The sequence below is a fragment of the Anas platyrhynchos genome, chromosome 8 (assembly GCF_047663525.1).
Source record: "Anas platyrhynchos isolate ZD024472 breed Pekin duck chromosome 8, IASCAAS_PekinDuck_T2T, whole genome shotgun sequence".
Classification (NCBI taxonomy): domain Eukaryota; kingdom Metazoa; phylum Chordata; class Aves; order Anseriformes; family Anatidae; genus Anas; species Anas platyrhynchos.
This window is the reverse complement of record NC_092594.1, coordinates 5900128-5972216: the sequence shown is the minus strand read 5'-3', so window position 1 is coordinate 5972216 and position 72089 is coordinate 5900128.

Here is a 72089-nt window from a genome sequence, read left to right as displayed (position 1 = left end):
CCCCAGGGGAGCCTTAACGCAGCCCCACATGCAACTGGACCCTCCGTATTCGCTCTTTCACAGCAACCCTAAATATAGCCCTGGCCCGCCTGGCAGTCGACTGAAAGCTCGGGCCACAGAAAAAGAGTTTCAAGCCCCTTTCGCCCATCCAAAAGTGCCCCCAAAGGAAGGCTTTGGGTACAACTGAACTCCCCAGGGGATCCTTAAGGCAGCCCCACATGCAACTGGACCCTCCGTGTTCGCTCTTTACAGCAACCCTAAATATAACCCTAGCCAGCATGGCAGAAGACTGAAAACTCGGGCCACAGAAAAAGAGTTTCAAGCCCCTTTCGCCCATCCAAAAGTGCCCCCAAAGGAAGGCTTTGGGTACAAGTGAACTCCCCAGGGGAGCCTTTATGCAGCCCCACATGCAACTGGACCCTCCGGGTTCACTCTTTCACAGCAACCCTAAATATAGCCCTGGCCCGCCTGGCAGTCGACTGAAAACTCGGGCCACAGAAAATGCGTTTCAAGCCTAATTCGCCCATCCAGAAGTGCCCCCAAAGGAAGGCTTTGGGTACAAGAGAACTCCCCAGGGGAGCCTTTATGCAGCCCCACATGCAGCTGGACCCTCCTTGTTCGCTGTTTACGAGCAACCCTAAATATACCCGTAGCCACCATGGCAGAAGACTGAAAACTCGGGCTCGAGAAAATGCGTTTCACGCCCCATTCACCCATACAGAAGTGCCCCCAAACGAAGGCTTTGGGTACAACTGAACTCCCCAGGGGAGCCTTTATGCAGCCCCACATGCAACTGGACCCTCCGGGTTCACTCTTTTACTGCAAGCCTAAATATAGCCCTCGGCGCAACGGGAGAGGACTGAAAAAGCGGGCCTAAGAAAACGCATTGCGATTCCTCTTGGACCATCGCAAAGTGCCCCCAGAGGAAGGCTTTCGGTAGAACTGAACTCCCCAAGGGAGCCTTTACGCAGCCCCACATGCAACTGGACCCTCCGGGTTCACTCTTTCACCGCAAGCCTAAATATATCCCTAGCACGCCTGGCAGTCTACTGAAAGCTCGGGCCACAGAAAAAGAGTTTCAAGCCCCTTTCGCCCGTCCAAAAGTGCCCCCAAAGGAAGGCTTTGGGTACATCTGAACTCCCCAGGGGAGCCTTTATGCAGCCCCACATGCAACTGGTCCCTCCGGGTTCACTCTTTCACAGCAACCCTAAATATAGCCCTGGCCCGCCTGGCAGTCGACTGAAAAGTCGGGCCCCAGAAAATGCGTTTCAAGCCTAATTCGCCCGTCCAGAAGTGCCCCCAAAGGAAGGCTTTGGGTACAAGAGAACTCCCCAGGGGAGCCTTTATGCAGCCCCACATGCAGCTGGACCCTCCTTGTTCGCTGTTTACGAGCAACCCTAAATATACCCGTAGCCACCATGGCAGAAGACTGAAAACTCGGGCTCGAGAAAATGCGTTTCACGCCCCATTCACCCATACAGAAGTGCCCCCAAACGAAGGCTTTGGGTACAACTGAACTCCCCAGGGGAGCCTTTATGCAGCCCCACATGCAACTGGATCCTCCTTGTTCGCTGTTTACGAGCAACCCTAAATATACCCCTAGCCACCATGGCAGAAGACTGAAAACTCGGGCTCCAGAAAATGCGTTTCAAGCCCCATTCACCCATCCAGAAGTGCCCCCAAACGAAGGCTTTGGGTACAACTGAACTCCCCAGGGGAGCCTTTATGCAGCCCCACATGCAACTGGACCCTCCGGGTTCACTCTTTTACTGCAACCCTAAATATATCCCTCGGCGCAATGGGAGAAGACTGAAAAAGCGGGCCTCAGAAAACGCATTGCGATTCCCCTTGGACCATGCAAAAGTGCCCCCAAAGGAAGGCTTTGGGTACAACTGGACTCCCCAGGGGAGCCTTAACGCAGCCCCACATGCAACTGGACCCTCCGTATTCGCTCTTTCACAGCAACCCTAAATATAGCCCTGGCCCGCCTGGCAGTCGACTGAAAACTCGGGCCACAGAAAATGCATTAAAAGCCTAATTCGCCCATCCAAAAGTGCCCGCAGAGGAAGGCTTTGGGTACAACTGAACTCCCCAGGGGAGCCTTCATGCAGCCCCACATGCAACTGGACCCTCCGTGTTCGCTCTTTACAGCAACCCTAAATATAACCCTAGCCAGCATGGCAGAAGACTGAAAACTCGGGCCACAGAAAATGCATTAAAAGCCTAATTCGCCCATCCAAAAGTGCCCGCAGAGGAAGGCTTTGGGTACAACTGAACTCCCCAGGGGAGCCTTTATGCAGCCCCACATGCAACTGGACCCTCCGGGTTCACTCTTTCACCACAACCCTAAATATAGCCCTGGCCCGCCTGGCAGTCGACTGAAAACTCGAGCCCCAGAAAATGTGTTTAAAGCCTAATTCGCCCATCCAAAAGTGCCCCCAAACGAAGACTTTGGGTACAATTGAACTCCCCAGGGAAGCCTTAACGCAGCCCCACATGCAACTGGACCCTACTTATTCGCTCTTTTACAGCAACACTAAATATAACACTGGCCCGCATGGCAGACGACTGAAAAATCGGGCCCCAGAAAACGTGCTACAAGCCCCATTCGACCATGCAAAAGTGCCCCTAAACGACGGCTTTGGGTACAAGTGAACTCCCCAGGGGAGCCTTTATGCAGGCCCATACGCAAGTGGACCCCCCGTGTTCGCTGTTTCCAAGCAACCCTAAATATAACACTAGCCAGCATGGCAGAAAACTGAAAACTCGGGCCACAGAAAAAGCGTTTCAAGCCCCATTCGCCCATCCAGAAGTGCCCCCAAAGGAAGGCTTTGGGTCCAACTGAACTCCCCAGGGGAGCCTTTATGCAGCCCCACATGCAACTGGACCCTCCGTACTCGCTCTTTCACAGCAACCCTAAATATAGCCCTGGCCCGCCTGGCAGTCGACGGAAAACTTGGGCCCTAGAAAATGCGTTAAAAGCCTAATTCGCCCATCCAAAAGTGCCCCCAGAGGAAGGCTTTGGGTACAACTGAACTCCCCAGGGGATCCTTAAGGCAGCCCCACATGCAACTGGACCCTCCGGGTTCACTCTTTCACCGCAAGCCTAAATATAGCACTCGGCGCAATGGGAGAAGACTGAAAAAGCGGGCCTCAGAAAACGCATTGCGATTCCCCTTGGACCATCCAAATGTGCTCCCAAAGGAAGTCTTTGGGTACAACTGGACTCCCAAGGGGAGCCTTAACGCAGCCCCACATGCAACTGGACCCTCCGTATTCGCTCTTTCACAGCAACCCTAAATATAACCCTGGCCCGCCTGGCAGTCGACTGAAAACTCGGGCCACAGAAAATGCATTAAATGCCTAATTCGCCCATCCAAATGTGCCCCCAGAGGAAGGCTTTGGGTACAACTGAACTCCCCAGGGGAGCCTTTACGCAGCCCCACATGCAACTGGACCCTCCTTGTTCACTGTTTACGAGCAACCCTAAATATACCCCTAGCCACCGTGGCAGAAGACTGAAAACTCGGGCTCCAGAAAATGCGTTTCAAGCCGCATTCACCCACCCAGAAGTGCCCCCAAAGGAAGGCTTTGGGTACAACTGAACTCCCCAGGGGAGCCTTTATGAAGCCCCACATGCAACTGGACCCTCAGGGTTCACTTTTCACAGCAAGCCTAAATATATCCCTCGGCGCAATGGGAGAAGACTGAAAAAGCGGGCCCCAGAAAACGCATTGCGATTCCCCTTGGACCATCCAAAAGTGCCCCCAAAGGAAGGCTTTGGGTACAACTGAACTCCCCAGGGGAGCCTTAACGCAGCCCCACATGCAACTGGACCCTCCGTATTCGCTCTTTCACTGCAACCCTAAATATAGCCCTGGCCCGCATGGCAGTCGAGTGAAAAGTTGGGCCCCAGAAAATGCATTAAAAGCCTAATTCGCCCATCCAAAAGTGCCCCCAAAGGAAGGCTATGGGTACATCTGAACTCCCCAGGGGAGCCTTTACGCAGCCCCACATGCAACTGGACCCTCTCTGTTCGCTCTTTCACAGCAACCCTAAATATAACCCTAGCCAGCATGGCAGAAGACTGAAAACTCGGGCCACATAAAAAGCGTTTCAAGCCCCTTTTTCCCATCCAGAAGTGCCCCCAAAGGAAGGCTTTGGGGACAAGTGAACTCCCCAGGGGAGCCTTTATGCAGCCCCACATGCAACTGGACCCTCCGTATTCGCTCTTTCACAACAACCCTAAATATAACCCTGGCCCGCATGGCAGACGACTGAAAAATAGGGCCCCAGAAAACGTGCTACAAGCCCCATTCGCCCATCCAAAAGTGCCCCAAAGGAAGGCTTTGGGTACAGCTGAACTCCCCAGGGGAGCCTTTATGCAGGCCCATATGCAACTAGACCCCCCGTGTTCGCTTTTTACAAGCAACCCTAAATATACCCCTAGCCACCATGGCAGAAGACTGAAAATTCGGGCTCCAGAAAATGCGTTTCAAGCCCCATTCACCAATCCAGAAGTGCCCCCAAAGGAAGGCTTTGGGTACAACTGAACTCCCCAGGGGAGCCTTTATGAAGCCCCACATGCAACTGGACCCTCCGGGTTCACTCTTTCACAGCAACCCTAAATATAGCCCTGGCCCGCCTGGCAGTCGACTGAAAAGTCGGGCCCCAGAAAATGCGTTTCAAGCCTAATTCGCCCGTCCAGTAGTGCCCCCAAAGGAAGGCTTTGGGTACAAGAGAACTCCCCAGGGGAGCCTTTATGCAGCCCCACATGCAGCTGGACCCTCCTTGTTCGCTGTTTACGAGCAACCCTAAATATACCCGTAGCCACCATGGCAGAAGACTGAAAACTCGGGCTCGAGAAAATGCGTTTCACGCCCCATTCACCCATACAGAAGTGCCCCCAAACGAAGGCTTTGGGTACAACTGAACTCCCCAGGGGAGCCTTTATGCAGCCCCACATGCAACTGGATCCTCCTTGTTCGCTGTTTACGAGCAACCCTAAATATACCCCTAGCCACCATGGCAGAAGACTGAAAACTCGGGCTCCAGAAAATGCGTTTCAAGCCCCATTCACCCATCCAGAAGTGCCCCCAAAGGAAGGCTTTGGGTACAACTGAACTCCCCAGGGGAGCCTTTATGCAGCCCCACATGCAACTGGACCCTCCGGGTTCACTCTTTTACTGCAACCCTAAATATATCCCTCGGCGCAATGGGAGAAGACTGAAAAAGCGGGCCTCAGAAAACGCATTGCGATTCCCCTTGGACCATGCAAAAGTGCCCCCAAAGGAAGGCTTTGGGTACAACTGGACTCCCCAGGGGAGCCTTAACGCAGCCCCACATGCAACTGGACCCTCCGTATTCGCTCTTTCACAGCAACCCTAAATATAGCCCTGGCCCGCCTGGCAGTCGACTGAAAACTCGGGCCACAGAAAATGCATTAAAAGCCTAATTCGCCCATCCAAAAGTGCCCGCAGAGGAAGGCTTTGGGTACAACTGAACTCCCCAGGGGAGCCTTCATGCAGCCCCACATGCAACTGGACCCTCCGTGTTCGCTCTTTACAGCAACCCTAAATATAACCCTAGCCAGCATGGCAGAAGACTGAAAACTCGGGCCACAGAAAAAGAGTTTCAAGCCCCTTTCGCCCATCCAAAAGTGCCCCCAAAGGAAGGCTTTGGGTACAACTGAACTCCCCAGGGGAGCCTTTATGCAGCCCCACATGCAACTGGACCCTCCGGGTTCACTCTTTCACAGCAACACTAAATATAGCTCTGGCCCGCCTGGCAGTCGACTGAAAACTCGGGACACAGAAAATGCGTTTCAAGCCTAATTCGCCCATCCAAAAGTGCCCCCAGAGGAAGGCTTTGGGTACAACTGAACTCCCCAGGGGAGCCTTTACGCAGCCCCACATGCAACTGGACCCTCCGTGTTCGCTCTTTACAGCAACCCTAAATATAACCCTAGCCAGCATGGCAGAAGACTGAAAACTCGGGCTCCAGAAAATGCGTTTCAAGCCCCATTCACCCATCCAGAAGTGCCCCCAAACGAAGGCTTTGGGTACAACTGAACTCCCCAGGGGAGCCTTTATGCAGCCCCACATGCAACTGGACCCTCCGGGTTCACTCTTTCACAGCAACCCTAAATATATCCCTCGGCGCAATGGGAGAAGACTGAAAAAGCGGGCCTCAGAAAACGCATTGCGATTCCCCTTGGACCATGCAAAAGTTCCCCCAAAGGAAGGCTTTGGGTACAACTGGACTCCCCAGGGGAGCCTTAACGCAGCCCCACATACAACTGGACCCTCCGTATTCGCTCTTTCACAGCAACCCTAAATATAGCCCTGGCCCGCCTGGCAGTCGACTGAAAACTCGGGCCACAGAAAATGCATTAAAAGCCTAATTCGCCCATCCAAAAGTGCCCGCAGAGGAAGGCTTTGGGTACAACTGAACTCCCCAGGGGAGCCTTTATGCAGCCCCACATGCAACTGGACCCTCCGGGTTCACTCTTTCACCACAACCCTAAATATAGCCCTGGCCCGCCTGGCAGTCGACTGAAAACTCGAGCCACAGAAAATGTGTTTAAAGCCTAATTCGCCCATCCAAAAGTGCCCCCAAACGAAGACTTTGGGTACAATTGAACTCCCCAGGGGAGCCTTAACGCAGCCCCACATGCAACTGGACCCTACTTATTCGCTCTTTTACAGCAACACTAAATATAACACTGGCCCGCATGGCAGACGACTGAAAAATCGGGCCCCAGAAAACGTGCTACAAGCCCCATTCGACCATGCAAAAGTGCCCCTAAACGACGGCTTTGGGTACAAGTGAACTCCCCAGGGGAGCCTTTATGCAGGCCCATACGCAAGTGGACCCCCCGTGTTCGCTGTTTCCAAGCAACCCTAAATATAACACTAGCCAGCATGGCAGAAAACTGAAAACTCGGGCCACAGAAAAAGCGTTTCAAGCCCCATTCGCCCATCCAGAAGTGCCCCCAAAGGAAGGCTTTGGGTCCAACTGAACTCCCCAGGGGAGCCTTTATGCAGCCCCACATGCAACTGGACCCTCCGTACTCGCTCTTTCACAGCAACCCTAAATATAGCCCTGGCCCGCCTGGCAGTCGACGGAAAACTTGGGCCCTAGAAAATGCGTTAAAAGCCTAATTCGCCCATCCAAAAGTGCCCCCAGAGGAAGGCTTTGGGTACAACTGAACTCCCCAGGGGATCCTTAAGGCAGCCCCACATGCAACTGGACCCTCCGGGTTCACTCTTTCACCGCAAGCCTAAATATAGCACTCGGCGCAATGGGAGAAGACTGAAAAAGCGGGCCTCAGAAAACGCATTGCGATTCCCCTTGGACCATCCAAATGTGCTCCCAAAGGAAGTCTTTGGGTACAACTGGACTCCCAAGGGGAGCCTTAACGCAGCCCCACATGCAACTGGACCCTCCGTATTCGCTCTTTCACAGCAACCCTAAATATAACCCTGGCCCGCCTGGCAGTCGACTGAAAACTCGGGCCACAGAAAATGCATTAAATGCCTAATTCGCCCATCCAAATGTGCCCCCAGAGGAAGGCTTTGGGTACAACTGAACTCCCCAGGGGAGCCTTTACGCAGCCCCACATGCAACTGGACCCTCCTTGTTCACTGTTTACGAGCAACCCTAAATATACCCCTAGCCACCGTGGCAGAAGACTGAAAACTCGGGCTCCAGAAAATGCGTTTCAAGCCGCATTCACCCACCCAGAAGTGCCCCCAAAGGAAGGCTTTGGGTACAACTGAACTCCCCAGGGGAGCCTTTATAAAGCCCCACATGCAACTGGACCCTCAGGGTTCACTTTTCACAGCAAGCCTAAATATATCCCTCGGCGCAATGGGAGAAGACTGAAAAAGCGGGCCCCAGAAAACGCATTGCGATTCCCCTTGGACCATCCAAAAGTGCCCCCAAAGGAAGGCTTTGGGTACAACTGAACTCCCCAGGGGAGCCTTAACGCAGCCCCACATGCAACTGGACCCTCCGTATTCGCTCTTTCACTGCAACCCTAAATATAGCCCTGGCCCGCCTGGCAGTCGAGTGAAAAGTTGGGCCCCAGAAAATGCATTAAAAGCCTAATTCGCCCATCCAAAAGTGCCCCCAAAGGAAGGCTATGGGTACATCTGAACTCCCCAGGGGAGCCTTTACGCAGCCCCACATGCAACTGGACCCTCCGTGTTCGCTCTTTCACAGCAACCCTAAATATAACCCTAGCCAGCATGGCAGAAGACTGAAAACTCGGGCCACATAAAAAGCGTTTCAAGCCCCTTTTTCCCATCCAGAAGTGCCCCCAAAGGAAGGCTTTGGGGACAAGTGAACTCCCCAGGGGAGCCTTTATGCAGCCCCACATGCAACTGGACCCTCCGTATTCGCTCTTTCACAACAACCCTAAATATAACCCTGGCCCGCATGGCAGACGACTGAAAAATAGGGCCCCAGAAAACGTGCTACAAGCCCTATTCGCCCATCCAAAAGTGCCCCAAAGGAAGGCTTTGGGTACAGCTGAACTCCCCAGGGGAGCCTTTATGCAGGCCCATATGCAACTAGACCCCCCGTGTTCGCTTTTTACAAGCAACCCTAAATATACCCCTAGCCACCATGGCAGAAGACTGAAAATTCGGGCTCCAGAAAATGCGTTTCAAGCCCCATTCACCAATCCAGAAGTGCCCCCAAAGGAAGGCTTTGGGTACAACTGAACTCCCCAGGGGAGCCTTTATGAAGCCCCACATGCAACTGGACCCTCCGGGTTCACTCTTTCACAGCAACCCTAAATATAACCCTGGCCCGCCTGGCAGTCGACTGAAAACTCGGGCACAAGAAATTGCGTTAAAAGCCCCTTTCGCCCATCCAGAAGTGCCCCCAGAGGAAGGCTTGGGTACAACTGAACTCCCCAGGGGAGCCTTAACGCAGCCCCACATGCAACTGGACCCTCCGTATTCGCTCTTTCACAGCAACCCTAAATATAGCCCTCGCCCGCATGGCAGTCGACTGAAAACTCGGGCCCCAGAAAATGCGTTAAAAGCCTAATTCGCCCATCCAAAAGTGCCCCCAGAGGAAGGCTTTGGGTACAACTGAACTCCCCAGGGGAGCCTTTACGCAGCCCCACATGCAACTGGACCCTCCTTGTTCACTGTTTACGAGCAACCCTAAATATACCCCTAGCCACCATGGCAGAAAACTGAAAACTCAGGCTCCAGAAAATGCGTTTCAAGTCCCATTCACCCATCCAGAAGTGCCCCCAAAGGAAGGCTTTGGGTACAAGTGAACTCCCCAGGGGAGCCTTTATGCAGCCCCACATGCAACTGGACCCTCCGGGTTCACTCTTTCACCGCAAGCCTAAATGGAGCCCTAGAACGCCTGGCAGTCGACTGAAAGCTCGGGCCACAGAAAATGTGTTACGCGCCCCATTCGCCCATCCAAAAGTGCCCCCAAAGGAAGGCTTTGGGTACAGCTGAACTCCCCAGGGGAGCCTTAACTCAGCCCCAAATGCAACTGGACCCTCCTTGTTCACTGTTTACGAGCAACCCTAAATATACCCCTAGCCACCATACTAGAAGACTGAAAACTCGGGCCACAGAAAAAGCGTTTCAAGCCCCATTCACACATCCAGAAGTGCCCCCAAAGGAAGGCTTTGGGTACAACTGAACTCCCCAGGGGAGCCTTAACGCAGACCCACATGCAACTGGTCCCTCCGTATTCGCTCTTTCACAGCAACCCTAAATATAACCCTGGCCCGCCTTGCGGTCGACTGAAAACTCGGGCCCCAGAAAATGCGTTAAAATCCTAATTCGCCCATACAAAAGTGCCCCCAGAGGAAGGCTTTGGGTACAACTGAACTCCCCAGGGGAGCCTTTACGCAGCCCCACATGCAACTGGACCCTCCGTGTTCGCTCTTTACAGCAACCCTAAATATAACACTAGCCAGCATGGCAGAAGACTGAAAACTCGGTCCACAGAAAAAGCGTTTCAAGCCCCTTTCGCCCATCCAGAAGTGCCCCCAAAGGAAGGCTTTGGGTACAACTGAACTACCCAGAGGAACTTTTATGCAGCCCCACATGCAACTGGACCCTACTTATTCGCTCTTTTACAGCAACACTAAATAATACACTGGCCCGCATGGCAGACGACTGAAAAATCGGGCCCCAGAAAACGTGCTACAAGCCCCATTCGACCATCCAAAGGTGCCCCTAAACGAAGGCTTTGGGTACAACTGAACTCCCCAGGGGAGCCTTTATGCAGGCCCATACGCAAGTGGACCCCCCGTGTTCGCTGTTTCCAAGCAACCCTAAATATAACACTAGCCAGCATGGCAGAAAACTGAAAACTCGGGCCACAGAAAAAGCGTTTCAAGCCCCATTCACCCATCCAGAAGTGCCCCCAAAGGAAGGCTTTGGGTCCAACTGAACTCCCCAGGGGAGCCTTTATGCAGCCCCACATGCAACTGGACCCTCCGTATTCGCTCTTTCACAGCAACCCTAAATATAGCCCTGGCCCGCCTGGCAGTCGACGGAAAACTTGGGCCCCAGAAAATGCGTTAAAAGCCTAATTCGCCCATCCAAAGGTGCCCCCAGAGGAAGGCTTTGGGTACAACTGAACTCCCCAGGGGATCCTTAAGGCAGCCCCACATGCAACTGGACCCTCCGGGTTCACTCTTTCACCGCAAGCCTAAATATAGCCCTCGGCGCAATGGGAGAAGACTGAAAAAGCGGGCCTCAGAAAACGCATTGCGATTCCCCTTGGACCTTCCAAATGTGCTCCCAAAGGAAGTCTTTGGATACAACTGGACTCCCCAGGGGAGCCTTAACGCAGCCCCACATGCAACTGGACCCTCCGTATTCGCTCTTTCACAGCAACCCTAAATATAACCCTGGCCCGCCTGGCAGTCGACTGAAAACTCGGGCCACAGAAAATGCAATAAATGCCTAATTCGCCCATCCAAATGTGCCCCCAGAGGAAGGCTTTGGGTACAACTGAACTCCCCAGGGGAGCCTTTACGCAGCCCCACATGTTACTGGACCCTCCTTGTTCACTATTTACGAGCAACCCTAAATATACCCCTAGCCACCATGGCAGAAGACTGAAAACTCGGGCTCCAGAAAATGCGTTTCAAGCCCCATTCACCCATCCAGAAGTGCCCCCAAAGGAAGGCTTTGGGTACAACTGAACTCCACAGGGGAGCCTTTATGCAGCCCCACATGCAACTGGACCCTCAGGGTTCACTCTTTCACAGCAAGCCTAAATATAGCCCTCGGCGCAATGGGAGAAGACTGAAAAAGCGGGCCCCAGGAAACGCATTAAAAGCCTAATTCGCCCATCGAAAAGTGCCCCCAGAGGAAGGCTTTGGGTAGAAGTGAACTCCCCAGGGGAGCCTTTATGCAGCCCCACATGCAACTGGACCCTCCGGGTTCACTCTTTCACCGCAAGCCTAAATAAATCCCTAGCACGCCTGGCAGTCGACTGAAAGCTCGGGCCACAGAAAATGTGTTACGAGCCCCATTCGACCATCCAAAAGTGCCCCCAAAGGAAGGCTATGGGTACATCTGAACTCCCCAGGGGAGCCTTTACGCAGCCCCACATGCAACTGGACCCTCCGTGTTCGCTCTTTCACAGCAACCCTAAATATAACCCTGGCCAGCACGGCAGAAGACTGAAAACTCGGGCCACATAAAAGCGTTTCAAGCCCCTTTCGCCCATCCAGAAGTGCCCCCAAAGGAAGGCTTTGGGTACAAGTGAACTCCCCAGGGGAGCCTTTATGCAGCCCCACATGCAACTGGACCCTCCGTATTCGCTCTTTCACAACAACCCTAAATATAACCCTGGCCCGCATGGCAGACGACTGAAAAATAGGGCCCCAGAAAACGTGCTTCAAGCCCCATTCGCCCATCCAAAAGTGCCCCAAAGGAAGGCTTTGGGTACAACTGAACTCCCCAGGGGAGCCTTTATGCAGGCTCATATGCAACTGGACCCCCCGTGTTCGCTTTTTACAAGCAACCCTAAATATACCCCTAGCCAGCATGGCAGAAGACTGAAAATTCGGGCTCCAGAAAATGCGTTTCAAGCCCCATTCACCAATCCAGAAGTGCCCCCAAAGGAAGGCTTTGGGTACAAGTGAACTCCCCAGGGGAGCCTTTATGCAGCCCCACATGCAACTGGACCCTACGGGTTCACTCTTTCACAGCAACCCTAAATATAACCCTGGCCCGCCTGGCAGTCGACTGAAAACTCGGGCACCAGAAATTGCGTTAAAAGCCCCTTTCGCCCATCCAGAAGTGCCCCCAGAGGAAGGCTTGGGTACAACTGAACTCCCCAGGGGAGCCTTAACGCAGCCCCACATGCAACTGGACCCTCCGTATTCGCTCTTTCACAGCAACCCTAAATATAGCCCTCGCCCGCATGGCAGTCGACTGAAAACTCGGGCCCCAGAAAATTCGTTAAAAGCCTAATTCGCCCATCCAAAAGTGCCCCCAGAGGAAAGCTTTGGGTACAACTGAACTCCCCAGGGGAGCCTTTACGCAGCCCCACATGCAACTGGACCCTCCTTGTTCACTGTTTACGAGCAACCCTAAATATACCCCTAGCCACCATGGCAGAAGACTGAAAACTCGGGCTCCAGAAAATGCGTTTCAAGCCCCATTCACCCATCCAGAAGTGCCCCCAAAGGAAGGCTATGGGTACAAGTGAACTCCCCAGGGGAGCCTTTATGCAGCCCCACATGCAACTGGACCCTCCGGGTTCACTCTTTCACCGCAAGCCTAAATGGAGCACCAGAACGCCTGGCAGTCGACTGAAAGCTCGGGCCACAGAAAATGTGTTACGCGCCCCATTCCCTATCCAAAAGTGCCCCCAAAGGAAGGCTTTGGGTACAGCTGAACTCCCCAGGGGAGCCTTAACTCAGCCCCAAATGCAACTGGACCCTCCTTGTTCACTGTTTACGAGCAACCCTAAATATACCCCTAGCCACCATAGCAGACGACTGAAAAATAGGGCCCCAGAAAACGTGCTACAAGCCCCATTCGCCCATCCAAAAGTGCCCCAAAGGAAGGCTTTGGGTACAGCTGAACTCCCCAGGGGAGCCTTTATGCAGGCCCATATGCAACTGGACCCCCCGTGTTCGCTTTTTACAAGCAACCCTAAATATACCCCTAGCCACCATGGCAGAAGACTGAAAATTCGGGCTCCAGAAAATGCGTTTCAAGCCCCATTCACCAATCCAGAAGTGCCCCCAAAGGAAGGCTTTGGGTACAACTGAACTCCCCAGGGGAGCCTTTATGCAGCCCCACATGCAACTGGACCCTCCGTATTCGCTCTTTCACAGCAACCCTAAATATAACCCTGGCCCGCATGGCAGACGACTGAAAAATCGGGCCCCAGAAAACGTGCTACAAGCCCCATTCGACCATCCAAAAGTGCCCCCAAAGGAAGGCTTTGGGTACAGCTGAACTCCCCAGGGGAGCCTTTATGCAGGCCCACATGCAACTGGACCCCCCGTGTTCGCTGTTTAATATCAACCCTAAATATACCCCTAGCCACCATGGCAGAAGACTGAAAATTCGGGCTCCAGAAAATGCGTTTCAAGCCCCATTCACCCATCCAGAAGTGCCCCCAAAGGAAGGCTTTGGGTACAACTGAACTCCCCAGGGGAGCCTTTACGCAGCCCCACATGCAACTGGACCCTCCGTGTTCGCTCTTTACAGCAACCGTAAATATAACACTAGCCAGCATGGCAGAAGACCTAAAACTCGGGCCACAGAAAAAGCGTTTCAAGCCCCTTTAGCCCATCCAGAAGTGCCCCCAAAGGAAGGCTTTGGGTAAAACTGAACTCCCCACGGGAGCTTTTATGCAGCCCCACATGCAACTGGACCCTACTTATTCGCTCTTTTACAGCAACCCTAAATATAACACTGGCCCACATGGCAGACGACTGAAAAATCGGGCCCCAGAAAACGTGCTACAAGCCCCATTCGCCCATCCAAAAGTGCCCCCAAAGGAAGGCTTTGGGTACAGCTGAACTCCCCAGGGGAGCCTTTATGCAGGCCCATATGCAACTGGACACCCCGTGTTCGCTTTTTACAAGCAACCCTAAATATACCCCTAGCCACCATGGCAGAAGACTGAAAATTCGGGCTCCAGAAAATGCGTTTCAAGCCCCATTTACCCATCCAGAAGTGCCCCCAAAGGAAGGCTTTGGGTACAAGTGAACTCCCCAGGGGAGCCTTTACGCAGCCCCACATGCAACTGGACCCTCCTTGTTCACTGTTTACGAGCAACCCTAAATATAACACTAGCCACGATGGCAGAAGACTGAAAACTCGGGCTCCAGAAAATGCATTTCAAGCCCCATTCACCCATCCAGAACTGCCCCCAAAGGAAGGCTATGGGTACAGCTGAACTCCCCAGGGGAGCCTTTATGCAGCCCCACATGCAACTGGACCCTCCGTGTTCGCTCTTTACAGCAACCCTAAATATAACCCTAGCCAGCATGGCAGAAGACTGAAAACTCGGGCCACATAAAAAGCGTTTCAAGCCCCTTTCGCCCATCCAGAAGTGCCCCCAAAGGAAGGCTTTGGGTACAAGTGAACTCCCCAGGGGAGCCTTTATGCAGCCCCACATGCAACTGCACCCTCCGTATTCGCTCTTTCACAGCAAACCTAAATATAACCCTGGCCCGCATGGCAGACGACTGAAAAATAGGGCCCCAGAAAACGTGCTACAAGCCCCATTCGCCCATCCAAAAGTGCCCCCAAATGAAGGCTTTGGATACAGCTGAACTCCCCAGGGGAGCCTTTATGCAGGCCCATATGCAACTGGACACCCCGTGTTCGCTTTTTACAAGCAACCCTAAATATACCCCTAGCCAACATGGCAGAAGACTGAAAATTCGGGCTCCAGAAAATGCGTTTCAAGCCCCATTTACCCATCCAGAAGTGCCCCCAAAGGAAGGCTTTGGGTACAAGTGAACTCCCCAGGGGAGCCTTTACGCAGCCCCACATGCAACTGGACCCTCCTTGTTCACTGTTTACGAGCAACCCTAAATATAACACTAGCCACGATGGCAGAAGACTGAAAACTCGGGCTCCAGAAAATGCATTTCAAGCCCCATTCACCCATCCAGAACTGCCCCCAAAGGAAGGCTTTGGGTACAACTGAACTCCCCAGGGGAGCCTTTATGCAGCCCAACATGCAACTGGACCCTCCGGGTTCACTCTTTCACCGCAACCCTAAATATAGCCCTAGCACGCCTGGCAGTCGACTGAAAGCTCGGGACACAGAAAATGTGTTACGAGCCCCATTCGCCCATCCAAAAGTGCCTCCGAAGGAAGGCTTTGGGTACATCTGAACTCCCCAGGGGAGCCTTTACGCAGCCCCACATGCAACTGGACCCTCCGTGTTCTCTCTTTACAGCAACCCTAAATATAACACAAGCCAGCATGGCAGAAGAGTGAAAACTTGGGCCACAGAAAACGTGCTACAAGCCCCATTCGACCATCCAGAAGTGCCCCCAAAGGAAGGCTTTGGGTACAACTGAACTCCCCAGGGGAGCCTTTATGCAGGCCCATACGCAACTGGACCCCCCGTGTTCGCTGTTTACAAGCAACCCTAAATATAACACTAGCCACCATGGAAGAAAACTGAAAACTCTGGCCACATAAAAAGCGTTTCAAGCCCCATTCACCCATCCAGAAGTGCCCCTAAAGGAAGGCTTTGGGTACAAGTGAACTCCCCAGGGGAGCCTTTATGCAGCCCCAAATGCAACTGGAACCTCCGGGTTCACTCTTTCACAGCAACCCTAAATATAGCCCTGGCCCGCCTGGCAGTCGACTGAAAACTCGGGCCCCAGAAAATGCGTTAAAAGCCTAATTCGCCCATCCAAATGTGCCCCCAGAGGAAGGCTTTGGGTACAACTGAACTACCCAGGGGAGCCTTAACGCAGCCCCACATGCAACTGGACCCTTCTTGTTCACTGTTTACGAGCAAAACTAAATATACCACTAGCCACCATGGCAGTCGACTGAAAACTCGGGCCCCAGAAAATGCGTTAAAAGCCTAATTCGCCCATCCAAAAGTGCCCCCAGAGGAAGGCTTTGGGTACAAGTGAACTCCCCAGGGGAGCCTTTACGGAGCCCCACATGCAACTGGACACTACGGGTTCACTCTTTCACAGCAACCCTTAATACAGCCCTGGCCCTCCTGGCAATCGACTGAAAACTCGGGCCCCAGAAAATGCGTTAAAAGCCTAATTCGCCCAACCAAAATTGCCCCCAAACGAAGGCTTTGGGTAAAACTGAACTCCCCAGGGGAGCCTTTACGCAGCCCCAGCAGCAACTGGTCCCTCCGTGTTCGCTCTTTACAGCAACCCTAAATATAACCCTAGCCAGCATTGCAGAAGACTGAAAACTCGGGCCACAGAAAAAGCGTTTCAAGCCCCTTTCGCCCATCCAGAAGTGCCCCCAAAGGAAGGCTTTGGGTACAAGTGAACTCCCCAGGGGAGCCTTTATGCAGCCCCACATGCAACTGGACCCTCCGTATTCGCTCTTTCACAGCAACCCTAAATATAGCCCTGGCCCGCATGGCAGACGACTGAAAAATCGGGCCCCAGAAAACGTGCTACAAGCCCCATTCGACCATCCAAAAGTGCCCCCAAAGGTGGGCTTTGGGTACAACTGAACTCCCCAGGGGAGCCTTTATGCAGGCCCATACGCAACTGGACCCCCCGTGTTCGCTGTTTACAAGCAACCCTAAATATAACACTAGCCAGCATGGCAGAAAACTGAAAACTCGTGCCACAGAATAACTGTTAAAATCCTAATTCGCCCATCCAAAAGTGCCCCCAGAGGAAGGCTTTGGGTACAACTGGACTCCCCAGGGGAGCCTTAACGCAGCCCCACATGCAACTGGACCCTCCGGGTTCACTCTTTCACAGCAACCCTAAATATAGCCCTGGCCCGCCTGGCAATCGACTAAATACTTGGGCCCCAGAAAATGCATTAAAAGCCTAATTCGCCCATCCAAATGTGGCCCCAGAGGAAGGCTTTGGGTACAACTGAACTCCCCAGGGGAGCCTTTATGCAGCCCCACATGCAACTGGACCCTCCTTGTTCACTGTTTACGAGCAAACCTAAATATAGCCCTAGCATGCCTGGCAGTCGACTGAAAACTCGGGCCCCAGAAAAAGCGTTAAAAGCCTAATTCGCCCATCAAAAAGTGCCCCCAAAGGAAGGCTTTGGGTACAAGTGAACTCCCCAGGGGAGCCTTTACGCAGCCCCACATGCAACTGGACCCTCCTTGTTCACTGTTTACGAGCAACACTAAATATATCCCTAGCCAGCATGGCAGAAGACTGAAAACTCGGGCTCCAGAAAATGCGTTTCAAGCCCCATTCACCCATCCAAAAGTGCCCCCAAAAGAAGGATTTGGGTTCAACTGAACTCCCCAGGGGAGCCTTTATGCAGCCCCACATGCAACTGGACCCTCCGGGTTCACTCTTTCACCGCAAGCCTAAATATAGCCCTCGGCGCAATGGGAGAAGACTGAAAAAGCGGGCTTCAGAATACGCATTACGATTCCCCTTAGACCATCCAAAAGTGCCCCCAGAGGAAGGCTTTGGGTACATCTGAACTCCCCAGGGGAGCCTTTACGCAGCCCCAGCAGCAACTGGACCCTCCTTGTTCACTGTTTACGAGCAATCCTAAATATAACCCTAGCCAGCATGGCAGAAGACTGAAAACTCGGGCCACAGAAAAAGCGTTTCAAGCCCCTTTCGCCCATCCAAAAGTGCCCCCAAAGGAAGGCTTTGGGGACAAGTGAACTCCCCAGGGGAGCCTTTATGCAGCCCCACATGCAACTGGACCCTCCGTATTCGCCCTTTCACAGCAACCCTAAATATAACCCTGGCCCGCATGGCAGACGACTGAAAAATCGGGCCCCAGAAAACGTGCTACAAGCCCCATTCGACCATCCAAAAGTGCCCCCAAAGGTGGGCTTTGGGTACAACTGAACTCCCCAGGGGAGCCTTTATGCAGGCCCATACGCAACTGGACCCCCCGTGTTCGCTGTTTACAAGCAACCCTAAATATAACACTAGCCAGCATGGCAGAAAACTGAAAACTCGGGCCACAGAATAACTGTTAAAAGCCTAATTCGCCCATCCAAAAGTGCCCCCAGAGGAAGGCTTTGGGTACAACTGGACTCCCCAGGGGAGCCTTAACGCAGCCCCACATGCAACTGGACCCTCCGGGTTCACTCTTTCACAGCAACCCTAAATATAACCCTGGCCCGCCTGGCAATCGACTAAATACTTGGGCCCCAGAAAATGCATTAAAAGCCTAATTCGCCCATCCAAATGTGGCCCCAGAGGAAGGCTTTGGGTACAACTGAACTCCCCAGGGGAGCCTTTACGCATCCCCACATGCAACTGGACCCTCCTTGTTCACTGTTTACGAGCAACACTAAATATATCCCTAGCCAGCATGGCAGAAGACTGAAAACTCGGGCTCCAGAAAATGCGTTTCAAGCCCCATTCACCCATCCAAAAGTGCCCCCAAAGGAAGGCTTTGGGTTCAACTGAACTCCCCAGGGGAGCCTTTATGCAGCCCCACATGCAACTGGACCCTCCGGGTTCACTCTTTCACCGCAAGCCTAAATATAGCCCTCGGCGCAATGGGAGAAGACTGAAAAAGCGGGCTTCAGAATACGCATTACGATTCCCCTTAGACCATCCAAAAGTGCCCCCAGAGGAAGGCTTTGGGTACATCTGAACTCCCCAGGGGAGCCTTTACGCAGCCCCAGCAGCAACTGGACCCTCCGTGTTCGCTCTCTACAGCAACCCTAAATATAACCCTAGCCAGCATGGCAGAAGACTGAAAACTCGGGCCACAGAAAAAGCGTTTCAAGCCCCTTTCGCCCATCCAGAAGTGCCCCCAAAGGAAGGCTTTGGGTACAAGTGAACTCCCCAGCGGAGCCTTTATGCAGCCCCACATGCAACTGGACCCTCCGGGTTCACTCTTTCACAACAACCCTAAATATAGCCCTGGCCAGCCTGGCAGTCGACTGAAAACTCGGGCCCCAGAAAATGCATTAAAAGCCTAATTCGCCCATCCAAAAGTGCCCCCAGAGGAAGGCTTTGGGTACAACTGAACTCCCCAGGGGAGCCTTAACGCAGCCCCACATGCAACTGGACCCTCCTTGTTCACTGTTTACGAGCAACCCTAAATATACCCCTAGCCAACATGGCAGAAGACTGAAAACTTGGGCTCCAGAAAATGCGTTTCAAGCCCCATTCACCCATCCAGAAGTGCTCCCAAAGGAAGGCTTTGGGTACAAGTGAACTCCCCAGGGGAGCCTTTATGTAGCCCCACATGCAACTGGACCCTCCGGGTTCACTCTTTCACCGCAAGCCTAAATATAGCCCTAGCACGCCTGGCAGTCGACTGAAAGCTCGGGCCACAGAAAATGTGTTACGAGCCCCATTCGCCCATCCAAAAGTGCCCCCAAAGGAAGGCTTTGGGTACATCTGAACTCCCCAGGGGAGCCTTTACGCAGCCCCACATGCAACTGGACCCTCCGTGTTCGCTCTTTACAGCAACCCTAAATATAACCCTAGCCAGCATGGCAGAAGACTGAAAACTCGGGCCACAGAAAAAGCGTTTCAAGCCCCTTTCGCCCATCCAGAAGGGCCCCAAACGAAGGCTTTGGGTACAAGTGAACTCCCCAGGGGAGCCTTTATGCAGGCCCATACGCAACTGGACCCCCCGTGTTCGCTGTTTACAAGCAACCCTAAATATAACACTAGCCAGCATGGCAGAAAACTGAAAACTCGGGCCACAGAATAACTGTTAAAAGCCTAATTCGCCCATCCAAAAGTGCCCCCAGAGGAAGGCTTTGGGTACAACTGGACTCCCCAGGGGAGCCTTAACGCAGCCCCACATGCAACAGGACCCTCCGGGTTCACTCTTTCACAGCAACCCTAAATATAGCCCTGGCCCGCCTGGCAATCGACTAAAAACTTGGGCCCCAGAAAATGCATTAAAAGCCTAATTCGCCCATCCAAATGTGGCCCCAGAGGAAGGCTTTGGGTACAACTGAACTCCCCAGGGGAGCCTTTATGTAGCCCCACATGCAACTGGACCCTCCTTGTTCACTGTTTACGAGCAACCCTAAATATAGCCCTGGCCCGCCTGGCAGTCGACTGAAAACTCGGGCCCCAGAAAAAGCGTTAAAAGCCTAATTCGCCCATCAAAAAGTGCCCCCAAAGGAAGGCTTTGGGTACAAGTGAACTCCCCAGGGGAGCCTTTACGCAGCCCCACATGCAACTGGACCCTCCTTGTTCACTGTTTACGAGCAACACTAAATATATCCCTAGCCAGCATGGCAGAAGACTGAAAACTCGGGCTCCAGAAAATGCGTTTCAAGCCCCATTCACCCATACAAAAGTGCCCCCAAAGGAAGGCTTTGGGTTCAACTGAACTCCCCAGGGGAGCCTTTATGCAGCCCCACATGCAACTGGACCCTCCGGGTTCACTCTTTCACCGCAAGCCTAAATATAGCCCTCGGCGCAATGGGAGAAGACTGAAAAAGCGGGCTTCAGAATACGCATTACGATTCCCCTTGTACCATCCAAAAGTGCCCCCAGAGGAAGGCTTTGGGTACATCTGAACTCCCCAGGGGAGCCTTTACGCAGCCCCAGCAGCAACTGGACCCTCCGTGTTCGCTCTTTACAGCAACCCTAAATATAACCCTAGCCAGCATGGCAGAAGACTGAAAACCCGGGCCACAGAAAAAGCGTTTCAAGCCCCTTTCGCCCATCCAGAAGTGCCCCCAAAGGAAGACTTTGGGTACAACTGAACTCCCCAGGGGAGCCTTTATGCAGCCCCACATGCAACTGGACCCTCCTTGTTCACTGTTTACGAGCAATCCTAAATATAACCCTAGCCAGCATGGCAGAAGACTGAAAACTCGGGCTCCAGAAAATGCGTTTCAAGCCCCATTCACCCATCCAGAAGTGCCCCCAAAGGAAGGCTTTGGGTACAACTGAACTCCCCAGGGGAGACTTTATGCAGCCCCACATGCAACTGGACCCTCCGGGTTCACTCTTTCACAGCAACCCTAAATATAGCCCTGGCCCACCTGGCAATCGACTGAAAACTCGGGTTCCAGAAAATGCGTTAAAAGCCTAATTCGCCCATCCAAAAGTACCCGCAGAGGAAGGCTTTGGGTAAAAGTGAACTCCCCAGGGGAGCCTTAACGCAGCCCCACTTGCAACTGGACCCTCCGTATTCGCTCTTTCACAGCAACCCTAAATATATCCCTGGCCAGCCTTGCAGTCGACTGAAAACTCGGGCCCAAGAAAATGCGTTAAAAGCCTAATTCGCCCATCCAAAAGTGCCCCCAGAGGAAGGCTTTGGGTACAACTGAACTGTCCAGGGGAGCCTTTACGCAGCCCCACATGCAACTGGACCCTTCTTGTTCACTGTATACGAGCAACCCTAAATATACCCCTAGCCACCATGGCATAAGACTGAAAACTCGGGCTCCAGAAAATGCGTTTAAAGCCCCATTCACCCATCCAGAAGTACACCCAGAGGAAGGCTTTGGGTAAAAGTGAACTCCCCAGGGGAGCCTTAACGCAGCCCCACATGCAACTGGACCCTCCGTATTCGCTCTTTCACAGCAACCCTAAATATAGCCCTGGCCCGCATGGCAGTCGATTGAAAGCTCGGGCCCCAGAAAAACTGTTAAATGCCTAATTCGCCCATCCAAATGTGCCCCCAGAGGAAGGCTTTGGGTACAACTGAACTCAACAGGGGAGCCTTTATGCAGCCCCACATGCAACTGGACCCTCCTTGTTCACTGTTTACGAGCAACCCTAAATATACCCCTAGCCACCATGGCAGAAGACTGAAAACTCGGGCTCCAGAAAATGCGTTTCAAGCCCCATTCACCCATCCAGAAGTGCCCCCAAAGGAAGGCTTTGTGTACAAGTGAACTCCCCAGGGGAGCCTTTATGCAGCCCCACATGCAACTGGACCCTCCGGGTTCACTCTTTCACAACAACCCTAATTATAGCCCTGGCCAGCCTGGCAGTCGACTGAAAACTCGGGCCCGAGAAAATGCGTTAAAAGCCTAATTCGCCCATCCAAAAGTGCCCCCAGAGAAAGGCTTTGGGTACAACTGAACTCCCCAGGGGAGCCTTAACGCAGCCCCACATGCAACTGGACCCTCCTTGTTCACTGTTTACGAGCAACCCTAAATATACCCCTAGCCACCATGGCAGAAGACTGAAAACTTGGGCTCCAGAAAATGCGTTTCAAGCCCCATTCACCCATCCAGAAGTGCCCCCAAAGGAATGCTTTGGGTACAAGTGAACTCCCCAGGGGAGCCTTTATGCAGCCCCACATGCAACTGGACCCTCCGGGTTCACTCTTTCACCGCAAGCCTAAATATAGCCCTAGCACGCCTGGCATTCGACTGAAAGCTCGGGCCACAGAAAATGTGTTACGAGCCCCATTCGCCCATCCAAAAGTGCCCCCAAAGGAAGGCTTTGGGTACATCTGAACTCCCCAGGGGAGCCTTTACGCAGCCCCACATGCAACTGGACCCTCCGTGTTCGCTCTTTACAGCAACCCTAAATATAACCCTAGCCAGCATGGCAGAAGACTGAAAACTCGGGCCACAGAAAAAGCATTTCAAGCCCCTTTCGCCCATCCAGAAGGGCCCCAAACGAAGGCTTTGGGTACAAGTGAACTCCCCAGGGGAGCCTTTATGCAGGCCCATACGCAACTGGACCCCCCGTGTTCGCTGTTTACAAGCAACCCTAAATATAACACTAGCCAGCATGGCAGAAGACTGAAAACTCGGGCTCCAGAAAATGCGTTTCAAGCCCCATTCACCCATCCAGAAGTGCCCCCAAAGGAAGGCTTTGGGTTCAAGTGAACTCCCCAGGGGAGCCTTTATGCAGCCCCACATGCAACTGGACCCTCCGGGTTCACTCATTCACAGCAACCCTAAATATAGCCCTGGCCCGCCTGGCAGTCGACTGAAAACTCGGGCTCCAGAAAATGCGTTAAAAGCCTAATTCGCCCATCCAAAAGTACCCCCAGAGGAAGGCTTTGGGTAAAAGTGAACTCCCCAGGGGAGCCTTAACGCAGCCCCACATGCAACTGGACCCTCCGTATTCGCGCTTTCACAGCAACCCTAAATATAACCCTGGCCTGCATGGCAGTCGATTGAAAGCTCTGGCCCCAGAAAAACAGTTAAATGCCTAATTCGCCCATCCAAAAGTGCCCCCAGAGGAAGGCTTTGGGTACAACTGAACTCTCCAGGGGAGCCTTTACGCAGCCCCACATGCAACTGGACCCTTCTTGTTCACTGTTTACGAGCAACCCTAAATATACCCCTAGCCACCATGGCAGAAGACTGAAAACTCGGGCCACATAAAAAACGTTTCAAGCCCCATTCACCCATCCAGAAGTGCCCACAAAGGAAGGCTTTGGGTACAAGTGAACTCCCCAGGGGAGCCTTTATGCAGCCCCAAATGCAACTGGAACCTCCGGGTTCACTCTTTCACAGCAACCCTAAATATAGCCCTGGACCGCCTGGCAGTCTACTGAAAACTCGGGCCCCAGAAAATGCGTTAAAAGCCTAATTCGCCCATCCAAATGTGCCCCCAGAGGAAGGCTTTGGGTACAAGTGAACTCCCCAGGGGAGCCTTAACGCAGCCCCACATGCAACTGGACCCTCCTTGTTCACTGTTTACGAGGAAACCTAAATATACCCCTAGCCACCATGGCAGTCGACTGAAAACTCGGACCCCAGAAAATGCGTTAAAAGCCTAATTCGCCCATCCAAAAGTGCCCCCAAACGAAGGCTTTGGGTAAAACTGAACTCCCCAGGGGAGCCTTTACGGAGCCCCACATGCAACTGGATCCTCCGTGTTCGCTCTTTACAGCAACCCTAGATATACCCCTAGCCAGCATGGCAGAACACTGAAAACTCGGGCCACAGAAAAAGGGTTTCAAGCCCCTTTCGCCCATCCAGAAGTGCCCCCAAAGGAAGGCTTTGGGGACAAGTGAACTCCCCAGGGGAGCCTTTATGAAGCCCCACATGCAACTGGACCCTCCGTATTCGCTCTTTCACAGCAACCCTAAATATAACCCTGGCCCGCATGGCAGACGACTGAAAAATCGGGCCCCAGAAAACGTGCTACAAGCCCCATTCGACCATCCAAAAGTGCCCCCAAAGGTGGGCTTTGGGTACAACTGAACTCCCCAGGGGAGCCTTTATGCAGGCCCATACGCAACTGGACCCCCCGTGTTCGCTGTTTACAAGCAACCCTAAATATAACACTAGCCAGCATGGCAGAAAACTGAAAACTCGGGCCACAGAATAACTGTTAAAAGCCTAATTCGCCCATCCAAAAGTGCCCCCAGAGGAAGGCTTTGGGTACAACTGGACTCCCCAGGGGAGCCTTAACGCAGCCCAACATGCAACAGGACCCTCCGGGTTCACTCTTTCACAGCAACCCTAAATATAGCCCTGGCCCGCCTGGCAATCCACTAAAAACTTGGGCCCTAGAAAATGCATTAAAAGCCTAATTCGCCCATCCAAATGTGGCCCCAGAGGAAGGCTTTGGGTACAACTGAACTCTCCAGGGGAGCCTTTACGCAGCCCCACATGCAACTGGACCCTCCTTGTTCACTGTTTACGAGCAACACTAAATATATCCCTAGCCAGCATGGCAGAAGACTGAAAACTCGGGCTCCAGAAAATGCGTTTCAAGCCCCATTCACCCATCCAGAAGTACCCCCAGAGGAAGGCTTTGGGTAAAAGTGAACTCCCCAGGGGAGCCTTAACGCAGCCCCACATGCAACTGGACCCTCCGTATTCGCTCTTTCACAGCAACCCTAAATATAGCCCTGGCCCGCATGGCAGTCGATTGAAAGCTCGGGCCCCAGAAAAACTGTTAAATGCCTAATTCGCCCATCCAAAAGTGCACCCAGAGGAAGGCTTTGGGTACAACTGAACTCCCCAGGGGAGCCTTTACGCAGCCCCACATACAACTGGACCCTCGCTGTTCACTGTTTACGAGCAACCCTAAATATACCCCTGGCCACCATGGCAAAAGTCTGAAAACTCGGGCTCCAGAAAATGCGTTTCAAGCCCCATTCACCCATCCAGAAGTGCCCCCAAAGGAAGGCTTTGGGTACAAGTGAACTCCCCAGGGGAGCCTTTATGCAGCCCCACATGCAACTGGACCCTCCGTATTCGCTCTTTCACAGCAACCCTAAATATAGACCTGGCCCGCCTGGCAGTGGACTGAAAACTCGGGCCACAGAAAAACTGTTAAAAGCCTAATTCGCCCATCCAAATGTGCCCCCAGAGGAAGGCTTTGGGTACAAGTGAACTCCCCAGGGGAGCCTTTATGCAGCCCCACATGCAACTGGACCCTCCGGGTTCACTCTTTCACAACAACCCTAAATATAGCCGGGGCCAGCCTGGCAGTCGACTGAAAACTCAGGCCCGAGAAAATGCGTTTCAAGCCTAATTCGACCATCCAAAAGTGCCCCCAGAGGAAGGCTTTGGGTACAACTGAACTCCCCAGGGGAGCCTTAACGCAGCCCCACATGCAACTGGACCCTCCTTGTTCACTGTTTACGAGCAACCCTAAATATACCCCTAGCCACCATGGCAGAAGACTGAAAACTCGGGCTCCAGAAAATGTGTTTCAAGCCCCATTCACCCACCCAGAAGTGCCCCCAAAGGAAGGCTTTGGGTACAAGTGAACTCCCCAGGGGAGCCTTTATGCAGCCCCACATGCAACTGGACCCTCCGGGTTCACTCTTTCAACGCAAGCCTAAATATAGCCCTAGCACGCCTGGCAGTCGACTGAAAGCTCGGGCCACAGAAAATGTGTTACGAGCCCCATTCGCCCATCCAAAAGTGCCCCCAAAGGAAGGCTTTGGGTACATCTGAACTCCCCAGGGGAGCCTTTACCCAGCCCCACATGCAACTGGACCCTCCGTGTTCGCTCTTTACAGAAACCCTAAATATAACCCTAGCCAGCATGGCAGAAGACTGAAAACTCGGGCCATAGAAAACGTGCTACAAGCCCCATTCGACCATCCAAAACTGCCCCCAAAGGAAGGCTTTGGGTGCAAGTGAACTCCCCAGGGGAGCCTTTATGCAGGCCCATACGCAACTGACCCCCCGTGTTCGCTGTTTACAAGCAACCCTAAATATAACCCTAGCCAGCATGGCAGAAAACTGAAAACTCGGGCCACAGAAAAAGCGTTTCAAGCTCCATTCACCCATCCAGAAGTGCCCACAAAGGAAGGCTTTGGGTCCAACTGAACTCCCCAGGGGAGCCTTTATGCAGCCCCACATGCAACAGGACCCTCCGGGTTCACTCTTTCACAGCAACCCTAAATATAGCCCTGGCCCGCCTGGCAGTCGACTGAAAACTCGGGCCCCAGAAAATTCGTTAAAAGCCTAATTCGCCCATTCAAATGTGCCCCCAGAGGAAGGCTTTGGGTACAACTGAACTCCCCAGGGGAGCCTTTATGCAGGCCCATATGCAACTGGACCCCCCGTGTTCGCTGTTTACAAGCAACCCTAAATATAACACTAGCCAGCATGGCAGAAAACTGAAAACTCGGGCCACAGAAAAAGCGTTTCAAGCCCCATTCACCCATCCAGAAGTGCCCCCAAAGGAAGGCTTTGGGTACAATGAACTCCCCAGGGGACCCTTAACGCAGCCCCACATGCAACTGGACCCTCTGTATTCGCTCTTTCACAGCAACCCTAAATATAACCCTGGCCCGCCTGGCAGTCGACTGAAAACTCGGGCCCCAGAAAATACGTTAAAAGCCTAATTCGCCCATCCAAAAGTGCCCCCAGAGGAAGGCTTTGGGTACAACTGAACTCCCCAGGGGAGCCTTAACGCAGCCCCACATGCAACTGGACCCTCCGGGTTCACTCTTTCACCGCAAGCCTAAATATAGCCCTAGCATGCCTGGCAGTCGACTGAAAGCTCGGGCCACAGAAAATGTGTTACGGGCCCCATTTGCCCATCCAAATGTGCCCCCAAAGGAAGGCTTTGGGTACAAGTGAACTCTCCAGGGGAACCTTTACGCAGCCCTACATGCAACTGGACCCTCCGTGTTCGCTCTTTACAGCAACCCTAAATATAACCCTGGCCAGCATGGCAGAAGACTGAAAACTCGGGCCACAGAAAAAGCGTTTCAAGCCCCATTCACCCATCCAGAAGTGCCCCCAAAGGAAGGCTTTGGGTACAAGTGAACTCCCCAGGGGAGCCTTAACGCAGCCCCACATGCAACTGGACCCTCCGTATTCGCCCTTTCACAGCAACCCTAAATATAGCCCTGGCCCGCCTGGCAGTCGACTGAAAACTCGGGCACCAGAAAATGCGTTAAAAGCCTAATTCGCCCATCCAAATGTGCCCCCAGAGGAAGGCTTTGGGTACAACTGAACTCCCCAGGGGAGCCTTAACGCAGCCCCACATGCAACTGGACCCTCCGGGTTCACTCTTTCACAGCAACCCTAAATATACCCCTAGCCACCATGGCAGAAGACTGAAGACTCGGGCTCCAGAAAATGCGTTTCAAGCCCCATTCACCCATCCAGAAGTGCCCCCAAAGGAAGGCTTTGGGTACAAGTGAACTCCCCAGGGGAGCCTTTATGCAGCCCCACATGCAACTGGACCCTCCGGGTTCACTCTTTCACAGCAACCCTAAATATAGCCCTGGCCCGCCTGGCAGTCGACTGAAAACTCTGGCCCCAGAAAATTCGTTAAAAGCCTAATTCGCCTATCCAAAAGTGCCCCCAGAGGAAGGCTTTGGGTACAAGTGAACTCCCCAGGGGAGCCTTAACGCAGCCCCACATGCAACTGGACCCTCCGGGTTCACTCTTTCACCGCAAGCCTAAATATAGCCCTGGCCCGCATGGCAGACGACTGTAAAATCGGGCCCCAGAAAACGTGCTACAAGCCCCATTCGACCATCCAAAAGTGCCCCCCGGGGGAAGGCTTTGGGTACAACTGAACTCCCCAGGGGAGCCTTTATGCAGGCCCATATGCAACTGGACCCCCCGTGTTCGCTGTTTACAAGCAACCCTAAATATAACACTAGCCAGCATGGCAGAAAACTGAAAACTCGGGCCACAGAAAAAGTGTTTCAAGCCCCATTCACCCATCCAGAAGTGCCCCCAAAGGAAGGCTTTGGGTACAAGTGAACTCCCCAGGGGAGCCTTTATGCAGCCCCACATGCAACTGGACCCTCCGGGTTCACTCTTTCACCGCAAGCCTAAATATATCCCTGGCCAGCCTGGCAGTCGACTGAAAACTCGGGCCACAGAAAAACTGTTAAAAGCCTAATTCGCCCATCCAAAAGTGCCCCCAGAGGAAGGCTTTGGGTACAACTGAACTCCCCAGGGGAGCCTTTACGCAGCCCCACATGCAACTGGACCCTCCTTGTTCACTGTTTGCGAGCAACCCTAAATATACCCCTAGCCACCATGGCAGAAGACTGAAAACTCGGGCCACAGAAAATGTGTTACGAGCCCCATTCGCCCATCCAGAATTGCCCCGAAAGGAAGGCTTTGGGTACAAGTGAACTCCCCAGGGGAGCCTTTATGCAGCCCCACATGCAACTGGGCCCTCCGGGTTCACTCTTTCACAGCAACCCTAAATATAGCCCTGGCCCGCCGGGCAGTCAACTGAAAACTCGGACCCCAGAAAATGCGTTAAAAGCCTAATTCGCCCATCCAAAAGTGCCCCCAGAGGAAGGCTTTGGGAACAAGTGAACTCCCCAGGGGAGCCTTTATGCAGGCCCATACGCAACTGGAACCCCAAGTGTTCACTGTTTACAAGCAACCCTAAATATAACACTAGCCAGCATGGCAGAAAACTGAAAACTCGGGCCACAGAAAAAGCGTTTCAAGCCCCATTCACCCATCCAGAAGTGCCCCCAAAGGAAGGCTTTGGGTACAAGTGAACTCCCCAGGGGAGCCTTTACGCAGCCCCACATACAACTGGACCCTCCTTGTTCACTGTTTACGAGCAACCCTAAATATACCCCTAGCCAGCATGGCAGAAGACTGAAAACTCAGGCTCCATAAAATGCGTTTCTAGCCCCATTCACCCATCCAGAAGTGCCCCCAGAGGAAGGCTTTGGGTACAACTGAACTCCCCAGGGGAGCCTTTACGCAGCCCCACATGCAACTGGACCCTCCGTGTTCGCTCTTTACAGCAACCCTAAATATAACCCTAGCCAGCATGGCAGAAGACTGAAAACTAGGGCCACAGAAAATGCGTTTCAAGCCCCATTCGCCCATCCAGAAGTGCCCCCAAAGGAAGGCTTTGGGTACAAGTGAACTCCCCAGGGGAGCCTTTATGCAGCCCCACATGCAAGTGGACCCTCCTTGTTCACTGTTTACGAGCAACCCTAAATATACCCCTAGCCACCATGGCAGAAGACTGAAAACTCGGGCTCCAGAAAATGCGTTTCAAGCCCCATTCGCCCATCCAGAAGTGCCCCCAAAGGAAGGCTTTGGGTACAAGTGAACTCCCCAGGGGAGCCTTTATGCAGCCCCACATGCAACTGGACCCTCCGGGTTTTCTCTTTTTCACCGCAAGCCTAAATATAGCCCTAGAACACCTGGCAATCGACTGAAAGCTCGGGCCACAGAAAATGTGTTACGAGCCCCATTCGCCAATCCAAAAGTGCCCCCAAAGGAAGGCTTTAGGTACATCTGAACTCCCCAGGGGAGCCTTTACGCAGCCCCACATGCAACTGGACCCTCCGTGTTCGCTCTTTACAGCAACCCTAAATATAACCCTAACCAGCATGGCAGAAGACTGAAAACTCGGGCCACAGAAAAAGCGTTTCAAGCCCCTTTCGCTCATCCAGAAGTGCCCTCAAAGGAAGGCTTTGGGTACAAGTGAACTCCCCAGGGGAGCCTTTATGCAGCCCCACATGCAACTGGACCCTCCGTATTCGCTCTTTCACAGCAACCCTAAATATAACACTAGCCAGCATGGCAGAAAACTGAAAACTCGGGCCACAGAAAAAGCATTTCAAGCCCCATTCACCCATCCAGAAGTTCCCCCAAAGGAAGGCTTTGGGTCCAACTGAACTCCCCAGGGGAGCCTTTATGCAGCCCCACATGCAACTGGACCCTCCGGATTCGCTCTTTCACAGCAACCCTAAATATAACCCTGGCCCGCATGGCAGACGACTGAAAAATCGGGCCCCAGAAAACGTGCTACAAGCCCCATTCGACCATCCAAAAGTGCCCCCAAAGGAAGGCTTTGTGTACAACTGAACTCTCCAGGGGAGCCTTTATGCAGGCCCATATGCAACTGGACCCCCCGTGTTCGCTGTTTACAAGCAACCCTAAATATACCACTAGCCAGCATGGCAGAAAACTGAAAACTCGGGCCACAGAAAAAGTGTTTCAAGCCCCATTCATCCATCCACAAGTGCCCCCAAAGGAAGGCTTTGTGTACAAGTGAACTCCCCAGGGGAGCCTTTATGCAGCCCCACATGCAACTGGACCCTCCGGGTTCACTCTTTCACAGCAACCCTAAATATAGCCCTGGCCCGCCTGGCAGTCGACTGAAAACTCAGGCCACAGAAAATGTGTTACGAGCCCCATTCGCCCATTCAAATGTGCCCCCAAAGGAAGGCTTTGGGTACATCTGAACTCCCCAGGGGAGCCTTTACGCAGCCCCACATGCAACTGGACCCTCCGGGTTCGCTCTTTACAGCAACCCTAAATATAACCCTAACAAGCATGGCAGAAGACTGAAAACTCGGGCCACAGAAAAAGCGTTTCAAGCCCTATTCGCCCATCCAGAAGTGCCCCCAAAGGAAGGCTTTGGGTACAAGTGAACTCCCCAGGGGAGCCTTTATGCAGCCCCACATGCAACTGGACCCTCCGTATTTGCTCTTTCACAGCAACCCTAAATTTAACACTAGCCAGCATGGCAGAATACTGAAAACTCGGGCCACAGAAAAAGCGTTTCAAGCCCCATTCACCCATCCAGAAGTGCCACCAAAGGAAGGCTTTGGGTCCAACTGAACTCCCCAGGGGAGCCTTTATGCAGCCCCACATGCAACTGGACCCTCCGGGTTCACTCTTTCACCGCAACACTAAATATAGCCCTGGCCCGCCTGGCAGTCGACTGAAAGCTCGGGCCACAGAAAATGTGTTACGAGCCCCATTCGCCAATCCAAAAGTGCCCCCAAAGGAAGGCTTTGGGTACATCTGAACTCCCCAGGGGAGCCTTTACGCAGCCCCACATGCAACTGGACCCTCCGTGTTCGCTCTTTACAGCAACCCTAAATATAACCCTAACCAGCATGGCAGAAGACTGAAAACTCGGGCCACAGAAAAAGCGTTTCAAGCCCCTTTCGCCCATCCAGAAGTGCCCCCAAAGGAAGGCTTTGGGTACAAGTGAACTCCCCAGGGGAGCCTTTATGCAGCCCCACATGCAACAGGACCCTTCGTATTTGCTCTTTCACAGCAACCCTAAATATAACACTAGCCAGCATGGCAGAAAACTGAAAACTCGGGCCACAGAAAAAGCGTTTCAAGCCCCATTCACCCATCCAGAAGTGCCCCCAAAGGAAGGCTTTGGGTCCAACTGAACTCCCCAGGGGAGCCTTTATGCAGCCCCACATGCAACTGGACCCTCCGGGTTCACTGTTTACAAGCAACCCTAAATATAACACTAGCCAGCATGGCAGAAAACTGAAAACTCGGGCCACAGAAAAAGCGTTTCAAGCCCCATTCACCCATCCAGAAGTGCCCCCAAAGGAAGGCTTTGGGTACAAGTGAACTCCCCAGGGGAGCCTTTATGCAGCCCCACATGCAACTGGACCCTCCTTGTTCACTGTTTACGAGCAACCCTTAATATACCCCTACCCAGCATGGCAGAAGACTGAAAACTCGGGCTCCATAAAATGCGTTAAAATCCTAATTCGCCAATTCAAAAGTGCCCCCAGAGGAAGGCTTTGGGTACATCTGAACTCCCCACGGGAGCCTTTACGCAGCCCCACATGCAACTGGACCCTCCGTATTCGCTCTTTCACAGCAACCCTAAATATATCCCTGGCCCGCATGGCAGACGACTGAAAAATTGGGGCCCAGAAAACGTGCTACAAGCCCCATTCGACCATCCAAAAGTGCCCCCAAAGGAAGGCTTTGGGTACAACTGAACTCCCCAGGGGAGCCTTTATGCAGGCCCATACGCAACTGGACCCCCCGTGTTCGCTGTTTACAAGCAACCCTAAATATAACACTAGCCAGCATGGCAGAAAACTGAAAACTCGGGCCACAGAAAAATCGTTTCAAGCCCCATTCACCCATCCAGAAGTGCCCCCAAAGGAAGGCTTTGGGTACAAATGAACTCCCCAGGGGAGCCTTTATGCAGCCCCACATGCAACTGGACCCTCCGGGTTCACTCTTTCACAGCAACCCTAAATATAGCCCTGGCCCGCCTGGCAGTCGACTGAAAACTCGGGCCCCAGAAAATGCGTTAAAAGTTTAATTCGCCCATCCAAAAGTGCCCCCAGAGTAAGGCTTTGGGTACAAGTGAACTCCCCAGGGGAGCCTTAACGCAGCCCCACATGCAACTGGACCCTCCGTATTCGCTCTTTCACAGCAACCCTAAATATAGCCCTGGCCCGCCTGGCAGTCGACGGAAAACAAGGGCCCCAGAAAATGCGTTAAAAGCCTAATTCGCCCATTCAAAAGTGCCCCCAGAGGAAGGCTTTGGGTACAAGTGAACTCCCCAGGGGAGCCTTTATGCAGCCCCACATGCAACTGGACCCTCCGGATTCACTCTTTCACCGCAAGCCTAAATATAGCCCTAGCTCACCTGGCAGTCGACTGAAAGCTCGGGCCACAGAAAATGTGTTACGAGCCCCATTCGTCCATTCAAATGTGCCCCCAAAGGAAGGCTTTGTGTACATCTGAACTCCCCAGGGGAGCCTTTACGCAGCCCCACATGCAACTGGACCCTCCGTGTTCGCTCTTTCACAGCAACCGTAAATATAACCCTAACCAGCATGGCAGAAGACTGAAAACTCGGGCCACAGAAAAAGCGTTTCAAGCCCCTTTCGCTCATCCAGAAGTGCCCCCAAAGGAAGGCTTTGGGTACAAGTGAACTCCCCAGGGGAGCCTTTATGCAGCCCCACATGCAACTAGACCCTCCGTATTCGCTCTTTCACAGCAACCCTAAATATAAACCTGGACCCCATGGCAGACGACTGAAAAATTGGGTCCCAGAAAACGTGCTACAAGCCCCATTTACCATCCAAAAGAGCCCCCAAAGGAAGGCTTTGGGTCCAACTGAACTCCCCAGGGGAGCCTTTATGCAGGCCCATACGCAACTGGACCCCCCGTGTTCGCTGTTTACAAGCAACCCTAAATATAACACTAGCCAGCATGGCAGAAAACTGAAAACTCAGGCCACAGAAAAAGCATTTCAAGCCCCATTCACCTATCCAGAAGTGCCCCCAAAGGAAGGCTTTGGGTACAAGTGAACTCCCCAGGGGAGCCTTTATGCAGCCCCACATGCAACTGGACCCTCCTTGTTCACTGTTTACGAGCAACCCTAAATATACCCCTAGCCACCATGGCAGAAGACTGAAAACTCGGGCTCCAGAAAATGCGTTTCAAGCCCCATTCGCCCATCCAGAAGTGCCCCCAAAGGAAGGCTTTGGGTACAAGTGAACTCCCCAGGGGAGCCTTTATGCAGCCCCACATGCAACTGGACCCTCCGGGTTTTCTCTTTTTCACCGCAAGCCTAAATATAGCCTTAGCACGCCTGGCAGTCGACTGAAAGCTCGGGCCACAGAAAATGTGTTACGAGACCCATTCGCCAATCCAAAAGTGCCCCCAAAGGAAGGCTTTGGGTACATCTGAACTCCCCAGGGGAGCCTTTATGCAGCCCCACATGCAACTGGACCCTCCGGGTTCACTCTTTCACAGCAACCCTAAATATAACCCTAACCAGCATGGCAGAAGACTGAAAACTCGGGCCACAGAAAAAGCGTTTCAAGCCCCTTTCGCTCATCCAGAAGTGCCCCCAAAGGAAGGCTTTGGGTACAAGTGAATTCCCCAGGGGAGCCTTTATGCAGCCCCACATGCAACTGGACCCTCCGTATTCGCTCTTTCACAGCAACCCTAAATATAACACTAGCCAGCATGGCAGAAAACTGAAAACTCGGGCCACAGAAAAAGCGTTTCAAGCCCCATTCACCCATCCAGAAGTGCCCCCAAAGGAAGGCTTTGGGTCCAACTGAACTCCCCAGGGGAGCCTTTATGCAGCCCCACATGCAACTGGACCCTCCGGGTTCACTCTTTCACCGCAACCCTAAATATAGCCCTTGCCCGCCTGGCAGTCGACTGAAAACTCGGGCCCCAGAAAATTCGTTAAAAGCCTAATTCGCCCATCCAAAAGTGCCCCCAGAGGAAGGCTTTGGATACAAGTGAACTCCCCAGGGGAGCCTTAACGCAGCCCCACATGCAACTGGACCCTCCGTATTCGCTCTGTCACAGCAACCCTAAATATAACCCTGGCCCGCCTGGCAGTCGACTGAAAACTCGGGCCCCAGAAAATGCGTTAAAAGCCTAATTCGCCCATCCAAAAGTGCCCCCAGAGGAAGGCTTTGGGTACAACTGAACTCCCCAGGGGAGCCTTTACGCAGCCCCACATGCAACTGGACCCTCCGGGTTCACTCTGTCACCGCAAGCCTAAATATATCCCTAGCACGCCTGGCAGTCGACTGAAAGCTCGGGCCACAGAAAATGTGTTACGAGCCCCATTCGCCCATCCAAAAGTGCCCCCAAAGGAAGGCTTTGTGTACATCTGAACTCCCCAGGGGAGCCTTTACGCAGCCCTACATGCAACTGGACCCTCCGGGTTCGCTCTTTCACAGCAACCCTAAATATAACCCTGGCCCGCATGGCAGACGACTGAAAAATCGGGCCCCAGAAAACGTGCTACAAGCCCCATTCGACCATCCAAAAGTGCCCCCAGAGGAAGGCTTTGTGTACAACTGAACTCTCCAGGGGAGCCTTTATGCAGGCCCATATGCAACTGGACCCCCCGTGTTCGCTGTTTACAAGCAACCCTAAATATACCTCTAGCCAGCATGGCAGAAAACTGAAAACTCGGGCCACAGAAAAAGCGTTTCAAGCCCAATTCACCTATCCAGAAGTGCCCCCAAAGGAAGGCTTTGGGTACAAGTGAACTCCCCAGGGGAGCCTTTATGCAGCCCCACATGCAACTGGACCCTCTGTATTCGCTCTTTCACAGCAACCCTAAATATAACCCTGGCCCGCCTGGCAGTCGACTGAAAACTCGGGCCCCAGAAAATACGTTAAAAGCCTAATTCGCCCATCCAAAAGTGCCCCCAGAGGAAGGCTTTGGGTACAACTGAACTCCCCAGGGGAGCCTTTATGCAGCCCCACATGCAACTGGACCCTCTGTATTCGCTCTTTACAGCAACCCTAAATATAACCCTAACCAGCATGGCAGAAGACTGAAAACTCGGGCCACAGAAAAAGCGTTTCAAGCCCCTTTCGCCCATCCAGAAGTGCCCCCAAAGGAAGGCTTTGGGTACAAGTGAACTCCCCAGGGGAGCCTTTATGCAGCCCCACATGCAACTGGACCCTCCGTATTTGCTCTTTCACAGCAACCCTAAATATAACACTAGCCAGCATGGCAGAAAACTGAAAACTCGGGCCACAGAAAAAGCGTTTCAAGCCCCATTCACCCATCCAGAAGTGCCCCCAAAGGAAGGCTTTGGGTCCAAATGAACTCCCCTGGGGAGCCTTTATGCAGCCCCACATGCAACTGGACCCTCCGGGTTCACTGTTTACAAGCAACCCTAAATATAACACTAGCCAGCATGGCAGAAAACTGAAAACTCGGGCCACAGAAAAAGCGTTTCAAGCCCCATTCACCCATCCAGAAGTGCCCCCAAAGGAAGGCTTTGGGTACAAGTGAACTCCCCAGGGGAGCCTTTATGCAGCCCCACATGCAACTGGACCCTCCTTGTTCACTGTTTACGAGCAACCCTAAATATACCCCTAGCCAGCATGGCAGAAGACTGAAAACTCGGGCTCCATAAAATGCGTTTCTAGCCCCATTCACCCATCCAGAAGTGCCCCCAGAGGAAGGCTTTGGGTACATCTGAACTCCCCAGGGGAGCCTTTACGCATCCCCACATGCAACTGGACCCTCCGTATTCGCTCTTTCACAGCAACCCTAAATATATCCCTGGCCCGCATGGCAGACGACTGAAAAATTGGGGCCCAGAAAACGTGCTACAAGCCCCATTCGACTATCCAAAAGTGCCCCCAAAGGAAGGCTTTGGGTACAACTGAACTCCCCAGGGGAGCCTTTATGCAGGCCCATACGCAACTGGACCCCCCGTGCTCGCTGTTTACAAGCAACCCTAAATATAACACTAGCCAGCATGGCAGAAAACTGAAAACTCGGGCCACAGAATAAGCGTTTCAAGCCCCATTCACCCATCCAGAAGTGCCCCCAAAGGAAGGCTTTCGGTACAAGTGAACTCCCCAGGGGAGCCTTTATGCAGCCCCACATGCAACTGGACCCTCCGGGTTCACTCTTTCACAGCAACCCTAAATATATCCCTGGCCCGCCTGGCAGTCAACTGAAAACTCGGGCCCCTGAAAATGCGTTAAAAGTTTAATTCGCCCATCCAAAAGTGCCCCCAGAGGAAGGCTTTGGGTACAAGTGAACTCCCCAGGGGAGCCTTAACGCAGCCCCACATGCAACTGGACCCTCCGTATTCGCTCTTACACAGCAACCCTAAATATAGACCTGGCCCGCCTGGCAGTCGACTGAAAACTCGGGCCCCAGAAAATGCGTTAAAAGCCTAATTCGCCCATTCAAAAGTGCCCCCAGAGGAAGGCTTTGGGTACAAGTGAACTCCCTAGGGGAGCCTTTATGCAGCCCCACATGCAACTGGACCCTCCGGGTTCACTCTTTCACCGCAAGCCTAAATATAGCCCTAGCTCGCCTGGCAGTCGACTGAAAGCTCGGGCCACAGAAAATGTGTTACGAGCCCCATTCGCCCATTCAAATGTGCCCCCAAAGGAAGGCTTTGGGTACATCTGAACTCCCCAGGGGAGCCTTTACGGAGCCCCACATGCAACTGGACCCTCCGTGTTCGCTCTTTCACAGCAACCCTAAATATAACCCTAACCAGCATGGCAGAAGACTGAAAACTCGGGCCACAGAAAAAGCGTTTCAAGCCCCATTCACCCATCCAGAAGTGCCCCCAAAGGAAGGCTTTGGGTACAAGTGAACTCCCCAGGGGAGCCTTTATGCAGCCCCACATGCAACTGGACCCTCCGTATTCGCTCTTTCACAGCAACCCTAAATATATCCCTGGACCCCATTGCAGACGACTGAAAAATTGGGTCCCAGAAAACGTGCTACAAGCCCCATTCGACCATCCAAAAGAGCCCCCAAAGGAAGGCTTTGGGTCCAACTGAACTCCACAGGGGAGCCTTTATGCAGCCCCACATGCAACTGGACCCTCCTTGTTCACTGTTTACGAGCAACCCTAAATATACCCCTAGCCACCATGGCAGAAGACTGAAAACTCGGGCTCCAGAAAATGCGTTTCAAGCCCCATTCGCCCATCCAGAAGTGCCCCCAAAGGAAGGCTTTGGGTACAAGTGAACTCCCCAGGGGAGCCTTTATGCAGCCCCACATGCAACTGGACCCTCCGGGTTTTCTCTTTTTCACCGCAAGCCTAAATATACCCCTATCACGCCTGGCAGTCTACTGAAAGCTCGGGCCACAGAAAATGTGTTAAGAGCCCCATTCGCCAATCCAAAAGTGCCCCCAAAGGAAGGCTTTGGGTACATCTGAACTCCCCAGGGGAGCCTTTACGCAGCCCCACATGCAACTGGACCCTCCGTGTTCGCTCTTTACAGCAACCCTAAATATAACCCTAATCAGCATGGCAGAAGACTGAAAACTCGGGCCACAGAAAAAGCGTTTCAAGCCCCTTTCGCTCATCCAGAAGTGCCCCCAAAGGAAGGCTTTTGGTAAAAGTGAACTCCCCAGGGGAGCCTTTATGCAGCCCCACATGCAACTGGACCCTCCGTATTCGCTCTTTCACAGCAAGCCTAAATATAAAACTAGCCAGCATGGCAGAAAAATGAAAACTCGGGCCACAGAAAAAGCGTTTCAAGCCCCATTCACCCATCCAGAAGTGCCCCCAAAGGAAGGCTTTGGGTACAACTGAACTCCCCAGGGGAGCCTTTATGCAGCCCCACATGCAACTGGACCCTCCGGGTTCACTCTTTCACCGCAACCCTAAATATAGCCCTGGCCAGCTTGGCAGTCGACTGAAAACTCGGGCCCCAGAAAATTCGTTAAAAGCCCCATTCGCCTATCCAAAAGTGCCCCCAAAGGAAGGCTTTGGGTACAACTGAACTCCCCAGGGGAGCCTTTATGCAGCCCCACATGCAACTGGACCCTCCGGGTTTTCTCTTTTTCACCGCAAGCCTAAATATACCCCTAGCACGCCTGGCAGTCGAATGAAAGTTCGGGCCACTGAAAATGTGTTACGAGCCCCATTCGCCAATCCAAAAGTGCCCCCAAAGGAAGGCTTTGGGTACATCTGAACTCCCCAGGGGAGCCTTTATGCAGCCCCACATGCAACTGGACCCTCCGGGTTCACTCTTTCACCGCAACCCTAAATATAGCCCTGGCCCGCCTGGCAGTCGACTGAAAACTCGGGCCCCAGAAAATGCGTTTCAAGCCTAATTCGCCCATCCAAAAGTGCCCCCAAAGGAAGGCTTTGGGTCCAACTGAACTCCCCAGGGGAGCCTTTATGCAGCCCCACATGCAACTGGACCCTCCGGGTTCACTGTTTACAAGCAACCCTAAAAATAACACTAGCCAGCATGGCAGAAAACTGAAAACTCGGGCTCCAGAAAATGCGTTTCACGCCCCATTCACCCATCCAGAAGTGCCCCCAAAGGAAGGCTTTGGGTACAAGTGAACTCCCCAGGGGAGCCTTTATGCAGCCCCACATGCAACTGGACCCTCCTTGTTCACTGTTTACGAGCAACCCTAAATATACCCCTAGCCACCATGGCAGAAGACTGAAAACTCGGGCTCCAGAAAATGCGTTTCTAGCCCCATTCACCCATCCAGAAGTGCCCCCAGAGGAAGACTTTGTGTACATCTGAACTCCCCAGGGGAGCCTTTACGCAGCCCTACATGCAACTGGACCCTCCGGGTTCACTCTTTCACAGCAACCCTAAATATAGCCCTGGCCCGCCTGGCAGTCGACTGAAAACTCGGGCCCCAGAAAATGCGTTAAAAGCCTAATTCGCCCATCCAAATGTGCCCCCAGAGGAAGGTTTTGGGTACAAGTGAACTCCCCAGGGGAGCCTTTATGCAGCCCCACATGCAACTGGACCCTCCGGGTTCACTCTTTCACCGCAAGCCTAAATATAGCCCTAGCACGCCTGGCAGTCGACTGAAAGCTCGGGCCACAGAAAATGTGTTACGAGCCCCATTCGCCCATCCAAAAGTGCCCCCAAAGGAAGGCTTTGGGTACATCTGAACTCCCCAGGGGAGCCTTTACGCAGCCCCACATGCAACTGGACCCTCCGTGTTCGCTCTTTACAGCAACCCTAAATATAACCCTAGCCAGCATGGCAGAAGACTGAAAACTCGGGCTACAGAAAAAGCGTTTCAAGCCCCATTCGCCCATCCAGAAGTGCCCCCAAAGGAATGCTTTGGGTACAAGTGAACTCCCCAGGGGAGCCTTTATGCAGCCCTACATGCAACTGGAACCTCCGTATTCGCTCTTTGACAGCAACCCTAAATATAACCCTGTCCCGCATGGCAGACGACTGAAAAATTGGGTCCCAGAAAACGTGCTACAAGCCCCATTCGACCACACAAAAGTGCCCCCAAAGGAGGGCTTTGGGTACAACTGAACTCCACAGGGGAGCCTTTATGCAGCCCCACATGCAACTGGACCCCCCGTATTTGCTCTTTCACAGCAACCCTAAATATAACACTAGCCAGCATGGCAGAAAACTGAAAACTCGTGCTCCAGAAAATGTGTTTCAAGCCCCATTCACCCATCCAGAAGTGCCCCCAAAGGAAGGCTTTGGGTACAAGTGAACTCCCCAGGGGAGCCTTTATGCAGCCCCACATGCAACTGGACCCTCCGGGTTCGCTCTTTACAGCAACCCTAAATATAGCCCTAGCATGCCTGGCAGTCGACTGAAAACTAGGGCCACAGAAAAAGCGTTTCAAGCCCCTTTCGCCCATCCAAAAGTGCCCCCAAAGGAAGGCTTTGGGTCCAACTGAACTCCCCAGGGGAGCCTTTATGCAGCCCCACATGCAACTGGACCCTCCGGGTTCACTGTTTACAAGCAACCCTAAATATAACACTAGCCAGCATGGCAGAAAACTGAAAACTCGGGCTCCAGAAAATGCGTTTCACGCCCCATTCACCCATCCAGAAGTGCCCCCAAAGGAAGGCTTTGGGTACAAGTGAACTCCCCAGGGGAGCCTTTATGCAGCCCCACATGCAACTGGACCCTCCTTGTTCACTGTTTACGAGCAACCCTAAATATACCCCTAGCCACCATGGCAGAAGACTGAAAACTCGGGCTCCAGAAAATGCGTTTCTAGCCCCATTCACCCATCCAGAAGTGCCCCCAAAGGAAGACTTTGTGTACATCTGAACTCCCCAGGGGAGCCTTTACGCAGCCCTACATGCAACTGGACCCTCCGGGTTCACTCTTTCACAGCAACCCTAAATATAGCCCTGGCCCGCCTGGCAGTCGACTGAAAACTCGGGCCCCAGAAAATGCGTTAAAAGCCTAATTCGCCCATCCAAATGTGCCCCCAGAGGAAGGTTTTGGGTACAAGTGAACTCCCCAGGGGAGCCTTTATGCAGCCCCACATGCAACTGGACCCTCCGGGTTCACTCTTTCACCGCAAGCCTAAATATAGCCCTAGCACGCCTGGCAGTCGACTGAAAGCTCGGGCCACAGAAAATGTGTTACGAGCCCCATTCGCCCATCCAAAAGTGCCCCCAAAGGAAGGCTTTGGGTACATCTGAACTCCCCAGGGGAGCCTTTACGCAGCCCTACATGCAACTGGAACCTCCGTATTCGCTCTTTGACAGCAACCCTAAATATAACCCTGTCCCGCATGGCAGACGACTGAAAAATTGGGTCCCAGAAAACGTGCTACAAGCCCCATTCGACCACCCAAAAGTGCCCCCAAAGGAGGGCTTTGGGTACAACTGAACTCCCCACGGGAGCCTTTATGCAGCCCCACATGCAACTGGACCCCCCGTATTTGCTCTTTCACAGCAACCCTAAATATAACACTAGCCAGCATGGCAGAAAACTGAAAACTCGTGCTCCAGAAAATGTGTTTCAAGCCCCATTCACCCATCCAGAAGTGCCCCCAAAGGAAGGCTTTGGGTACAAGTGAACTCCCCAGGGGAGCCTTTATGCAGCCCCACATGCAACTGGACCCTCCGTATTTGCTCTTTCACAGCAACCCTAAATATAACACTAGCCAGCATGGCAGAAAACTGAAAACTCGGGCCACAGAAAAAGCGTTTCAAGCCCCATTCACCCATCCAGAAGTGCCCCCAAAGGAAGGCTTTGGGTCCAACTGAACTCCCCAGGGGAGCCTTTATGCAGCCCCACATGCAACTGGACCCTCCGGGTTCACTCTTTCACCGCAACCCTAAATATAGCCCTGGCCCGCCTGGCAGTCGACTGAAAGCTCGGGCCACAGAAAATGTGTTACGAGCCCCATTCGCCAATCCAAAAGTGCCCCCAAAGGAAGGCTTTGGGTACATCTGAACTCCCCAGGGGAGCCTTTATGCAGCCCCACATGCAACTGGACCCTCCGTGTTCGCTCTTTACAGCAACCCTTAATATACCCCTAGCCAGCATGGCAGAAGACTGAAAACTCGGGCTCCAGAAAATGCGTTTCAAGCCCCATTCACCCACCCAGAAGTGCCCCCAAAGGAAGGCTTTGTGTACAAGTGAACTCCCCAGGGGAGCCTTTACGCAGCCCCACATGCAACTGGACCCTCCGGGTTCACTCTTTCACCGCAAGCCTAAATATATCCCTCGGCGCAATGGGAGAAGTCTGAAAAGGCGGGCCTCAGAAAACGCATTGCGATTCCCCTTGGACCGTCCAAAAGTGCTCCCAAAGGAAGGCTTTGGGTACAACTGGACTCCCCAGGGGAGCCTTAACGCAGCCCCACATGCAACTGGACCCTCCGTATTCACTCTTTCACAGCAACCCTAAATATAGCCCTGGCCCGCCTGGCAGTCGACTGAAAACTCGGGCCCCAGAAAATGCATTAAAAGCCTAATTCGCCTATCCAAAAGTGCCCCCAGAGGAAGGCTTTGGGTACAACTGAACTCCCCAGGGGAGCCTTAACGCAGCCCCACATGCAACTGGACCCTCCGTGTTCGCTCTTTCACAGCAACCCTAAATATAACCCTGGCTCGCATGGCAGACAACTGAAAAATCGGGCCCCAGAAAACATGCTACAACCCCATTCGACCATCCAAAAGTTCCCCCAAAGGAAGGCTTTGGGTACAAGTGAACTCCCCAGGGGAGCCTTTATGCAGCCCCACATGCAACTCGACCCTTTGTGTTCACTCTATCACCACAAGCCTAAATATAGCCCTCGGCGCAATGGGAGAAGACTGAAAAAGCGGGCCTCAGAAAACGCATTGCGATTCCCCTTGGACCATCCAAAAGTGCTCCCAAAGGAAGGCTTTGGGTACAACTGAGCTCCCCAGGGGAGCCTTTATGCAGGCCCATACGCAACTGGACCCTCCGGGTTCACTGTTTACGAGCAACCCTAAATATACCCCTAGCCACCATGGCAGAAGACTGAAAACTCGGGCTCCAGAAAATGCGTTTCAAGCCCCATTCACCCATCCAGAAGTGCACCCAAAGGAAGGCTTTGGGTACAACTGAACTCCCCAGGGGAGCCTTTATGCAGCCCCACATGCAACTGGACCCTCCGTATTCGCTCTTTCACAGCAACCCTAAATATAGCCCTAACACTCCTGGCAGTCGACTGAAAGCTTGGGCCACAGAAAATGTGTTACGAGCATCATTCGCTCATCCAGAAGTGCCCCCAAAGGAAGGCTTTGGGTACAAGTGAACTCCCCAGGGGAGCCTTTATGCAGCCCCACATGCAACTGGACCCTCCGTATTCGCTCTTTACAGCAACCCTAAATATAACCCTGGCCCGCATGGCAGACGACTGAAAACTCGGGCCCCAGAAAACGTGCTAAAATCCCCATTCGACCATCCAAAAGAGCCCCCAAAGGAAGGCTTTGGGTCCAAATGAACTCCCCTGGGGAGCCTTTATGCAGGCCTATACGCAACTGGACCCCCCGTGTTCGCTGTTTACAGGCAACCCTAAATATAACACTAGCCAGCATGGCAGAAAACTGAAAACTCGGGCCACAGAAAAAGCATTTCAAGACCCATTCACCCATCCAGAAGTGCCCCCAAAGGAAGGCTTTGGGTACAACTGAACTCCCCAGGGGAGCCTTTATGCAGCCCCACATGCAACTGGACCCTCCGTGTTCGCTCTTTACAGCAAACCTAAATATAACCCTAACCAGCATGGCAGAAGACTGAAAACTCGGGCCACAGAAAAAGCGTTTCAAGCCCCTTTCGCTCATCCAGAAGTGCCCCCAAAGGAAGGCTTTGGGTACAAGTGAACTCCCCAGGGGAGCCTTTATGCAGCCCCACATGCAACTGGACCATCCGTATTCGCTCTTTCACAGCAACCCTAAATATAACCCTGGCCCGCATGGCAGACGACTGAAAAATCGGGCCCCAGAAAACGTGCTAAAATCCCCATTCGACCATCCAAAAGAGCCCCCAAAGGAAGGCTTTGGGTCCAAATGAACTCCCCAGGGGAGCCTTTATGCAGGCCTATACGCAACTGGACCCCCCGTGTTCGCTGTTTACAAGCAACCCTAAATATAACACTAGCCAGCATGGCAGAAAACTGAAAACTCGGGCCACAGAAAAAGCGTTTCAAGACCCATTCACCCATCCAGAAGTGCCCCAAAAGGAAGGCTTTGGGTACAACTGAACTCCCCAGGGGAGCCTTTATGCAGCCCCACATGCAACTGGACCCTCCTTGTTCACTGTTTACGAGGAACCCTAAATATACCCCTAGCCACCATGGCAGAAGACTGAAAACTCGGGCTCCAGAAAATGCGTTTCTATCCCCATTCACCCATCCAGAAGTGTCCCGAAAGGAAGGCTTTGGGTACAAGTGAACTCCCCAGGGGAGCCTTTATGCAGCCCTACATGCAACTGGAACCTCCGTATTCGCTCTTTCACAGCAACCCTAAATATAACCCTGTCCCGCATGGCAGACGACTGAAAAATTGGGGCCCAGAAAACGTGCTACAAGCCCCATTCGACCACCCAAAAGTGCCCCCAAAGGAAGGCTTTGGGTACAACTGAACTCCCCAGGGGAGCCTTTATGCAGGCCCATACGCAACTGGACCCCCCGTGTTCGCTGTTTACAAGCAACCCTAAATATAACTCTAGCCAGCATGGCAGAAAACTGAAAACTCGGGCCACAGAAAAAGCCTTTCAAGCCCCATTCACCCATCCAGAAGTGCCCCTAAAGGAAGGCTTTGGGTACAAGTGAACTCCCCAGGGGAGCCTTTATGCAGCCCCACATGCAACTGGACCATCCGTATTCGCTCTTTACAGCAACCCTAAATATAACCCTGGCCCGCATGGCAGACGACTGAAAACTCGGGCCCCAGAAAACGTGCTAAAATCCCCATTCGACCATCCAAAAGAGCCCCCAAAGGAAGGCTTTGGGTCCAAATGAACTCCCCTGGGGAGCCTTTATGCAGGCCTATACGCAACTGGACCCCCCGTGTTCGCTGTTTACAAGCAACCCTAAATATAACACTAGCCAGCATGGCAGAAAACTGAAAACTCGGGCCACAGAAAAAGCATTTCACGACCCATTCACCCATCCAGAAGTGCCCCCAAAGGAAGGCTTTGGGTACAACTGAACTCCCCAGGGGAGCCTTTATGCAGCCCCACATGCAACTGGACCCTCCGTGTTCGCTCTTTACAGCAAACCTAAATATAACCCTAACCAGCATGGCAGAAGACTGAAAACTCGGGCCACAGAAAAAGCGTTTCAAGCCCCATTCGCTCATCCAGAAGTGCCCCCAAAGGAAGGCTTTGGGTACAAGTGAACTCCCCAGGGGAGCCTTTATGCAGCCCCACATGCAACTGGACCATCCGTATTCGCTCTTTCACAGCAACCCTAAATATAACCCTGGCCCGCATGGCAGACGACTGAAAAATCGGGCCCCAGAAAACGTGCTAAAATCCCCATTCGACCATCCAAAAGAGCCCCCAAAGGAAGGCTTTGGGTCCAAATGAACTCCCCTGGGGAGCCTTTATGCAGGCCTATACGCAACTGGACCCCCCGTGTTCGCTGTTTACAAGCAACCCTAAATATAACACTAGCCAGCATGGCAGAAAACTGAAAACTCGGGCCACAGAAAAAGCGTTTCAAGCCCCATTCACCCATCCAGAAGTGCCCCCAAAGGAAGGCTTTGGGTCCAACTGAACTCCCCAGGGGAGCCTTTATGCAGCCCCACATGCAACTGGACCCTCCTTGTTCACTCTTTACGAGCAACCCTAAATATACCCCTAGCCACCATGGCAGAAGACTGAAAACTCGGGCTCCAGAAAATGCGTTTCTATCCCCATTCACCCATCCAGAAGTGTCCCCAAAGGAAGGCTTTGGGGACAACAGAACTCCCCAGGGGAGCCTTTATGCAGCCCCACGTGCAACTGGACCCTCCGTGTTCGCTCTTTACAGCAACCCTAAATATAGCCCTAGCCAGCATGGCAGAAGACTGAAACCTCGGGCCACAGAAAAAGCGTTTCAAGCCCCTTTCGCCCATCCAGAAGTGCCCCCAAAGGAAGGCTTTGGGTACAAGTGAACTCCCCAGGGGAGCCTTTACGCAGCCCCACATGCAACTGGACCCTCCGTATTTGCTCTTTCACAGCAACCCTAAATATAACCCTGTCCCGCATGGCAGACGACAGAAAAATCAGGCCCCAGAAAACGTGCTACAAGCCCCATTCGACCATCCAAAAGTGCCCCCCAAGAAAGGCTTTGGGTACAACTGAACTCCCCAGGGGAGCCTTTATGCAGGCCCATACGCAACTGGATCCCCCGTGTTCGCTGTTTACAAGCAACAATAAATATAACTCTAGCCAGCATGGAAGAAAACTGAAAACTCGGGCCACAGAAAAAGCGTTTCAAGCCCCATTCACCCATCCAGAAGTGCCCGCAAAGGAAGGCTTTGGGTACAAGTGAACTCCCCAGGGGAGCCTTTATGCAGCCCCACATGCAACTGGACCCTCCGGGTTCACTCTTTCACCGCAAGCCTAACTATATCCCTCGGCGCAATGGGAGAAGTCTGAAAAGGCGGGCCTCAGAAAACGCATTGCGATTCCCCTTGGACCGTCCAAAAGTGCTCCCAAAGGAAGGCTTTGGGTACAACTGGACTCCCCAGGGGAGCCTTAACGCAGCCCCACATGCAACTGGACCCTCCGTATTCGCTCTTTCACAGCAACCCTAAATATAGCCCTGGCCCGCCTGGCAGTCGACTGAAAACTCGGGCCCCATCAAATGCATTAACAGCCTAATTCGCCCATCCAAAAGTGCCCCCAGAGGAAGGCTTTGGGTACAACTGAACTCCCCAGGGGAGCCTTAACGCAGCCCCACATGCAACTGGACCCTCCGTGTTCGCTCTTTCACAGCAACCCTAAATATAACCCTGGCTCGCATGGCAGACAACTGAAAAATCGGGCCCCAGAAAACGTGCTACAAGCCCCATTCGCCCATCCAAAAGGTCCCCCAAAGGAAGGCTTTGGGTACAACTGAACTCCCCAGGGGAGCCTTTATGCAGCCCCACATGCAACTGGACCCTCCGTGTTCACTGTTTACAAGCAACCCTAAATAGAACACTAGCCAGCATGGCAGATAACTGAAAACTCGGGCCACAGAAAAAGAGTTTCAAGCCCCATTCACCCATCCAGAAGTGCCCCCAAAGGAAGGCTTTGGGTACAAGTGAACTCCCCAGGGGAGCCTTTATGCAGCCCCACATGCAACTGGACCCTCCGGGTTCACTGTTTACGAGCAACCCTAAATATACCCCTAGCCACCATGGCAGAAGACTGAAATCTCGAGCTCCAGAAAATGCGTTTCAAGCCCCATTCACCCATCCAGAAGTGCCCCCAAAGGAAGGCTTTGGGTACAAGTGAACTCCCCAGGGGAGCCTTTATGCAGCCCCACATGCAACTGGACCCTCCGTATTCGCTCTTTCACAGCAACCCTAAATATAGCCCTAGCACTCCTGGCAGTCGACTGAAAGCTCGGGCCACAGAAAATGTGTTACGAGCATCATTCGCCCATCCAAAAGTGCCCCCAAAGGAAGGCTTTGGGTACATCTGAACTCCCCAGGGGAGCCTTTACGCAGCCCCACATGCAACTGGACCATCCGTATTCGCTCTTTCACAGCAACCCTAAATATAACCCTGGCCCGCATGGCAGACGACTGAAAAATCGGGCCCCAGAAAACGTGCTAAAATCCCCATTCGACCATCCAAAAGAGCCCCCAAAGGAACGCTTTGGGTCCAAATGAACTCCCCTGGGGAGCCTTTATGCAGGCCTATACGCAACTGGACCCCCCGTGTTCGCTGTTTACAAGCAACCCTAAATATAACACTAGCCAGCATGGCAGAAAACTGAAAACTCGGGCCACAGAAAAAGCGTTTCAAGACCCATTCACCCATCCAGAAGTGCCCCCAAAGGAAGGCTTTGGGTACAAGTGAACTCCCCAGGGGAGCCTTTATGCAGCCCCACATGCAACTGGACCCTCCGTATTTGCTCTTTCACAGCAACCCTAAATATAACACTAGCCAGCATGGCAGAAAACTGAAAACTCGTGCTCCAGAAACTGTGTTTCAAGCCCCATTCACCCATCCAGAAGTGCCCCCAAAGGAAGGCTTTGGGTACAACTGAACTCCCCAGGGGAGCCTTTATGCAGCCCCACATGCAACTGGACCCTCCGGGTTCGCTCTTTACAGCAACCCTAAATATAGCCCTAGCACGCCTGGCAGTCGACTGAAAACTCGGGCCACAGAAAAAGCGTTTCAAGCCCCTTTCGCCCATCCAGAAGTGCCCCCAAAGGAAGGCTTTGGGTACAAGTGAACTCCCCAGGGGAGCCTTTATGCAGCCCCACATGCAACTGGACCCTCCGTATTTGCTCTTTCACAGCAACCCTAAATATAACACTAGCCAGCATGGCGGAAAACTGAAAACTCGGGCCACAGAAAAAGCGTTTCAAGCCCCATTCACCCATCCAGAACTGCCCCCAAAGGAAGGCTTTGGGTCCAACTGAACTCCCCAGGGGAGCCTTTATGCAGCCCCACATGCAACTGGACCCTCCGGGTTCACTCTTTCACCGCAACCCTAAATATAACCCTGGCCCGCCTGGCAGTCGACTGAAAGATCAGGCCACAGAAAATGTGTTACGAGCCCCATTCGCCAATCCAAAAGTGCCCCCAAAGGAAGGCTTTGGGTACATCTGAACTCCCCAGGGGAGCCTTTACGCAGCTCAACATGCAACTGGACCCTCCGTGTTCGCTCTTTACAGCAACCCTAAATATACCCCTAGCCAGCATGGCAGAAGACTGAAAACTCGGGCTCCAGAAAATGCGTTTCAAGCCCCATTCACCCACCCAGAAGTGCCCGCAAAGGAAGGCTTTGGGTACAAGTGAACTCCCCAGGGGAGCCTTTATGCAGCCCCACATGCAACTGGACCCTCCGGGTTCACTCTTTCACCGCAAGCCTAAATATATCCCTCGGCGCAATGGGAGAAGTCTGAAAAGGCGGGCCTCAGAAAACGCATTGCGATTCCCCTTGGACCGTCCAAAAGTGCTCCCAAAGGAAGGCTTTGGGTACAACTGGACTCCCCAGGGGAGCCTTAACGCAGCCCCACATGCAACTGGACCCTCCGGGTTCACTCTTTCACAGCAACCCTAAATATAGCCCTGGCCCGCCTGGCAGTCGACTGAAAACTCGGGCCCCAGAAAATGCATTAAAAGCCTAATTCGCCCATCCAAAAGTGCCCCCAGAGGAAGGCTTTGGGTACAACTGGACTCCCCAGGGGAGCCTTAACGCAGCCCCACATGCAACTGGACCCTCCGTATTCGCTCTTTCACAGAAACCCTAAATATAGCCCTGACCCGCCTGGCAGTCGACTGAAAACTCGGGCCCCAGAAAACGTGCTACAAGCCCCATTCGACCATCCAGAAGTGCCTCCAAAGGAAGGCTTTGGGTACAACTGAACTCCCCAGGGGAGCCTTTATGCAGCCCCACATGCAACTGGACCCTCCGTGTTCGCTCTTTACAGCAACCCTAAATATACCCCTAGCCAGCATGGCAGAAGACTGAAAACTCGGGCCACAGAAAATATGTTTCAAGCCCCGTTCACCCATCCAGAAGTGCCCCCAAAGGAAGGCTTTGGGTACAATTGAACTGCCCAGGGGAGCCTTTACGCAGCCCCACATGCAACTGGACCCTCCTTGTTCACTGTTTACAAGCAACCCTAAATATAACCCTAGCCACCATGGCAGAAGACTGAAAGATCGGGCCACAGAAAATGTGTTACGAGCCCCATTCGCCCATTCAAAAGTACCTCCAAAGGAAGGCTTTGGGTACAACTGAACTCCCCAGGGGAGCCTTTATGCAGGCCCATACGCAACTGGACCCCCCGTGTTCGCTGTTTACAAACAACCCTAAATATAACACTAGCCAGCATGGCAGAAAACTGAAAACTCGGGCCACAGAAAAAGCGTTTCAAGCCCCATTCACCCATCCAGAAGTGCCCCCAAAGGAAGGCTTTGGGTACAAGTGAACTCCCCAGGGGGTCTTAACGCAGCCCCACATGCAACTGGACCCTCCGTATTCGCTCTTTCACAGCAACCCTAAATATAGCCCTGGCCCGCCTGGCAGTCGACTGAAAACTCGGGCCACAGAAAATGCTTTCAAAGCCTAATTCACTTATCCAATAGTGCCCCCAGAGGAAGGCTTTGGGTACAACTGGACTCCCCAGGGGAGCCTTTACGCAGCCCCACATGCAACTGGACCTTCCGTGTTCGCTCTTTACAGCAACCCTAAATATAACCCTAGCCAGCATGGCAGAAGACTGAAAAATCGGGCCCCAGAAAAAGCGTTTCAAGCCCCCTTCGCCCATCCAGAAGTGTCCCCAAAGGAAGGCTTTGTGTACAAGTGAACTCCCCAGGGGAGCCTTTATGCAGCCCCACATGCAACTGGACCCTCCGGGTTCACTCTTTCACCGCAAGCCTAAATATAGACCTAGTACGCCTGGCAGTCGACTGAAAGCTCGGTCCACAGAAAATGTGTTACGAGCCCCATTCGCCCATCCAAAAGTGCCCCCAAAGGAAGGCTTTGGCTACATATGAACTCCCCAGGGGAGCCTTTACGCAGCCCCACATGCAACTGGACCCTCCGTGTTCGCTCTTTACAGCAACCCTAAATATAACCCTAGGCAGCATGGCAGAAGACTGAAAACTCGGGCCACAGAAAAAGCGTTTCAAGACCCATTCACCCATCCAGAAGTGCCCCCAAAGGAAGGCTTTGGGTACAAGTGAACTCCCCAGGGGAGCCTTTATGCAGCCCCACATGCAACTGGACCCTCCGGGTTCACTCTTTCACAGCAACCCTAAATATAGCCCTCGGCGCAATGGGAGAAGACTTAAAAAGCGGGCCTCAGAAAACGCATTGCGATTCCCCTTGGACCATCAAAAAGTGCCCCCAAAGGAAGGCTTTGGGTACAACTGGACTCCCCAGGGGAGCCTTTACGCAGCCCCACATGCAACTGGACCTTCCGTGTTCGCTCTTTACAGCAACCCTAAATATAACCCTAGCCAGCATGGCAGAAGACTGAAAAATCGGGCCCCAGAAAAAGCGTTTCAAGCCCCAATCGCTCATTAAGAAGTGCCCCCAAAGGAAGGCTTTGGGTACAAGTGAACTCCCCAGGGGAGCCTTTATGCAGCCCCACATGCAACTGGACCCTCCGTATTCGCTCTTTCACAGCAACCCTATATATATCCCTGGCCCGCATGGCAGACAACTGAAAAATCGGGCCCCAGAAAACGTGCTACAAGCCCCATTCGACCATCCAAAAGTGCCCCCAAAGGAAGGCTTTGGGTACAACTGAACTCCCCAGGGGAGCCTTTATGCAGCCCCACATGCAACTGGACCCTCCGGGTTCACTCTTTCACCGCAACCCTAAATATAGCCCTAGCACGCCTGGCAGTCGACTGAAAGCTCGGGCAACAGAAAATGTGTTACGAGCCCCATTCGCCCATCCAAAAGTGCCCCCAAAGGAAGGCTTTGGCTACATATGAACTCCCCAGGGGAGCCTTTACGCAGCCCCACATGCAACTGGACCCTCCGTGTTCGCTCTTTACAGCAACCCTAAATATAACACTAGCCAGCATGGCAGAAGACTGAAAACTCGGGCCACAGAAAAACTGTTAAAAGCCTAATTCTCCCATCCAAAAGTGCCCTCAGAGGAAGGCTTTGGGTACATCTGAACTCCCCAGGGGAGCCTTTATGCAGCCCCACATGCAACTGGACCCTCCGGGTTCACTCTTTCACAGCAACCCTAAATATAGCCCTCGGCGCAATGGGAGAAGACTGAAAAAGCGGGCCTCAGAAAACGCATTGCGATTCCCCTTGGACCATCCAAAAGTGCCCCCAAAGGAAGGCTTTGGGTACAAGTGAACTCCCCAGGGGAGCCTTTATGCAGCCCCACATGCAACTGGACCCTCCGTATTCGCTCTTTCACAGCAACCCTAAATATAGCCCTGGCCCGCCTGGCAGTCGACTGAAAACTCGGGCCCCAGAAAATGCATTAAAAGCCTAATTCGCCCATCCAAAAGTGCCCCCAGAGGAAGGCTTTGGGTACAACTGAACTCCCCAGGGGAGCCTTTACGCAGCCCCACATGCAACTGGACCCTCCGTGTTCGCTCTTTACAGCAACCCTAAATATAACCCTAGCCAGCATGGCAGAAGACTGAAAACTCGGGCCACAGAAATAGCGTTTCAAGCCCCTTTCGCCCATCCAGAAGTGCCCCCAAAGGAAGGCTTTGGGTAAAAGTGAACTCCCCAGGGGAGCCTTTATGCAGCCCCACATGCAACTGGACCCTCCGGGTTCACTCTTTCACAGCAACCCTAAATATAGCCCTCTGCGCAATGGGAGAAGACTGAAAAAGCGGGCCTCAGAAAACGCATTGCGATTCCCCTTGGACCATCCAAAAGTGCCCCCAAAGGAAGGCTTTGGGTACAGCTGAACTCCCCAGGGGAGCCTTTATGCAGCACCACATGCTACTGGACCCTCCGTATTCGCTCTTTCACAGCAACACTATATATATCCCTGGCCCGCCTGGCAGTCGACTGAAAAGTCGAGCCCCAGAAAATGCGTTAAAAGCCTATCCAAAAGTGCCCCCAGAGGAAGGCTTTGGGTACAACTGAACTCCCCAGGGGAGCCTTTACGCAGCCCCACATGCAACTGGACCCTCCTTGTTCACTATTTACGAGCAACCCTAAATATACCCCTAACCACCATGGCAGAAGACTGAAAACTCGGGCTCCAGAAAATGCGTTAAAAGCCTATCCAAAAGTGCCACCCGAGGAAGGCTTTGGGTACAACTGAACTCCCCAGGGGAGCCTTTACGCAGCCCCACATGCAACTGGACCCTCCTTGTTCACTGTTTACGAGCAACCATAAATATACCCCTAACCACCATGGGAGAAGACTGAAAACTCGGGCTCCAGAAAACGTGCTACAAGCCCCATTAACCCAACCAGAAGTGCCCACAAAGGAAGGCTTTGGGTACAGCTGAACTCCCCAGGGGAGCCTTTATGCAGCCCCACATGCAACTGGACCCTCCGGGTTCATTCTTTAACCGCAAGCCTTATTATATCCCTAGCACGCCTGGCAGTCGACTGAAAGCTCGGGCCAAAGAAAATGTGTTACGAGCCCCATTCGCCCATCCAAAAGTGCCTCCAAAGGAAGGCTTTGGGTACAAGTGAACTCCCCAGGGGAGCCTTTATGCAGCCCCACGTGCAACTGGACCCTCCGGGTTCACTCTTTCACCGCAAGCCTAAATATAGCCCTTGCACGCCTGGCAGTCGACTGAAAGCTCGGGCCACAGAAAATGTGTTACGAGCCCAATTCGCCCATCCAAAAGTGCCCCCAAAGGAAGGCCTTGGGTACATCTGAACTCCCCAGGGGAGCCTTTACGCAGCCCCACATGCAACTGGACCCTCCGGTTTCGCTCTTTCACCGCAAGCCTAAATATAACCCTCGGCGCAATGGGAGAAGACTGAAAAAGCGGGCCACAGAAAACGCATTAAAAGCCTAATTCGCCCATCCAAAAGTGCCCCCAGAGGAAGGCTTTGGGTACAACTGAACTCCCCAGGGGAGCCTTAACGCAGCCCCACATGCAACTGGACCCTCCGTTTTCGCTCTTTCACAGCAACCCTAAATATAGCCCTGGCCCGCCTGGCAGTCGACTGAAAACTCGGGCCCCATAAAATGCGTTAAAAGCCTAATTCACCCATCCAAAAGTGCCCCCAAAGGAAGGCTTTGGGTACAACTGGACTCCCCAGGGGAGCCTTAACGCAGCCCCACATGCAACTGGACCCTCCGTTTTCGCTCTTTCACAGCAACCCTAAATATAGCCCTGGCCCGCCTGGCAGTCGACTGAAAACTCGGGCCCCAGAAAATGCGTTAAAAGCCTAATTCGCCCATCCAAAAGTGCCCCCAGAGGAAGGCTTTGGGTACAACTGAACTCCCCAGGGGAGCCTTTACGCAGCCCCACATGCAACTGGACCCTCCTTGTTCACTCTTTCATCGCAAGCCTAAATATAGACCTAGCACGCCAGGCAGTCGACTGAAAGCTCGGGCCACAGAAAATATGTTACGAGCCCCATTCGCCCATCCAAATGTGCCCCCAAAGGAAGTCTTTGGGTACATCTGAACTCCCCAGGGGATCCTTTACACAGCCCCACATGCAACTGGACCCTCCGTGTTCGCTCTTTACAGCACCCCTAAATATAACCCTAGCCAGCATGGCAGAAGACTGAAAACTCGGGCCACAGAAAAAGCGTTTCAAGCCCCTTTCGCCCATCCAGAAATGCCCCCAAAGGAAGGCTTTGGGTACAACTGAACTCCCCAGGGGAGCCTTTATGCAGCCCCACATGCAACTGGACCCTCCTTGTTCACTGTTTACGAGCAACACTAAATATACCCCTAGCCACCATGGCAGAAGACTGAAAACTCGGGCTCCAGAAAATGCGTTTCAAGCCCAATTCACCCATCCAGAAGTGCCCCCAAAGGAAGGCTTTGGGTACAACTGAACTCCCCAGGGGAGCCTTAACGCAGCCCCACATGCAACTGGACCCTCCGTATTCGCTCTTTCACAGCAACCCTAAATATAACCCTGGCCCGCATGGCAGACGACTGAAAAATCGGGCCCCAGAAAACGTGCTACAAGCCCCATTCGACCATCCAAATGTGCCCCCAAAGGAAGCCCTTGGGTACAACTGAACTCCCCAGGGGAGCCTTTACGCAGCCCCACATGCAACTGGACCCTCCTTGTTCACTGTTTACGAGCAACCCTAAATATACCCCTAGCCACCATGGCTTAAGACTGAAAACTCGGGCTCCAGAAAATGCGTTTCAAGCCCCATTCACCCATCCAGAAGTGCCCCCAAAGGAAGGCTTTGGGTACAAGTGAACTCCCCAGGGGAGCCTTTATGCAGCCCCACATGCAACTGGACCCTCCGGGTTCACTATTTCACGGCAAGCCTAAATATATCCCTCGGCGCAATGGGAGAAGACTGAAAAAGCGGGCCTCAGAAAACGCAATGCGATTCCCCTTGGACCATCCAAAAGTGCCCCCAAAGGAAGGCTTTGGGTACAACTGGACTCCCCAGGGGAGCCTTTACGCAGCCCCACATGCAACTGGACCCTCCGGGTTCGCTCTTTACAGCAACCCTAAATATAACCCTAGCCAGCATGGCAGAAGACTGAAAACTCGGGCGACAGAAAAAGCATTTCAAGCCCCTTTCGCCCATCCAGAAGTGCCCCCAAAGGAAGGCTTTGGGTACAAGTGAACTCCCCAGCGGAGCCTTTATGCAGCCCCACATGCAACTGGACCCTCCTTGTTCACTGTTTACGAGCAACCCTAAATATACCCTAGCCACCATGGCAGAAGACTGAAAACTCGGGCTCCAGAAAAAAGCGTTTCAAGCCCCATTCACCCATCCAGAAGTGCCCCCAAAGGAAGGCTTTGGGTACAAGTGAACTCCCCAAGGGAGCCTTTATGCAGCCCCACATGCAACTGGACCCTCCGGGTTCACTCTTTCACCGCAAGCCTAAATATAGCCCTAGCACGCCTGGCAGTCGACTGAAAGCTCGGGCCACAGAAAATGTGTTACGAGCCCCATTCGCCCATCCAAAAGTGCCCCCAAAGGAAGGCTTTGGGTACAACTCAACTCCCCAGGGGAGCCTTTACGCAGCCCCACATGCAACTGGACCCTCCTTGTTCACTGTTTACGAGCAACCCTAAATATACCCCTAGCCACCATGGCAGAAGACTGAAAACTCGGGCTCCAGAAAATGCGTTTCAAGCCCCATTTACCCATCCAGAAGTGCCCCCAAAGGAAGGCTTTGGGTACAAATGAACTCCCCAGGGGAGCCTTTATGCAGCCCCACATGCAACTGGACCCTCCGGGTTCACTCTTTGACCGCAAGCCTAAATATATCCCTCGGCGCAATGGGAGAAGACTGAAAAAGCGTGCCTCAGAAAACGCATTGCGATTCCCCTTGGACCATCTAAAAGTGCCCCCAAAGGAAGGCTTTGGGTACAACTGGACTCCCCAGGGGAGCCTTTATGCAGCCCCACATGCAACTGGACCCTCCGTGTTCGCTCTTTCACAGCAACCCTAAATATAGCCCTGGCCCGCCTGGCAGTCGACTGAAAACTCGGGCCCCAGAAAATGCATTAAAAGCCTAATTCGCCCATCCAAAAGTGCCCCCAGAGGAAGGCTTTGGGTACAACTGAACTCCCCAGGGGAGCCTTTACGCAGCCCCACATGCAACTGGACCCTCCCTGTTCACTGTTTACGAGCAACCCTAAATATACCCCTAGCCACCATGGCAGAAGACCGAAAACTCTGGCTCCAGAAAATGCGTTTCAAGCCCCATTTAACCATCCAGAAGTGCCCCCAAAGGAAGGCTTTGGATACAAGTGAACTCCCCAGGGGAGCCTTTATGCAGCCCCACATGCAACTGGACCCTCCCTGTTCACTGTTTACGAGCAATCCTAAATAGACCCCTAGCCACCATGGCAGAAGACTGAAAACTCGGGCTCCAGAAAATGCGTTTCAAGCCCCATTCACCTGTGGAGGAATGGGTAAGTGAAGTAGGTCATGTGGATGTTGAGCAGCTAGGAGGCTGCGAGTTAACAAAGTATCGAACACAGCTCCAATGAGCCTGAGAAAATACGTAAATGCAGCCTGGGAAGGAATGTAAGTTCTGGGAGGTTTTAGGGAGGTTTCAGGGAGGTTTCAGGTACAAGAACGTGATATCTGTTGGTATGCTGGGAAAGTACTAACTGTGTTATTTTGGTGGGAAACTAGCTGATAGAATAGAGAAATGCACTAACCAATCATGAGCTTAGCTTTTGCAATATGTATGAGCTAATTATATTGAATTAGATAAAAGACGACTGAGCTATCCAATAAATCGAAGTTCACTGATCACTCATATTGAGCGTCTGTGTCTTCCTTCCGTCGACAACAAATGGTTTCGCAACAAATGGCGCCCGAACAGGGACCTGCAATACAGGAACAGGGACCTGCAATACAGGAACAGGGACTTCGCTGGAGTTGAACCTGCGCTGGAATTGTACCTGCGAGCCACGGTTGGACGGAATACAAGGACCGGTCCTGCAACGCAGCTCAGGAGGTGAAAAGGATTACAAATTGCTGAATCCCCGCACCCGAGGCCTGAAAGGTGAATGGAACCACACCCGCACCCGCAGCTCGGAAAGGGAGTCCTCGCAGCCGGGATGAGCCTATAGAGGGTCCCGCCGGAAAGCGTCGCCGAGGTCTTTGCAAAGGCTGCAACGGTACCGACGTATATAAAGGTATGGAGAGACAAGCGGCGTATAATTTGCTCAAATGCTTTTTAGAAAAGCGGGGCACACAGGATATATGTTGTAAAAAGGAATTGCCAAAGTTATTAGCTTATGGGGTAGTTAAGGGTTGTTTTTTAAATCCTGATACTGTGTTTGAACAAGCAGAGTGGAGGAAGTTTGGGGACAAATTATTTGATGAAGTAATTAATGATGATAAAATAGCAAAAAAATTGATGAAGCCATGGAGGGCGGTAACTAATGCATTAGCAACACATCAAGCTGAACAAAAAATAGCTGCTGCTGCAACAGAACGATTAGGATCATCCAGTCAGAAGGGGGGGGCTTCTGCTTCTTCCTCTACTCAGCAAAGAGCTGAGGAACAAGCTTACCCCTCTCCACCATCATATAGAACAGTTATAATTCCACAAGGGACTTCGGTACCCATATCAGGGGAAGAAGAACCTTCACAGTCACAGCCACCGACAGCTCCGCCTGTACCTCCGCCCGTACAATCAGAGAATAAAGAAAGGGTGGGTGAGGAGTCAGGTACAAATTCATTCTCAACAAGTCCATTTAAAATCAATATACAGGACAGGGAGGAGACATGGAAAAAAATAGCACATGAAGCAATGAAGGAAGGGAATCTTGAAGTAGCAGCACAAATAACAACAGCCTATCCGGTGGTGTATTCACCTCCAGATGCACAGGGAAATGTACAGGCTCAGTTGACTAATTTAGATTGGAAACTATTAACACAATTACGATCTACAGTAAATGAGTCTGGATTAAAGGGAGAACCTACTCGTCAAATGTTAGACTATATTTGGGGGACAAATATTTTGCTCCCAGGAGATATTCGTAGCATAATGAAACTAATCTTGACACAGCATCAACAACTTTTGTTTAATGCATATTGGCATGGTATCTGTCAAGAAGAGGTAGCGATAATACGCGCGCCTGGGGATCCCTTGTATGGTGTTACATTAGACGAATTACTGGGCATGGGACCATATTTTAGAACAGAGGCGCAGGCACTCTTGGGACCAGACAAAGCTAAGGTATCAATGAATCTAGCCAGAAGAGCATTAGAACAAATTAGAGATCCAGGGGGAATGCTGTCCTACATGGGAATTAAACAGGGCAGGGAGGAACCATTCGGGTTGTTTATCGATCGGGTAGCAAATGCGATACAAGCAGCGGGAGTTCCTGATTATCTTAAAGGCACTATACTAAAGCAATGTGCACTCCAAAATTGTAACCCTTCAACTCGTAGTATATTAGCTACGTTACCGAGTACTTGGACAATAGAGGAAGGATTGGAAAGAATGTCTCAGGTACCTGTAGGCCCACAGACTATGTTAGTAGAAGCAGTAAAACAATTAGGTGATAATGTGAAAGAACAGTCAAAAGTATTTGCAGCCCTTGCTCCTTTGCAAACCCCCGGTGGACGAGTATCGACACCGCAATATCGTTGTTTTCGATGTGGTGTTGCGGGACACATTAGACGGAACTGCAAAATAGAATCTGTGTGGTGCCAAAATTGTCAAACAAATACTCACAGCACTTCAGCATGCCGCCGAAATGCGTCGGGAAACGGCCGGAGCAGCGGGAGGAGCCGCCCCGCGACGACACAAAAAGTGGCTTTTACGACAACGGCAGCGACGGCAACAGCACCAGCACCAGCTGCGACGAATCCCTTTTTCTCCGACCAGCCACCAGAGGGAGCCTCGGCCTGGATTTGGCAACCACAGTCGATGTGACTTTATTGGATTCGAGACCCACCAGGATAAAAACAGGACTTATTGGACCAGTTATTGTTAATAAGGAACCTGTGGGAGCTTTGTTAATAGGGAGATCGTCTGCCACCATGAATGGATTACAAATATTAACTGGACTTATTGACAAGGATTACTTTGGGGAAATACAAATTATGGTTTCTGCAATGTTTCCTCCAATTCATGTGCCGAAAGGCACAAAAATAGCACAGTTGATCCCATTGCCTCATCTTGCTGAATCATTAGCATCGGAATCTGCAAAGCATCGAGGACTGGGAGCATTTGGCTCCACGGGAAAAGTGGCTTTGTTGACACTTGGTATGCGACACAGACCACGACAAAAAGTCACTGTGTGTTTAAAGGATGAGAAAATACAGATTGAGGCATTGTTGGACACTGGTGCTGATGTATCTATAATCAGCACAAAGGATTGGCCCTCACATTGGCCTACATTTGAGTCTAATGCCACAGTTTCGGGAGTAGGAGGTATGACTCTTGCTCGTCGGTCACCAGTGCTACAATGGACAATAGGTGATAAGGTGGTACAATGCAGTGTCTCCATCTTATCACTACCTGAAGGAGTACAAGCGCTGGTAGGGCGAGATATCCTTGCCCAAATGGGAGCAATTCTCACGACAGATCATCAAAATTTTTAGGTGTGGCCATTGCTTGGACTTTCCTGATCCCACTTAAATGGAAAACTGATGAACCTGTATGGGTTGAGCAGTGGCCACTAAAACGGGAAAGTCTTTTACATGCTCATAAATTAGTACAGGAACAGTATCAACAAGGGCATTTGAGACTGTCAACAAGCCCTTGGAATACTCCGATTTTTGTGATTCCCAAAAAATCAGGGAAATACCGTTTGCTACATGACTTACGAGCAGTTAATAATCAGATGTGTGCTATGGGAGCACTGCAACCTGGATTACCTAATCCTGCTATGATACCAGAAGGGTGGAAATTACTAATTGTGGATCTCAAGGACTGCTTTTTTACAATTGCATTACATGACAATGATAAACAGAGGTTTGCTTTTACACTTCCTGCTATAAATCGTGAAGGACCGTATCAGAGATTTGAATGGACTGTGTTGCCTCAGGGCATGCGTAATTCACCTACCTTATGTCAGCTCTATGTTGATGCAGCACTTCAATCAATTCGCCGCGCATGGCCAAAAACAATTATTTACCATTACATGGACGATATTTTGCTAGCCCAGGAGGAGATATTTTCCTTACAGCAGAAAAATGCCCTGGCAGCTGCTCTTAAACAAATGGGACTGGTAATTGCACCAGAAAAAATTCAGGAGACAAGCCCTTGGAAATACTTAGGGTGGAAAATCACAGATTCTACTATTCAGCCTCAGAAACTTACTATCCAATCGAACATCACAACTCTCAATGATGCTCAAAAACTGCTGGGAGATTTACAGTGGATTAGGCCAGTGGTCGGAATTCCAAATGAACTGTTGAATTCCCTTCGACCTTTATTAAAAGGAACTGATCCTGCCGCAAAGGTGACATTATCAGAACAACAGTCGGAAATATTACAACAAATTGCATCATTGATCACAACGCGTGTCACACATCGACGCATACCTGACAGGCCACTGGATTTTACTGTTTTGTGTGGTCCACAATACTTGATGGGTGCTATCACACAGCAAAAAATAAAAACGGGGGAAAAGGAAATGGAAACTGTGGTATTGGAGTGGACAGCTCCCCCATTGCAACCCCGAAGAACAATTCAAGAAAAAATTGACACGCTGTCAGAATTAATAAAGAAAGGAAGAAATCGGATACTACAAATAGACGGAGTTCCACCAAGTACAATCTGGCTACCAATAAAGCCAGGTGACTTGGAATGGTACATACAGAATTCTGAAAAACTACAAGCTGCATTATTACAGGATGGTGCCACAATAGTGGCAAAGACATTACAATCAACTATATTGTCATGGATGGAAAACCAAGCATGGATAACCCAGCCCAAGCGGTCGGATTCTCCGTTAGCAGATGCAGTAACTGTTTTCACGGACGCTGGGAAGCGCTCCAAGTCTGCTGCAATAACATGGAAAGACGAACAAGGCTGGCAACACCAAATTTTAAAGGGCCAGGACAACGATTCATTACAGACATTAGAGCTCTATGCGGTTGTGTGGACATTTATAAAATGGAAAGATGCCCCTTTAAATGTAGTATCTGATTCTCTGTATGTAGTCCAACCTGGGTGCCTAGTCGGTGTGTAAAGCCAGCCATCAAGAAAGAAGAGGATGACAACGATCATGGCTGAAGTAACAGAACAAGGGACTTTGATTATGCTATCAGTTATAATAATGGCTGGACATGGTAATGCTATCTTAGGGAAGATTGACCCTCAGCAGAATATGTGGGTCACCTGGGCTAATGAAACCAGACAGAGTTCATTTTGTCTGTCTCTTGCTTCTGCATCTGATCCTTTTAGAACGTGCTTATTTGGGGTCCCAATAGGGGATCCAAAGGAACTGAGTGAAATGTTAGCACCATATTCTGCCAGTGTTACTTTACTCACTAGATCCTTTTCTGCTAATGTCTCGGATGGAGTAGTTGCTGCCTTGCAAGCTCTTAATAACTCATTGCCATGGGACCCTCAAGAACTGGATCTCCTGGGGTCTGTGGTAGTGGGGAATAGCAGTAGTAACTGGACACAAACATGCTTTGTACTCCATGAAGGGAAACAAAATAAAGCGCACTGGACCAACATAACATCAAGGACCCCTGGATTTGAGGCCAATGGACATTACTGTGGATGGAACAACACCGGGAACATTAGTGTACCATTTGGGGCGTATGAAATAGGTGACACCAATTCGATCTGGTTTCAAAGTCAGGCCAAAGCTTTGCCACCTGGCATGTTTTTAATCTGTGGGGACCATGCATGGCAAGGAATACCAGCTAATGCTTTTGGGGGACCGTGTTACCTAGGACGACTCACACTTTTCGTTCCAGATTTGCACTCGTGGCAGAACTCGACAGGGAGCAGAAGAATTAAACGAGAATTAAAAACTTTGGGTTCTGACTGCAATGATAATGTAGAATTGTGGGGTCCAGCAAAAAGATTCTTTGCTTCTTTAGTGCCTGGTGTGGGAACTGCACACGCTTTGACTAACATTAATAGGCTTGCTTGTTGGGCTGTTAAACAATCAAATGTAACAACACAAGTTCTTTCTGAAATGTCGCAAGATATGGGGAGCATAAGACATGCTGTGTTACAAAATAGAGCTGCAATTGATTTCTTGCTACTAGCTCAAGGACATGGGTGTGAAGATGTAGAAGGAATGTGTTGCTTTAATCTCTCTGATCATGGGCAATCAATTCACAATCAATTAAAATGGTTAATGGATCATACACAAAAAATTACGATACAGAATAATTGGTTTGATGATTGGCTTAAATCTGTCTTTGGAAATGTAGGGGGATGGGTTTTTAACTTAATCAAAGAGGGACTTCGCTTTTTGCTTATAATTGTATTGATTATTATTGCTGCGCAGGTAGTCTTTAGCTGCTTATCTAGGAAACTAGAACAACTCACAAAGAAGGTGTTTGTAGCCCAAAATAAAAACGGGGGAATTGTGGAGGAATGGGTAAGTGAAGTAGGTCATGTGGATGTTGAGCAGCTAGGAGGCCGCGAGTTAACAAAGTATCGAACACAGCTCCAATGAGCCTGAGAAAATACGTAAATGCAGCCTGGGAAGGAATGTAAGTTCTGGGAGGTTTTAGGGAGGTTTCAGGGAGGTTTCAGGTACAAGAACGTGATATCTGTTGGTATGCTGGGAAAGTACTAACTGTGTTATTTTGGTGGGAAACTAGCTGATAGAATAGAGAAATGCACTAACCAATCATGAGCTTAGCTTTTGCAATATGTATGAGCTAATTATATTGAATTAGATAAAAGACGACTGAGCTATCCAATAAATCGAAGTTCACTGATCACTCATATTGAGCGTCTGTGTCTTCCTTCCGTCGACAACAAATGGTTTTGCAACATTCACCCATCCAGAAGTGCCCCCAAAGGAAGGCTTTGGGTACAAGTGAACTCCCCAGGGGAGCCTTTATGCAGCCCCACATGCAACTGGACCCTCCGGGTTCACTCTTTCACCGCAAGCCTAAATATAACCCTAGAACGCCTGGCAGTCGACTGAAAGCTCGGGCCACAGAAAATGTGTTACGAGCCCCATTCGCCCATCCAAAAGTGCCCCCAAAGGAAGGCTTTGGGTACATCTGAACTCACCAGGCGAGCCTTTACGCAGCCCCACATGCAACTGGACCCTCCATGTTCGCTCTTTACAGCAACCCTAAATATAACCCTAGCCACCATGGAAGAAGACTGAAAACTCGGGCTCCAGAAAATGCATTAAAAGCCTAATTCGCCCATCCAAAAGTGCCCCCAAAGGAAGGCTTTGGGTACAACTGAACTCCCCAGGGGAGCCTTTACGCAGCCCCACATGCAACTGGACCCTCCGTATTCGCTCTTTCACAGCAACCCTAAATATAGCCCTGGCCCGCCTGGAAGTCGACTGAAAAGTCGGGCCTCAGAAAATGCATTAAAAGCCTAATTCGCCCATCCAAAAGTGCCCCCAGAGGAAGGCTTTGGGTACAACTGAATTCCCCAGGGGAGCCTTTACGCAGCCCCACATGCAACTGGACCCTCCGTATTCGCTCTTTCACAGCAACCCTAAATATAACCCTGGCCCGCATGGCAGACGACTGAAAAATCGGGCCCCAGAAAACGTGCTACAAGCCCCATTCGACCATCCAAAAGTGCCCCTAAAGGAAGGCTTTGGGTACAACTGTACTCCCCAGGGGAGCCTTTATGCAGGCCCATACGCAACTGGACCCCCCGTGTTCGCTGTTTACAAGCAACCCTAAATATAACACTAGCCAGCATGGCAGAAGACTGAAAACTCGGGCCAAAGAAAAAGCGTTTCAAGCCCCATTCACCCATCCAGAAGTGCCCCCAAAGGAAGGCTTTGGGTACAAGTGAACTCCCCAGGGGAGCCTTTATGCAGCCCCACATGCAACTGGACCCTCCGGGTTCACTCTTTCGACGCAAGCCTAAATATAGCGCTCGGCGCAATGGGAGAAGACTGAAAAAGCGGGCCTCAGAAAACGCATTGCGATTCCCCTTGGACAATCCAAAAGTGCCCCAAAAGGAAGGCTTTGGGTACAACTGGACTCCCCAGGGGAGCCTTAACGCAGCCCCGCATGCAACTGGACCCTCCGTATTCGCTCTTTCACAGCAACCCTAAATATATCCCTGGCCCGCCTGGCAGTCGATTGAAAACTCGGGCCCCAGAAAATGCGTTAAAAGCCTAATTCGCCCATTCAAAAGTGCCCCCAGAGGAAGGCTTTGGGTACAGGTGAGCTCCCCAGGGGAGCCTTTACGCAGCCCCACATGCAACTGGACCCTCCGGGTTCACTCTTTCACCGCAAGCCTAAATATAGCCCTAGCACGCCTGGCAGTCGACTGAATGCTCGGGCCACAGAAAATGTGTTACGGGCCCCATTCGCCCATCCAAAAGTGCCCCCAAAGGAAGGCTTTGCGTACATCTGAATTCCCCAGGGGAGCCTTTACACAACCCCACATGCAACTGGACCCTCCGTGTTCGCTCTTTACAGCACCCCTAAATATAACCCTAGCCAGCATGGCAGAAGACTGAAAACTCGGGCCACAGAAAATGCGTTTCAAGCCCCATTCACCCATCCAGAAGTGCCCCCAAAGGAAGGCTTTGGGTACAAGTGAACTCCCCAGGGGAGCCTTAACGCAGCCCCACATGCAACTGGAACCTCCTTGTTCACTGTTTACGAGCAACCCTAAATATAGCCCTGGCCCGCCTGGCAGTCGACTGAAAACTCGGGCCCCAGAAAATGCATTAAAAGCCTAATTCGCACATCCAAAAGTGCCCCCAGAAGAAGGCTTTGGGTACAACTGAACTCCCCAGGGGAGCCTTTACGCAGCCCCACATGCAACTGGACCCTCCTTGTTCACTGTTTACGAGCAACCCTAAATATAGCCCTAGCCACCATAGCAGAAGACTGAAAACTCGGTACACAGAAAAAAGCGTTACAAGCCCCATTCACCCATCCAGAAGTGCCCCCAAAGGAAGGCTTTGGGTACAACTGGACTCCCCAGGGGAGCCTTAACGCAGCCCCACATGCAACTGGACCCTCCGTATTCGCTCTTTCACAGCAACCCTAAATATAGCCCTGGCCCGCCTGGCAGTCGACTGAAAACTCGGGCCCCAGAAAATGAATTAAAAGCCTAATTCGCCCATAAAAAGTGCCCCCAGAGGAAGGCTTTGGGTACAACTGAACTCCACGGGGGAGCCTTTACACAGCACCACATGCAACTGGACCCTCCTTGTTCACTGTTTACGAGCAACCCTAAATATTACCCTAGCCAGCATGGCAGAAGACTGAAAACTCGGGCCAAAGAAAAAGCGTTTCAAGCCCCTTTCGCCCATCCAGAAGTGCCCCCAAAGGAAGGCTTTGGGTACAAGTGAACTCCCCAGGGGAGCCTTTATGCAGCCACACATGCAACTGGACCCTCCTTGTTCACTGTTTACGAGCAACCCTAAATATACCCCTAGACAGCATGGCAGAAGACTGAAAACTCGGGCTCCAGAAAATGCGTTTCAAGCCCCATTCACCCATCCAGAAGTGCCCCCAAAGAAAGACTTTGGGTACATCTGAACTCCCCAGGGGAGCCTTTACACAGCCCCACATGCAACTGGACCCTCCGTGTTCGCTCTTTCACAGCAACCCTAAATATAACCCTGGCCCGCCTGGCAGTCGACTGAAAACTCGGGTCCCAGAAAATGCGTTAAAAGCCTAATTCGCCCATCCAAAAGTGCCCCCACAAGAAGGCTTTGGGTACAACTGAACTCCCCAGGGGAGCCTTTACGCAGCCCCACATGCAACTGGACCCTCCTTGTTCACTGTTTACGAGCAACCATAAATATACCCCTATCCACCATGGCAGAAGACTGAAAACTCGGGCTCCAGAAAATGAGTTTCAAGCCCCATTCACCCATCCAGAAGTGCCCCCAAAGGAAGGCTTTGGGTACAAGTGAACTCCCCAGGGGAGCCTTTATGCAGCCCCACATGCAACTGGACCCTCCGGGTTCACTCTTTCACCGCAAGCCTAAATATAGCCCTAGCACGCCTGGCAGTCGACTGAAAGCTCGGGCCACAGAATATGTGTTACGAGCCCCATTCGCCCATCTAAAAGTGCCCCCAAAGGAAGGCTTTGGGTACATCTGAACTCCCCAGGGGAGCCTTTACACAGCCCCACATGCAACTGGACCCTCCGTGTTCGCTCTTTACAGCAAGCTTAAATTTAACCCTAGCCAGCATGGCAGAAGACTGAAAACTCGGGCCACAGAAAAAGAGTTTCAAGCCCCTTTCGCCCATCCAGAAGTGCCCCCAAAGGTAGGCTTTGGGTACAAGTGAACTCCCCAGGGGAGCCTTTATGCAGCCCCACATGCAACTGGACCCTCCGTATTCGCTCTTTCACAGCAACCCTAAATATAGCCCTGGCCCGCCTGGCAGTCGACTGAAAACTCGGGTCCCAGAAAATGCGTTAAAAGCCTAATTCGCACATCCAAAAGTGCCCCCAGAGGAAGGCTTTGGGTACAACTGAACTCCCCAGGGGAGCCTTTACGCAGCCCCACATGCAACTGGACCCTCCTTGTTCACTGTTTACAAGCAACCCTAAATATACCCCTAGCCACCATGGCAGAAGACTGAAAACTCAGGCTCCAGAAAATGCGTTTCAAGCCCCATTCACCCATCCAGAAGTGCCCCCAGAGGAAGGCTTTGGGTACAACTGAACTCCCCAGGGGAGCCTTTACGCAGCCCCACATGCAACTGGACCCTCCGTGTTCGCTCTTTACAGCAAGCTTAAATTTAACCCTAGCCAGCATGGCAGAAGACTGAAAACTCGGGCCACAGAAAAAGAGTTTCAAGCCCCTTTCGCCCATCCAGAAGTGCCCCCAAAGGAAGGCTTTGGGTACAAGTGAACTCCCCAGGGGAGCCGTTACGCAGCCCCACATGCAACTGGACCCTCCGTGTTCGCTCTTTCACCGCAAGCCTAAATATAGCCCTAGCACGCCTGGCAGTCGACTAAAAGCTCGGGCACAGAAAATGTGTTACGAGCCCCATTCGCCCATCCAAAAGTGCCCCCAAAGGAAGGCTTTGGGTACATCTGAACTCCCCAGGGGAGCCGTTACGCAGCCCCACATGCAACTGGACCCTCCGTGTTCGCTCTTTCACCGCAAGCCTAAATATAGCCCTCGGCGCAATGGGAGAAGACAGAAAAAGCAGGCCTCAGAAAACGCATTGCGATTCCCCTTGGACCATCCAAAAGTGCCCCCAAAGGAAGGCTTTGGGTACAACTGGACTCCGCAGGGGAGCCTTAATGCAGCCCCACATGCAACTGGACCCTCCTTGTTCACTGTTTACGAGCAACCCTAAATATACCCCTAGCCACCATGGCAGAAGACTGAAAATGTTGGCTCCAGAAAATGCTTTAAAAGTCTAATTCGCCCATCCAAAGGTGCCCCCAGAGGAAGGCTTTGGGTACAACTGAACTCCCCAGGGGAGCCTTAACGCAGCCCCACATGCAACTGGACCCTCCATGTTCACTGTTTACGAGCAACCCTGAATATAACCCTGGTCCGCCTGGCAGTCGACTAAAAACTCGGGCCCCAGAAAATGCATTAAAAGCCTAATTCGAACATCCAAAAGTGCCCCCAGAAGAAGGCTTTGGGTACAACTGAACTCCCCAGGGGAGCCTTTACGCAGCCCCACATGCAACTGGACCCTCCTTGTTCATTGTTTACGAGCAACCCTAAATATAGCCCTAGCCACCATAGCAGAAGACTGAAAACTCGGGCTCCAGAAAAAAGCATTTCAAGCCCCATTCACCCATCCAGAAGTGCCCCCAAAGGAAGGCTTTGGGTACAAGTGAACTCCCCAGGGGAGCCTTTATGCAGCCCCACATGCAACTGTACCCTCCTTGTTCACTGTTTACAAGCAACCCTAAATATAGCCCTGGCCCGCCTGGCAGTCGACTGAAAACTCGGGCCCCAGAAAATGCATTAAAAGCCTAATTCGCTGTCGTGGTTTAACCCGGCCGGCAGCTAAACACCACGCAGCCGTTCGCTCACCCTCCCCCCTCCCTCTCTGGGACGGGGGAGAGAAATGGAAAGTGAAGCCCGTGAGTTGAGATAAAGACAGTTTAATAAGACAGGAAAATAATAATAACAAAATAATAATAAAATAATAATAATAATAATACAATGGTGATAATAGGAAAGTAATAATAGTATGTACAAACAAGTGATGCACAATGCAATTGCTCACCACTCGCTGACCGATGCCCAGCCTAACCCCGAGCAGTCCGGCCCCCTCCCCCCGGCTAGCCACCCCTATATATTGTTTAGCATGACGTCAGATGGTATGGAATACCCCTTTGGCTAGTTTGGGTCACCTGTCCTGGGTCTGTCCCCTCCCAGCTCTTACTGCACCCCCAGCCTGCCCGTTGGCAGGACAGAGCAAAAGGCTGAGATGTCCTTGGTTTAGTATAAGCACAGCTCTGCAACAATTAAAGCATCGGGGTGTTATCAGCACTCTTCTCATCCTAAGCCAAAACACAGCATTCCACCAGCTACTAGGAAGAAAATTAATTCTGTGCTAACTGAAACCAGGACATTCGCCCATCCAAAAGTGCCCCCAGAGGAAGGCTTTGGGTACAACTGAACTCCCCAGAGGAGCCTTTACGCAGCCCCACATGCAACTGGACCCTCCTTGTTCACTGTTTACGAGCAACCCTAAATATACCCCTAGCCACCATGGCAGAAGACTGAAAACTCGGGCCCCAGAAAATGCGTTTCAAGCCCCATTCGCCCATCCAGAAGTGCCCCCAAAGGAAGGCTTTGGGTACAAGTGAACTCCCCAGGGGAGCCTTTATGCAGCCCCACATGCAACTGGACCCTCCTTGTTCACTGTTTACGAGCAACCCTAAATATACCCCTATCCACCATGGCAGAAGACTGAAAACTCGGGCCACGGAAAAAGCGTTTCAAGCCCCTTTTGCCCATCCAGAAGTGCCCCCAAAGGAAGGCTTTGGGTACAAGTTAACTCCCCAGGGGAGCCTTTATGCAGCCCCACATGCAACTGGACCCTCCGGGTTCACTCTTTCACCGCAAGCATAATATAGCCCTAGCACGCCTGGTAGTCGACTGAAACCTCGGGCCACAGAAAATTTGTAACAAGGCCCATTCGCCCATCCAAAAGTGCCCCCAAAGGAAGGCTTTGGGTACATCTGAACTCCCCAGGGGAGCCTTTACGCAGCCCCACATGCAACTGGTCCCTCCTTGTTCACTGTTTACGAGCAACCCTAAATATAGCCCTAGCCACCATGGCAGAAGACTGAAAACTCGGTACACAGAAAATGCATTAAAAGTCTAATTCGCCCATCCAAAGGTGCCCCCAGAGGAAGGCTTTGGGTACAACTGAACTCCCCAGGGGAGCCTTAACGCAGCCCCACATGCAACTGGACCCTCCGTATTCGCTCTTTCACAGCAACCCTAAATATAGCCCTGGCCCGCCTGGCAGTCGACTGAAAACTCGGGCACCAGAAAATGCATTAAAAGCCTAATTCGCCCATCCAAAAGTGCCCCCAGAGGAATGCTTTGGGTACAACTGAACTCCCCAGGGGAGCCTTTACGCAGCCCCACATGCAACTGGACCCTCCTTGTTCACTGTTTACGAGCAAACCTAAATATACCCCAGCGACCACGGCAGAAGACTGAAACCTCGGACTCCAGAAAATGCGTTTCAAGCCCCATTCACCCATCCAGAAGTGCCCCCAGAGGAAGGCTTTGGGTACAAGTGAACTCCCCAGGGGAGCCTTTATGCAGCCCCACATACAACTGGACCCTCCGGTTCACTCTTTCACCGCAAGCCTAAATATAGCCCTCCGCGCATTGGGAGAAGACTGAAAAAGCGGGCCTCAGAAAACGCATTGCGATTCCCCTTGGACCATACAAAAGTGCTCCCAAAGGAAGGCTTTGGGTAAAAGTGAACTCCCCAGGGGAGCCTTAACGCAGCCCCACATGCAACTGGACCCTCCGGGTTCACTGTTTCCGAGCAACCCTAAATATAGCCCTAGCTTTCCTGGCAGTCGACTGAAAACTCGGGCCCCAGAAAATGCATTAAAAGCCTAATTCGCCCATCCAGAAGTGCCCCCAGAGGAAGGCTTTGGGTACAAGTGAACTCCCCAGGGGAGCCTTTATGCAGCCCCACATGCAACTGGACCCTCCGGGTTCACTCTTGCACCGCAAGCCTAAATATAGCCCTGGCCCGCCTGGCAGGACGACTGAAAACTCGGGCCCCAGAAAATGCATTAAAAGCCTAATTCGCCCATCCAAAAGTGCCCCCACAAGAAGGCTTTGGGTACAACTGAACTCCCCAGGGGAGCCTTTACGCAGCCCCACATACAACTGGACCCTCCTTGTTCACTGTTTACGAGCAACCCTAAATATACCCCTAGCCACCATGGCAGAAGACTGAAAACTCGGGCTCCAGAAAATGCGTTTCAAGCCCCATTCACACATCCAGAAGTGCCCCCAAAGGAAGGCTTTGGGTACAACTCGACTCCCCAGGGGAGCCTTTACGCAGCCCCACATGCAACTGGACCCTCCTTGTTCACTGTTTACGAGCAACCCTAAATATACCCCTAGCGACCACGGCAGAAGACTGAAAACTCGGGCTCCAGAAAATGCGTTTCAAGCCCCATTCACCCATCCAGAAGTGCCCCCAAAGGAAGGCTTTGGGTACAAGTGAACTCCCCAGGGGAGCCTTTATGCAGCCCCACATGCAACTGGACCCTCCGGTTCACTCTTTCACCGTTGCCTAAATATAGCCCTAGCACGCCTGGCAGTCGACTGAAAGCTCGGGCCACAGAAAATGTGTTACGAGCCCCATTTGCCCATCCAAAAGTGCCCCCAAAGGAAGGCTTTGGGTACAACTGGACTCCCCAGGGGAGCCTTAACGCAGCCCCACATACAACTGGACCCTCCGTATTCGCTCTTTCACAGCAACCCTAAATATAACCCTGGCCCGCATGGCAGACATCTGAAAAATCGGGCCCCAGAAAACGTGCTACACGCCCCATTCGACCATCCAAAAGTGCCCCCAAAGGAAGCCTTTGGGTACAACTGAACTCCCCAGGGGAGCCTATATTCAGGCCCATACGCAACTCTACCCCCCGTGTTCGCTGTTTACAAGCAACCGTAAATATAACACTAGCCAGCATGGCAGAAAACTGAAAACTCGGAACACAGAAAAAGCGTTTCAAGCCCCATTCACCCATCTAGAAGTGCCCCCAGAGGAAGGCTTTGGGTACAAGTGAACTCCCCAGGGGAGCCTTTATGCAGCCCCACATGCAACTGGACCCTCCGGGTTCACTCTTTCACCGCAAGCCTAAATATAGCCCTCCGCGCATTGGGAGAAGACTGAAAAAGCGCGCCTCAGAAAACGAATTGCGATTCCCCTTGGACCATCCAAAAGTGCCCCCAAAGGAAGGCTTTGGGTACAACTGGACACCCCAGGGGAGCCTTAACGCAGCCCCACATGCAACTGGACCCTCCGTATTCGCTCTTTCACAGCAACCCTAAATATAGCCCTGGCCCGCCTGGCAGTCGACTGAAAACTCGGGCCCCAGAAAATGCGTTAAAAGCCTAATTCGCCCATCCAAAAGTGCCCCCAGAGGAAGGCTTTGGGTACAACTGAACTCCCCAGGGGAGCCTTTATGCAGCCCCACATGCA